At 39.2% G+C, this 70,434-nt stretch overlaps 5 protein-coding genes across 11 annotated transcripts in view; 1 reads left to right on the top strand and 4 right to left on the bottom strand.

Annotated features, from left to right (window-relative positions):
* LOC133793717 (uncharacterized) overlaps positions 1-566 on the top strand; it is a 3,867-nt gene extending 3,301 nt beyond the window's left edge. The window contains exon 1 of the mRNA XM_062231013.1: positions 1-566. This exon is cut by the window's left edge and continues 3,301 nt beyond it. Within this exon, the coding sequence (XP_062086997.1) occupies positions 1-566 (566 nt within the window).
* Positions 567-11,873: 11,307 nt separating this feature from the next.
* On the bottom strand, positions 11,874-18,131 carry LOC133794216 (G-type lectin S-receptor-like serine/threonine-protein kinase RKS1). 3 transcript variants are annotated; one of them, XM_062231433.1, is made up of 9 exons: positions 16,717-18,129; positions 16,499-16,630; positions 15,281-15,480; positions 13,958-14,168; positions 13,585-13,822; positions 13,308-13,464; positions 12,840-13,221; positions 12,501-12,579; positions 11,874-12,364 (listed from the first exon to the last, which is right to left on the bottom strand). In XM_062231433.1, the coding sequence occupies exons 1-7, from the start codon at positions 18,020-18,022 to the stop codon at positions 12,919-12,921; spliced, it is 2,547 nt and encodes an 848-aa protein (XP_062087417.1). In that variant the 5' UTR covers positions 18,023-18,129; the 3' UTR covers positions 11,874-12,364; positions 12,501-12,579; positions 12,840-12,918. The 3 variants fall into 3 exon arrangements, with proteins under 3 accessions (XP_062087417.1, XP_062087416.1, XP_062087418.1); XM_062231432.1 differs by having other exon boundaries at positions 12,501-13,221; XM_062231434.1 differs by lacking the exons at positions 11,874-12,364; positions 12,501-12,579 and having other exon boundaries at positions 13,048-13,225; positions 16,717-18,131.
* An 8,873-nt stretch (positions 18,132-27,004) lies between these two features.
* On the bottom strand, positions 27,005-31,573 carry LOC133794211 (G-type lectin S-receptor-like serine/threonine-protein kinase RKS1). 2 transcript variants are annotated; one of them, XM_062231422.1, is made up of 7 exons: positions 30,034-31,573; positions 29,696-29,821; positions 28,565-28,761; positions 28,265-28,475; positions 27,923-28,160; positions 27,663-27,810; positions 27,005-27,547 (listed from the first exon to the last, which is right to left on the bottom strand). In XM_062231422.1, the coding sequence occupies exons 1-7, from the start codon at positions 31,319-31,321 to the stop codon at positions 27,245-27,247; spliced, it is 2,511 nt and encodes an 836-aa protein (XP_062087406.1). In that variant the 5' UTR covers positions 31,322-31,573; the 3' UTR covers positions 27,005-27,244. The 2 variants fall into 2 exon arrangements, with proteins under 2 accessions (XP_062087406.1, XP_062087407.1); XM_062231423.1 differs by lacking the exons at positions 27,923-28,160; positions 28,265-28,475; positions 28,565-28,761; positions 29,696-29,821; positions 30,034-31,573 and adding an exon at positions 27,869-27,880.
* Positions 31,574-52,645: 21,072 nt separating this feature from the next.
* On the bottom strand, positions 52,646-62,789 carry LOC133794212 (G-type lectin S-receptor-like serine/threonine-protein kinase At1g11410). 3 transcript variants are annotated; one of them, XM_062231425.1, is made up of 8 exons: positions 62,705-62,789; positions 54,729-56,036; positions 54,491-54,628; positions 54,232-54,389; positions 53,840-54,050; positions 53,453-53,690; positions 53,193-53,343; positions 52,646-53,101 (listed from the first exon to the last, which is right to left on the bottom strand). In XM_062231425.1, the coding sequence occupies exons 2-8, from the start codon at positions 56,032-56,034 to the stop codon at positions 52,793-52,795; spliced, it is 2,511 nt and encodes an 836-aa protein (XP_062087409.1). In that variant the 5' UTR covers positions 56,035-56,036; positions 62,705-62,789; the 3' UTR covers positions 52,646-52,792. The 3 variants fall into 3 exon arrangements, with proteins under 3 accessions (XP_062087409.1, XP_062087408.1, XP_062087410.1); XM_062231424.1 differs by lacking the exon at positions 62,705-62,789 and having other exon boundaries at positions 54,729-56,173; XM_062231426.1 differs by lacking the exon at positions 62,705-62,789 and having other exon boundaries at positions 54,232-54,359; positions 54,729-56,172.
* Positions 62,461-64,551, bottom strand: LOC133794215 (G-type lectin S-receptor-like serine/threonine-protein kinase At4g03230). 2 transcript variants are annotated; one of them, XM_062231430.1, is made up of 6 exons: positions 64,441-64,551; positions 64,182-64,339; positions 63,791-64,001; positions 63,404-63,641; positions 63,142-63,292; positions 62,461-63,050 (listed from the first exon to the last, which is right to left on the bottom strand). In XM_062231430.1, the coding sequence occupies exons 2-6, from the start codon at positions 64,290-64,292 to the stop codon at positions 62,742-62,744; spliced, it is 1,020 nt and encodes a 339-aa protein (XP_062087414.1). In that variant the 5' UTR covers positions 64,293-64,339; positions 64,441-64,551; the 3' UTR covers positions 62,461-62,741. The 2 variants fall into 2 exon arrangements, with proteins under 2 accessions (XP_062087414.1, XP_062087415.1); XM_062231431.1 differs by having other exon boundaries at positions 64,182-64,309; positions 64,441-64,518.
* Positions 64,552-70,434: the final 5,883 nt, after the last annotated feature.

Below are 70,434 nucleotides of genomic sequence, written 5' to 3'. Positions count from 1 at the left end.
CACTAGACCAATGGACTAAAGCTCAAGATAGATTTGAAGTGCCAACCGCAGCATTCTTGACTGAAGCAGATGGAGCTGATATTTGGAGAAGGCCAGCTGCAGGTGTTATAAAGATCAATGTTGATGCAGCGCTGTTTTCTGAATCATCAACATATAGCTTTGCATGTGTGGCTCGGAATGATCAGGGTCATACCTTGGAAGCTATAACTTGTTGTCGGAATGGGGTAGTGTCTCCTGAATTAGCAGAAGCAATGGGGATGCGAGAGGCTTTGAGTTGGATCAAGAAGAAATCATGGGATAAGGTGACTATCGAGACTGACTGCCTCACAGTTGTCCAGGCCCTTCGTTGTTCAATTTCTATGGACTCTTATTTTGGGAGTCTAATCACTGAGTGTAAGGGTTTGTGGAGTGATGTTAAGAATATTAAAATTTTATTTGTTAAGCGGTCTGCGAACAATGTTGCTCATGCTCTTGCTAGAGCATCCTGTCATGTTGCTGACTGTACTTTCAGGGGAGGTGATCTCTCTCCTGCTATTCTTGATGTACTTTTGAAGGACAGTTGCTAATAAAATTCCTTCTTTTTTTCAAAAAAAAAATATATAAAAATGCTATATTTTTTTTTATTATAGTTATAATTTCTTTGATTTTGAAGGTAATTTTATTTTTTTTAATTTTTAATTTTTTCCTTCATGTTTTAGTGTTTTTTTTCCTTACTTATTTTTTCTTCCATTTTTTTCCCTTTGTTTTCTATCAATTTTTTCCTTCATCCTTTTTTTTCTTTCAATTTTTCCATTATTTTTCTTCTTTTCATTTTTATTTATTTATCTATACTTTTCTTTTTCAGTTGTATTGTTTTTTTATTCATATTTTTTCAGTTTTCTTTCTTTCTTTCTTTTTTTTTAATTTTATTTTTCATCATTTTTGTATTTATTATTTTCTCCTTCTATTTTTTTTTCTTTTTTCACACATATAAGCTTTTTTTTTTCTACCAATTTTTTCATTCATATTTTTTTCTTTTTATTTTTCCATTATTTTTCTTCTTCTTCTTTTCTTTTTTATTTATTCATCTATTTTTTTCATTAATCATTTCTTTTGTTTTATTTTTTCATTTTTGTACTTATTCTTTTCTCATTCTATTTTTTTTTTCATTTTTTTCACACATATATTTTAACATTACATAATTATTTTACTATTTTTTTTATTTATTATCTTTTATTATTGTAATTTTTTTATAGCTTTTTCCACTATATGTAAAAAAAAATTCAAATGAATTTTTTCAGTATTTTCTTTTTACTGTAACACTTATAGGAATACCAAAATTTAGAAAGAAAGCTAATAAAAATATGAAAACGTGAATGGGTAACTGGTTACCCTCACGTTCTTTGTGTGTATATTTATGAGGGTAAATGGTTACCTTCACGTTCTGGTGAGTGTATATTTATGGTTTCTTTATGGTAATTGGTTACCTATGTTACTAAAATTATAATTACTTCTTCTTCCTTTTTTAACGAAGTGTTCTTCCACTTTTTCCTTCAAATTTGATGTTTATTTTCATATTTAATATGAGTGACTCGTCACCCCTCTTAGGTAACTAATTACCCCTTTATGGCAGAAAGTTACTCATCCCAGGGGAACTGGCTACCCCTCATGGTGGATGTTATTTAACCTAGCTCTAGGATTTTTTTTACATAACTATAAAAAATCAATAAAGTAATTGGTTACCAACCTATGATTTGAAAAAAAAACGTACAATCTAAAAAATTACATGTTTATAATAAATAAAAAATAATTTTAAAAACAATTCATATTACAAAAAAAAAAAATTAGCAAACAACCAAAGAAAAATTTAATATAAAAAAAAACAAATAAGCTAAAAAAATAATAATCAAATTACAAACATACCATTCCAAATTAATAAAATTTGATTAAGAGTAAAACTATGGCATAAACCAACTTTTATACAAAAGTATGAGAAAATAAACCCATAAAAATGAAAATTCTTAAAAAAAAAAGCCATAGATTAAATTTTTTTTTTTTTGAAAAAAAGTCATATTTTTGCACACTCTATTAAAAATCTTATATAAAATGTAATTTCTACTTAAACAAATCAAATTCTTTAAAAAAAAAAAAAAAACTCCTTTACTTTGATAAAGTGAACTAAATTGTAGATGTCAAATAGTATTAATCTTGACTTTTTAGACTTAAAGTTACACTACGACTCTTCCATGTATCTGTATATATATAACAGGTAAATCTATGGTGCATACTTAAAAAGGTATGTACCGGTGTATACCTTTTGTATTTCCCGACTCGTAAACAGTTTTCATAACATATATACACGGTATTGTATTGTGTACAACAGATGGTTCAGTTAAAGCAACGTTTCCACCCATGTCACCCACACATTATATAAAATGTATATGGCTTATTTTATTTACTCCTTTTTTTATTGAAAAGAAATAAAAATAAAAAAGTTATGTGCTAGAATGTGGAATATGAGTTTAGAAGTAGAATGAGCTGCATAGTAAGAAACATGAGGTTCCATCTCAAAACCAATTGGTGATGAGTGAAGTAACCCATGCCCATATGTATTGTTGAATGCACCCACACACTTTTTCTGAGATATTTTCTCTAACATCAGGGTTATAACATTCGCCCTGATGGCGTCTTCTATACCTCGGGCACTCCGGATAACTCCTCCATGGTTCACTGCCGCCCTGACGACCACCCTGACCACCCGACCCCTCCTATCAGGACCAGCAGCGGTTGAAGTGTCAGGGGTCTTTCTCTTAAAATCACTAGGGCCTCCGCCCTTATCTAACCCAAAATAAGGAGGCACCACCCTGCGACCCTCGCGCCTCACTGCGCTCTCCTTCCAAATCTTCTTCTTCGCTTCCTCAGCAGTAAGAGCCTTCTCAACGGCTTGGGCATAAGTTGTTCCTCCAGGTACCGTTGTAATCCTAGCATCCCGGGCTATCATAGCATTAAGCCCCCGAATAAACCTATCTTTCCTGGCTGCATCTGTAGGCACAAGGTCTGGTGCAAACTTCGCGAGTCTGTCAAACTTCAAGGCATATTCTGTAACTGTCATACTGCCTTGAACCAACCCTTCAAACTCATTAACTTTTGTTGCCCTGATGGCAACATTATAGTATTTCTGGCTGAACAAGTCCTTAAATCCTTCCCAACTCAAAGCAGTGACGTCCCTGGTCTGTGATGCCACTTCCCACCAGATGCGGGCATCCTCTCTCAACATATATGTGGCACAGGCCACTCTGTCATGCCCCTCTATCCTCATAAAATCCAGAATAGTAGTAATCATAGTCAGCCATTGCTCGGCCTTCAGTGGATCAGGTCCTCCCTCAAAGATTGGGGGCCGCTGCTTCCTGAACCACTCATATAACAGCTCCCACCTGTTTCCAACCTCTCTTGGCTGTACAACTGGTACCATTGCAGGTGGTACAATAGGGCGGCACTCCCTGATGGAGCCTGCTGTCGCAACAAGCGAATCTGTTCATCTTGACTCTGTAATCGCGCTTGCATATCTGCCATAAGTTGCTGCCAGTTCTCAGGGACTGGCAGAGGAATCTGGCTCTGGTCATCACCCCTAGTCCCAGACCTAGTGCCGGCTAGTCGCGTAGATTTTCTTAGACGCATAGTGTTATCCCCATTTCCTGCGTGGACCCGGTACATTCGTCCAGGCCCACGGTCAAGGGTTGTTCAAAATGTGGGCCTGGCCCAAGGCCTCGTGGTACGGGAATTTCCAAGGGGGCACGGGCCTGGATGCAATTCTGGGCCCACGAGGAAGTCTGGTATGGTCATCCGGGACAGTCATCCGGGAGACGTGCAGGCAGTTCGAATCCCCCACGACATACGCGTCATGGTCCCCGATCCTGGTACGGTCCAGGGCGGTGGTAAATGAAGAGGGACAAAGGTAAACGAACCCGGATCATATTGTCCCCGGTTGGTGGGACTAAGCGTCCGGGACCCTGAAGCCGCCCCACTCCGCGTGGGCGTTGTCCCTACTTTTCACCTGCGGAAAAAGCCACCTCGGGATTGCACGCCGTTGTTTCAGATCTGCGCTGCCAAGTACTCTGATTGGTCTGGTCTCCTGAATCTGCCTCATAACTCGAAGTGTTCAGACCAAAAGCACCGTTTTATCGGGCGAAATATAGCTCTTGGGCCAACTTATTGGGCCTTAACTGGTCTGGAATTCATGTGTGTTTTATCTTTTGTATTGGGCTCCCACTAGGGAGGCCGAGAGTATCCATTTCTCTGATGGTCCCGGGTCATACCCAGCCCAGACCCAGTGTTCCCATAAGCCTATAAATACAGGCTATAGAACACTGAAAAAAGGATCCCTTCTTTAACTAAGATACAGTTACTCTGTCAAAACATAGAGAGAAACTCCATTGTAAAAGGCTTTCCAAGCTCTAATACTACAGACTCGTGGACTAAGGCTCATTAACGCCCCAACCACGTAAAAATCCTGTGTTAATCCTCTACTTCTATTATTATTACCCTTAAAAAATATTTATTCATATAGTTACTGAAAACCTCGGTTAACACCTTAGGTCGCACTCTCGATTTACCCCACTGACTCCAGCCCGCTTAAACCGAGCTCAGTGCATAGTATGCTGTCCTCAGCTACCAGTGGCCGAGCCGCGCCCTGTGCGCTAATGTAAACCTTGGCACTCTTAGGCCGTTTGTTTACTATTTTACATGGTATAATACCATCCCCTATAGAGCATACAGATCAGGGAACCCTTAGTCCCATGATAAATCCACAACCAGGTGCAGTTTTCTTACCTTTAATTTCCAAGTTTACTGATTACAAGTGACGTCTCTCGAGCACGATCCGCTTCCCGAGCCCTAGCTTAATATCTAGACAAAACCAAGATAGGGAATACCATTAATAATCGCGTTAATATTTCCAGATGGAGTTCTAGTCTCCGGGACGTCGAATTCCACCAAACACGGTGGTGGAATTGTAACACCCTAAGTTGCTAATAAGGTTTAGAACCTTGATTAGTGTGCCTAGAGGGAAATAAGTGAATTAACATGTTAATATATGAATTTTAATGAATATGTGATTAGAATGCATGTTTAGGTGTTATAAATATGCATGTGGACCCCGTTTGCATGAAAGGGGTAAATTGGTAATCTTAGCCCGCTGAGGGCATAAACGTGTTAATGGTATTATGTGATTTGTACCACGTGAGTGTGGTGTTATTAATGAGATGCACATGCCGAGACGGTCCTAGAGAGCTAGTTAACTTAAAGTCACAACGAGATTTTATACCTGGCTCGGGAAGAGCCTAGGGGTACTTTGGGAACTTTGTAAGTGGAGTTGTGAATTAGTGGTTAATGGTTATTGGTGATTTGGTAACCTGAGTAACCATTAGTAACTGCTGAGAGTAACAAGTTTGGATGGGAAAATGGTAGAATTGTAATATAGGTGAAAGGACAAAGGTACCCTTGAGGTTTAGTTAGGAAGGAATTCTTATGGAAGGGTAGAGTGGTCATTAAGCAAGGGTTAGATAAGTTCAGCTGAGGGAGAAGGGGTCATTCACGTTCAACATTTAGCCAAATTGAGCCCTTGCTGAAATTGGTTGAGAGCTTAGAGAAGAAGGAGGGAAAACTAAAGGCAATCTCTTGGGATAAAGAAAGGAAGTGAAGCTAAGGGAACTTGGAGGATTACTCAGTGAATTGAGGTAAGGAAATTCTGTGTATATGTTGTAGAGTTTAGCTAAGAATATCATGGAATTGAGGACTGACTTATGTGCTTTGCTTGGTGAATTCTTGGGGTGAAATGAGGTTAGGTTCAGCAGAAGGTTGTGATTTGAGCTTGGAACTTGATTGGGAAGGGCAGCTCAAGTTGAATTCTTGATTGAGGTAAGAGTACTAAACATGTTTGAATTCTCATAACTGTTATGGTTTAAGAGTCTAGAAGTCTGGTTTACACTTCTCTCAAGTTTTGGTTTGAGTGTTTGAAATCTAAAACTCAAGTGTGAATTTTGGGTGTGATTGTGTGTTTGAGCTTGTTGGTGGTGTTTATAGGTTGTTAGATGGTTTGTTTGGTGTTTTGGGTTGATTTTGAGGTTTGGGTATGCGTTGGGGTTGAATTGGGAGTGTTTTGGCTCGGGGAAAACGCAAGGGAAAACCCAGATTTCTGGGTTTGCGAAGGGGCGTCGCGACCCTGTTCTTTGGCGTCGCGGCGCGAGGCTGCTTCGGGCCTGAGGAATGCTCTCTGACTTGCTGGGCGCCGTGGCGCTAGGCTATTTTCAGAACAAGGAATTTTGCAATTTTAGGCTTTTGCTCCGGGGGTTCGGGGGATGTCTCCGATGCATTGTTTTAGGAATTTGGGGATTCCGAGAGTGTGGGATTGGTCTTGGGAAGTGGTTTTGGATTGGTTAGTATTAAAGGATGTTTTCTATGTGTTGTGACTAGGTCTTCGGAGAGGCTCGGGTTAGTGGACCGTGCTCGTGGCTTTGGTGCATCGGAAAGCTCGGGATACAGGTAAGAAAGCTATAGCACCCGTAGAGCAGGGCTGGGGCCCATAGTATTGTTGCAGGGCGCGACCCTAGATTGTATCATTGCTAGAATGTAGCTTTAAATGAATGATTATATATTTTGATTGCTATTTGAGAATGCTAAATGTGGTAATAGCAGAGTGAACGACAAAGGGGCCGGGAACGGTGAAGAGCCGAGAACGGTAGTGGGGCCGGGAATACCACTTAGCACATGGAGTGCTTGTGGTTAGGGTGAGACCCCAATGGATACATGGGATATCCTTACGGTGTAGACCGAGATCCCAGGCTTTGGTAACGCTTCTAGGACGACATGGCCGTATATATGTTTAAATCTTATGGACTGTCTGACTAGATATGAGTTATTTGCTATAGTGATTGCATGATATGCATATGTTATGTGCTGTATGAGTTTTCTTGCTGGGCTTCGGCTCACAGGTGCTCTGTGTTGCAGGTAAGGGCAAAGAGAAAGTCAACCAGCCATGAGTACGGAGAGCGTGGGGGCGGCGCGTACATGTTTGGCCTGCCCGACTGCATTGGTTGGGGATATTTTTGAGAAATGGCTGTATAAACCCTAGTTTTGATGGTTAATTACTTATAAACTTGCTTTGAGTTGTAAATATTCTACAAACCTCGTTTTTGGATCCCGAGTGTTAAACTCTTGTACTTTTGGTGAAATAGAGTAATTTTTAAAGATTACAGCCTTGTCTTTTTGTTTAATCACACTTTTGTCTAAAAACCTCGCTGAGCGAGTTAGTTGCACATTTTAAACTCACTTAGTAATGGCTCTAAGGTAGTAGGGCATTACAAGCTTCGATCCCGAGCACCCTAGGTTAGGTTCCCACGCTTAAAACCTCCAAAAGACCAAAAATACCCTTAAGGGTCGCGGCCCTTGAAACCCATGCCGCGGCCCGCCCCTGAAACAGAGGCTGGGCCTCTCTAAAGACAGACACATGCCGCGACCCTGCCCTGTGGCGCCGCGACGCTTCCCCACTGTAAAGCCTCCTTGGCTCTTCCTCGCTTCGCAGGGCCGTGACACTCAAGAACAGAGCCGCGACCCAGCCCTTCGTGCCCAGAAAATCCACCATTTCTAACATCATAACCTTGCTCAAAATCACCCTAATTCCAAAACCCATTAATCACAAGACTTCTAACATGATTCGAGCAGCAGAATCCAGCAAAACCCTAGCTTTAAAACTCATTAAAATCTCATTTCAATTTTTGAAACTCACATACTCAAGAACACTAAAACCAGTCATGCAAACTTAGAATTTAAACTCTAAATTACGAATTGAAGCTTGCCTTCTTTGATGAACCACTTCCTTAACAATTTATGAGCTAAAACCCAAGCTTTCAAGCCTCAATTCTGCCCTTCAACACCAAAGTTCATAAACAATTAAAAACCCAGCTATAACATAAAATTTTAATCACCATGCTTCAAGCTTATATCTTGCCTTAGTTCTTGACTGAATCCTTAGCTGAACACTGGACTAATCCTTCCAAACTCCAGCCCAATCCACTGAATTCCCAGCTAAAATCCTCAAGTTCTTGTAGTTTTCTTGAGAGAAATAAGAGAAGGAAGAAAGGAGCAAAAAGGGAGCAAAAAGGGTCGGTTTGGGTTTTTGTTCTACTGTTCTCTATTTTACTTAGTCTAACCTTATTTGATTAAGTCAATCCCGATGCTCAGGGTACCGAAAACGTCCATGAGGCAAAATGGTAAATTTCCCTCAATACTCCCGCCTAAGCTTCCTAACCTCAAATATATCTCCAATTATTTATTTTCATAACCCAATAACCCAAATAATCATCTAATACCCGAAATACCCCTTGGCTTGCTCCAAGTCAAGTATTAAGTTCTGTTGTGACTTTCCCGCTAACTAGCTTCCTATGATCGCCTTAAGTCGCATGCTGCATATTTACCCACATAATAATGTGGTTCTCACAAATATAATATGTAATCACATTCACATTCATATCACTATACAAGCATGCTTATCATATAATCACACATTAAATTAATAAATTCACAAATAAACCAATTACGCCCTCTCGACACACTAATCAAGGCCCTTAAGCCATATTAGTGATTTTAGGTCGTTACAGCTAGGGCTGAGCATAAAATCCGAAAAACTGAAAAAACCGTATACACCGACCTTTCGAACACCGAAAAAACCAAAACCGATTAAACCGAACATCGAAAAAACCGCCACTGTTTGGTCTGTTTGAAAATTTTTTCCGGACCGACCGGCGAAACCGAAACTGACTGAACAATATAATATATAATAATATAATATTATATAATTATTAAATAAAAATAAATATGAAATTATGTTATATATATTTATGTTTTAAAAATGCACAAAAATGGATTCCAACAATCCAAAAAATTTAGTTTTTTAACTAAAACTTTCAAAAAAAAAAATTTTAAAATTAAAAAAAAATAAGAAATTCGGTTTGGTCGGTTTAACCGACCAAACCACGGTGCAAAACTGTTGGTTTTTTCTTTTAACTGGTTTGGTCAGTTGGTTTTTGGATTGCACCAATCCGGACCGAAAACTGAATTCTGGATTTTATGTTATGAAAAAACCGCCCAAACCGACCGATGCTCACCCCTAGTTACAGCCATTCACAAGTAAGCAATGCAACCAGGCATATATCATATGTTAAATATCCAAATGTAGGGCATTCGGCATGCTTACTTAACTATCACTAGCATAATTATGATCATGCACATTTACAGAGACTTAAGCTCTGATCAATCTCATATTTGATATTCATGTCATGCCCTAATCACATGTTTCTCATGCATCAGATGCGTCATGTAGTGGGTGCAATTTTCTTACCTCTGGTTTGAGTGAGAAATAACAAATGAACGACCATTGAGAACGATCAATCCTTTGATCCCTTAGCGGCCATCTAGTCATAACCAAATATGGAATCCAATTAATGAAATCAACAATAAAAGGTTCTTGACCTAAACCTCACTCCCGGGACCTCAAATTGTATACAAACGATTAGTAGGTTCGATCTTGACGATTAGTAGGTTCGATCCCGAACCTTAGGAAATGAAACCCTGAGCCAAAAACCCTCAAAAGTGCCCAAAATATGAATCAGGAAAAGCAGGGTAACACTATAGCGCTGCCCCCCTAGCGCCCCAGCGTTATAACCAGAGCTATCTGGCCCTGGACAGTGCTGTAGCGCCCTCCCTTGGGCGCTACAACGCTAGGACCAGGTTGAAACAACCTTGTTCTTCCTCCTTCGAGTTTTCCAATTTCAACCATCAAGAGTTGATCCCAAACCTCATCCAAACTTCCAAATGAACCCAAATATCCACTCTACAAGTCCTAGGCATCATAACCCAATCAACCTTTTCCAAAAACTCCCATCAATTCTCAACTATCCCACTCAAAATCCCAACTGAAAACCAAATGAAAACATAGCAGAAAAGCAGAGTTTCAATGGGTAGAAACTTACCTCAAGCTCAGAATCACACCCTCTTCATCGGTAGACCATAACCCTAGACCATCAAGGTTCAACTCCCTAGCTTGGTTCCTCAAATGGAGCTTCAAAATTCAAAGAGAAAAGAAGAGAAGAAGATGATCGGGAGAGGAAGAAATGATGCTCTGTTTTGCTTAGCTTTCTACAACCTTCTCAATGGTTTATATCTATCCTTAGGTGAAAAAGACTAAAATAGCCCTAGGCTTAAGTAAAACCCTTAACAACCACCAAGGGCAAAATCATATTCCTCTAATCTCGCTAATCATAATTAACGTCCTCCAATTCCCATTATTCCAAATATTCTCAAATACTAATAAATCATATCTCATTACCCTTTAATTCCTGGTAATGTACTAATCATCAAATTACCTCGAGACTCACCCCGAGCTAGGGCTGTGCATAAATTTTTACAACCCGCCCAACCCGAATAATCCGCCTAAACCAACCCGAAAAAACTGCCAAAAAACGCAACCCGAATAAACCGACAAAAATTTAAACCGCCCAATTGTTACATTGGGCGGGTTGAAAGTCATTATCAACCCGCCCAACATAACTCGACTCGCCCAATTAAGAGTTTACTATTTTTAATTCATTTAAATATATTAATATATTATCTACATAATTAAATTTATATATATATTTTTTTAATTGTATTTTGACCTTGGTTTGTAATTGGACTTTAGACTATATTAATTTTTCTTTTTATTTTAAGGATATATGTTTGTTACTTTGTTTAATACTTTTAATGTTGATGTAATTATTAATATATTGTTTAATATATTGCTAATTAATCCAAATAAATATATAAATTAATTAAGTTTTATTTTTTATTTTTTTTACTATAAATTCAAAATATTGTTTTAAGCCTATAAAGATCAATTTCACACTATTAGTACTAGTATTTAAAGGAAAAAAAAAATACAAAAATGTAATCTTAAAAAAAAAATCATTCTCACTTCGGTTTGGGCGGGTTGACCCGACCAACCCGCCCAAACTATTGGACGGGTTAAAATAATTTTGTCTTATTTGGGCAAGTTACGGGTTCACTTTTCTTAACCCGATTATGACATTGGATGGGTAAAAATGCCCTCTAACCCGACCAACCCGCCCAATGATCAACCCTACCCCGAGCCTCAAAATTAACCTCGTTATGACCAAACCGATAACTTGCATTCACATATCGTCTCATGCCAAATGACTCGAACAAATCCACATTATGATGTGGTCTTACTCATAATTCACCAACATTCATGAAAATATACAAATGTGCACTCAACGGGCCAAATTACTGAAATGCCCTTATAATGAAAAATGGACCCATATGCATGCATTTATCTTCATATAATAATACAATTCACATAAACATGCATATAATCATTTAATAACATAATAAATCAATTATGGTCCTCCCGGCCTCCTAATCAAGGTCCTAAACCTTCTAAGAAATTTGGGTCATTACAGGTTCCATCTCAAAACCAATTTGTGATGAGTGGAGTAACTCATGCCCTTATGTATTGTTGAATGTACCCACACACTTTCCATATGTAATATTTTCTCTAACATTATGGTCTGATGTATAGTTTGTAAGAAATTAATATATGTCTGAAAAAAATCAAGAAGACAAATTGCAGTATCTATCAACTGGGCATCAAGTCCTCTCTCTTTCGTTTAGAAACAATATAACATGGCTTCATTTATATATGTTCATTTTTTGTTGATAGAATACATATGTTCTTTGGATCATAGCACAAAGTCTTATTTCTCTCTTGCTTTTCTTTCTATTATGTCTCATCTCTATATGCATATGAATGCTGACTAACTTTTTAGCCAACTGATGCGGAGTCAAAATAATTAATTCGAGAGCTTTCAATTAGACAATAAATCAACAATAAATGAACTAAGAACCTAGTAATGATGAACAATAAATAATAAAGATCACCAGAATTATAGAGCTTCAGCCCCAAGAAATGGTAATAACCTACTTCCTCTTAGATTTGTATTGATCTTATAGGTTTACACAAGATAACCCGTGAATACAAGTAGATTTTTAGGTGTAAAAGACAATACAAAATGGAAAAATCACTGCTAAGTACCAAAGCAGGCTGCTCGGTATGTTTTTGGTGCTGATCAGTAGGCTATCTTCGTGAACCTCCTCCACTTTGGTGGAGTGTTTGTATCTATACTGTCTCTCTCGCCCAAGGGTTGCACTTGAGCATAACTGATGGAGAAATATCCCTACATTCTTGCAAGTGGTTGCTGACCTATTCTTCAGGAGCCTTGACCGAGTTTTTAGGGTGGTTAGGCGCTCTTTGCGGGTGGTTGGGTGATTCCTGTGGCTGTTAACAGTGAGTGTAACTACTTTCAGCTGACAAGTATATATTTTATCATACCGACAAGCATGCATGCTGGTGCATCTGCCAAGCAGTATTAAAAAGACTTCCCCTTAAACCTGGGAAAGGTATAAATACTTACTGTCTGTAAACTGCTTATCCCACCGAGCCGTATACCTTGCAGGTATACACCGACCAACATGTCGGGGGGTCTGCCTAGCCTACTCCACGTGTCCAATTTTGGTGCCACATCAGACATGTCAATTTTTGGGATAACAATGAACAATCTTAATGTTGAGTTGATGATTATGTACTCATATATATATATATATACATGCATTTATTTGGATTGCATATTTTATAAAGTGTAAAATATAATGATAAAATGTAACTAGGATATCGAGTGTGTATTTATATATACTGAAATATATTCAATTATTTTATTAATAGATGAGGCGGTTTTCAAACCAGAACGATTTACCATTTAATGCGGGATAAAACTGCCCCAGAGCTTTGCACCGCAGTGCATTACCCCAATAGGCCAAAAACTAAGTACGCATTCAGCGAGGTTGTATCATGCTGCATGTCACATGATTTACAGAGTTGAATCCTTCACTAGTTAATGGGTCTCCATTTGAAGTGTAACCTCTTTTAAAAACAAATGCAGGCTGTTTTGGGGTAGGCAGACCTGCTTCATTACCCAACATGACAGCAACTTCTAACATGGTGGGTCGATCACAGGCATTGTCTTGCACGCATAACAACCCTATTGTCATGCATCTCAAAGCTTCACCACCAAATAATTCATCCAATGATGAGTCCACTATTTCCAAAGCTCTGCCTTCATTCCACAAATCCCAAACCTAGCTAAAACAAATGTTTAAGGCATTATATATATGTCATGATGGTTTGAACAAGAAAAAAATTAAAGTAATCTAACCAGACTTACTTGTCCAATCAAATTTGATGAGCCTGTTGGATTCACACAGCGATAGCCAATGTTCTTTCTTCTAGTAACAATCTCGAGAATCAAAACCCCAAGGCTATACACATCTGACTTGAATGAAAATCTCCCTTCCATTGCATACTCCGGTGACATATAACCACTGTAGCAACACTTTATTAGCACACGAGTATAGTTGGTTTTTGTGATATTTTATCTTAAAACTAGTGAAGTAAATAAAGGCACAAAATGTCTTGTGGTATTTTAGTTCAGAGATGCTTACTATGTTCCAACCACTCGATTTGTATTTGCTTCAAGCTCATCTCCTTCAAATATTCTAGCCATACCAAAATCTGAAATTTTGGGTTTCAAGTCGGCATCTAGAAGAATATTGCTAGCTTTCAAATCTCTATGAATGATTCTTAATCTTGAATCTTCATGAAGATACAACATCCCTCTAACAATTCCACGAATTATGTCAAAACGTTTACTCCAGTCTAGGATTTTCCTTTTCTCCTCATCTGAGAATAGAGTATGTAGTTTATAAAGTTCATAATTAATAATGTCACTGCATCAAGTCTTATGCTTAATTTCCTTGTAAAATATGTTAATTTGGGTAGACATATAATAAAATGTTCAGAAATATGCGTACATACCAAAAATAAAAAAGTCCAGGCTCTTGTTTGGCAAGTATTCATAGATTAACATCTTTTCTTCTTGTTGATTACAATAACCAAGAACCCTGACAAGATTCCTGTGTTGGAGTTTTGCAATCAACAAAGCTTCATTTTTGAATTCCTCACTTCCTTGGCTCGACTGCCTCGATAGCCTTTTCACTGCTATCTCCGTTCCCTCATAGAAAACACCCTGAATATATCTCACAATCAATGCTTTAGTACTACTCATCACTTTATGCTGCTTGAAAAACTAATGAATTGAAAATAAAGAAAATATTTGGTGCATGCATCGCTACTATAAATATAGATTTTCGCCATATTTTTTTCTCTGCAGGCGATTACACTACGGTTCTCATTGCTCTAGAAAACTATAGTGTATTAAGAAGAAAACTGCAATGAAAGTCCAATTTGATAGTAGTACATGCATTCCATAAATATATAAAATATAATAATTTTAACTTACCTAACATGCATATCTTTCCCCTTAAGTATGATATATGTACATGACATGTCCATATCATGATTGTTAGAATGTGGAAAGTGATGCATGGTAAGAAGTATGAGGTTCCATCTCAAAACCAATTGGTGATGAGTGGAGTAACTCATACTCTTATAAATGGTATGATGATCCCACATACTTTCCATGTGGGATTCTATTCTCTAACATCCCCCCTCAAGATGGTGGCTATTTTTGCTCACCAATCTTGGACGGTTTGATCGCAAGTGGCTCGTTGGCTCTTTTGGCTCTTTTTGGCTCACTATCCCCGAATCACAAAGGGCTCTTTTGGCTCTCTTTTTTGGACCGGTTTTGGATTTGGATCGGACATACTCGTTAGAGTTTTCTTTGACTCTGATACCATGTTAGAATGTGGAAAGTGATGCATGGTAAGAAGTATGAGGTTCCATCTCAAAACCAATTGGTGATGAGTGGAGTAACTCATACTCTTATAAATGGTATGATGATCCCACATACTTTCCATGTGGGATTCTATTCTCTAACAATGATAGGTATGGAATTAGTTTATCAATACATACATATAACCTATCTATATTTATAGAGATATTGGTTGGTTAAACATTTAATTTTCACTAACTTTTTAAATAACTCTTTTGGAAGAAGGTACAAATTACTATTAACTTATCAAGAAATGATTATTTTAGACTGAAAATCTACAGTGCCTAGAAATTCCAACTAACTACAAAATAGACTTAGATAGATATTGAAAGCTCCAAAAAAAAAAAAAACTTTTATAAATGTGATGCTATTTGAGAAAATTAAAATAAAGAGCATTATGTCATTACCTTATAAACGGAGCCAAAACCGCCTTCTCCTAATTTGTCATGAATTGAGAAATTATCTGTGGCTGCAGCTATGGTTTTTAGATCAAAGACTGGCAACTCTGAGCCACTTTCGTCTAAATCTCTTTGAACGGAAAAGTCGTCAAAATAAGTACTTAAGCTTTTGGAAATATTGTGACCATATTTTATTTGTCGTTCTTTCGCTGTTATTAACATCAACACATTATATATATAAGTCACACTTGAATATTTAATTTTACATTTATTTGGTACCGCGAAATGAAAAGTACGTACCAAGATAGAAAGGAAAAGTATATATTTGTTCAGTTTTAATGTTTTAGAATTACATATTATTTATCCCATATAGAAAAGGATAAATATGTTATACTATCACATATTTATCTATTTTGTTTAATTCAACTTATAATGTTTCACTTTTTAATTACACCCAATCACAATAAAAAAAATATTTAGGAAGAATTTAGATATATCGAAGAAAATGATGAAGAGCATGCCTGTTTATGCTTAGCAATCACATACTGTAATGTATAATTAATATAAGTTTGGGAATTCTGACGTTCACCCAAAAAGAGGCACACTGGTGCACCACTGATGTTTTAGGTTCGGAAAGTATTTTCAGCGAATTTTTTTTTATGACCATGTACATTGTAGTTATTTAGAACATTTTGTAAAATTTTAGAAAATTTTGAATAATTTACAGTGTCGAAAAACTAGGTTCAAAACAGATTATTGTACGTGTGACTAAATTTTTTATGCGCGTGGAATGTAATATATGTTTGAACCTTATTTTCAGTACGGTAAATTATTCAGAATTTTCTGAAAATTTGCAGAATACTCTAAATAACTACAATATACATACTTATAAAAAGAAATTTGCCGAAAATACTTCCTGAACCAAAAACACCAAAGGTGCACAGATATGCCTCTTTTAAGGAGATGTACTTGAGAATTTGCCTATAAGTTTAATTATAATTTTTTGGCTTAATTATAGAATATTAATAAAAAGAATAGGACATATAAATATGAATAATGATTTCATAATTTTAAATATACATAAAATATTATGCAAATTGACGTAACAAATATGTCTAAATTTTAATAAATATGATTTAACAAACTAAATTACACATACATATTTTAGGTAATATTTAAAAACATAGATGCATATATCATTGTTACTCTACAAGTATATACACGTACCTTTCCTTTTAGTCCTTGCCCACCAATACATGAAAAGAAACAAGATGATTAATAGTACTGCAAAAGAACCCAGCGCAATTGCCACCTTCCCAGTCTTGCTTATAGAACCATTAGACTCCTTTTTATATTTGGCTGTATATACACATACATGATCAAATATAATTATATATTTGATGCAAACATTATTAATAAGATCGACAAAAACCGAAGAATAATACCTAATGTTATTGAATCAACTCGCACGTAAAAATCTTGCCCCGACGTTGGATATGTCCTTGAGTCCACCAGATCACCGTGCCATGTCAAGCACCCAACCCCACCACCACTCACTCGCGCACTCGCGTAGGCCGTACACGAGCAATTGCCTAGGCACTCTTTCTCACACGCTTCCAAACTCAACCTCATATTCACACGTGCCTTTGAAGTGTCCGGTATCTTCACACGTGCCAACTTCACGAACCCTTCTCCCTTCCCACACGTGGGAGCTAGCCCTTGCTTCCTCACGCACCCACCCGATCCGTCTCTCAAGAACCAATCTCCGGGCGACTTGGGTTCGAGCCCGGGTAAGCACTTGCACTCGAACCTATCCACATTCGACCGGTCACAGATTCCGTTCGACCCACAATGCCTGTAATTATCGCACAACTCCCTCGGCGCGGACCAAAACTCTTGCCATTTCTCCGTCTGATCGTGCCACGTGGATCGACGAACCATTCCCGATTCATTGACCACCGATCTCGTGAAAATTGAGTCGTTGAGAAGACCGTACATCGTCGAGATTTCATCTTGATTGTCCACGTAACTTCCATTGAAGATGAAAAATGGCGTCATTTCGGGTACACCGGAGAACTCGTGGCCCGTCCAAGATCCGGTTCGCCAAAATGGAGCCCGACCCTTGTATAAGAACAGTTGAGGATACCCATTCGGGTCAAACCGGTATGTGCAGCTCCCGGTTCCCGGGTCTTCGGGCGACTTCCAAGAAGTGATGAACCGATCTAACCCGGTGACCCTGTTCAACCCGAGTTTCATGTAAGGGAGCATGGTATCTGTTGGGTAATCAAAGCTCTGCCATAAAGGGGTCTGAGTCTGGTCAGTGACAGTGTTATTTGGAAGTAGAACGAGATTTCCCACATCTAAAAGCTTAGCCATGGAGCTATTTGCGTCGTGGACCGAAGCATTGGCTGACCAAAAAACAGAGCTTCTGCTATTATTACTCCCATAGATAACAAGGTCTCCACGACCGTCGATGGACAAAACGCCCGAGGTATCATTGAGAGGAGTGTCCCTGTTAGCGACCCAAACGACGGTTTGTTGAGGGATTTTGTAGTACCATATTCCGACGTAGCGGTTGCGGGTATTTCCCGCCGGGCTGAAAAACCCGAGAGCAAAAGTCTTTCCGGCTGAAATCAAAATGTCGCCGTCTTTGAGGGGTTGTTTTGGGGTAATGACAGTGAGAGAAATGCAAGAAGAAGAGGGCTGCAGAGCTAGTAATATGATTAGCCATAACGGTTTGGAAAAAACCATGGTGCTTGAAAATTGTGTAGGCTAAGGAAATCGACGAGTTCATGTTAATATTAACGGAATAAGATGTTGAGAGTTGAGTAGTCTGGAGATCGACCTAGCAGGTAGTTGATGTTTTAATTGCTTTGTGGTCCAGTTATTATAAAGTAGCAAAGAAGTAACTATATATAGTGCAAACTTAATTTTCATATCTGATATAATTCAACTGCAACTATCTTCAATGGATTATCTCATTGCCAAAAATAAAAAGTCAGTTAGTTAAAAGAGCTACAAAGATCACAAAGAACGAACTTAGACCACCAAAATTTTCGAAATGGGGACATGACATGTTCCATGTGATTGATGGCAAAATCACTAGAGTCATTGTAGAATCAGAAAACTGCTTTGTTTGTTTTGTCTTCAATTATGATTGCATTGTTTTTTTATGTAGGTCACAATAATGTTATGCTTGTTGGTTTGTCTTTTGTTGTTGATAAGTGTCTCTATCATAAATATATATGTACATTTTAATTTCGAGGGTAGTGATTGAAATCACAAAAAATGTTTTATGTAAAAACATATTTTAAATTTTAAAAATATAATAGTATAGTATTTATTATAATAAATTTATTTAAATGAATATTTATTCATATGTACGTTTTAAAAAAAATATGAGAATAAGAATTTAATAAAATATTTTTTCTCTACATTTTTTTTTGTCGAAAACTTACAAGGTGATTTTTTTTTTTAATTTTGAATTTTTGAAAATTAAAATGTTTGGAAATAAAATTTGTATTTTTAAGAAATATAAATAAATGAATCATTAACAATTTGAAATTAATTATTATAATAATTTTTTTGAAACTTAACTTAATATGCTCTAAGCAAAAATAAAATTATTAGATTATGATCTAATGGTTAGAAATATTGTCCCTAGGTATGGTGATTTTTTTATTCAATCATGGATCCTTTATTTCCTAACAAATGTCTTTTTTTCCTCGCACTATCATGAGGATCAGAAACTAGAGTGAAAGGGAGTGAACTCTTGCTAATCTGCAAAATGATACTAATTTAGACAAAAGTCAACGCCAATTTGGGAACATTGTCCCTTTTTTTTAGTGAACATATTAGAGGTTTTAACAAGATGAACATTTGACCCGAAAAACCCGCAAACTCGACCGACCAACTCAAATGTTTGCAAAACTCGTCAAATTCGGGTGAAATCTGATCCGAACTCGACATGATTCGAGTCAGGTTCTGATTTTGAAATTAAGGGTACACGGGTTCGGGTGGCCCGAACGCGAACATAATTAAAAAAATTTTACCAAGACCCAATTTGTAAAAGATCAACATTACCAAACTAACAACAAAGTTAAAAAAAACATGTGAAAAGTAAAAAAAATTCAAAAAGTGTCAATAAATAGTACTTTTGATTTTTTTTTTTTACCAAGGCCTATTTTCGGCCCAAAGCCCATTTTTGGACCAATCCCACTTGAAATCCAACCAAACCCGAAATCACCCCAAAACTCAAAATATCGGACCGAATTTGGTACCACTTTTCTCTACCCGAAACCAGCAAAACCTGAACCCGATGCACCAGAAAACCCGACAAGTGTGCACCCCTAGTTTTTAAGGTGTCTTTCTTGGTCTTGTGAGCTACAACATCTGTAAATTTTCACAGTATCAAGGGACTGTTTCCAATATTTTGGGAGAAATAATAGGAACCTAAGCTTTTTAAGAACATTATAATTGATGGATTAGTTCTCATTAAAATAGATTATCTCACGTGACAAGCTTAGAGGTTGAGATCAAAGGAAGCTTCATCAACTAAAATTAGTTAATTGTTCTCTGTTATTAGTCAAGTGGGTCTTTATATAGTTTTATTCTTTTTTTCTTTATACACGGTTGTAGTTTCAGTGAGAGTTTAAGAAAGAGAGTTATTTTGTTTTCAATACTTTTTTATACAAATTCTTGTAATAGAAAGAGAGAGAGCTGAGAGAGAAAGAACAAAGTGGTCAAAAAGGGTTAAGGGAATTGCCAAAGAGACTGCCTAGGTGTTCTCCATTGCAGCTCAAGGTTTCTATACAAGGGTGAGGATTGAAGCTGTTGTTCTTGCTTTTATCATAGTAAAGAGACTGAATTCCTTAAGTGGAGTTCAAACAGGATTAGCCTTAGTTTGGGATTTCCATCTAAGTGTGAACTTCTATAAAATTGTGTGTTGTTCTTGCTTTATTTCTTATATTGTTATTTTTTCTAGTTTTCTTATGGGTTTTGCAGATATAGTTGTGTTGTTGAATTCTCAACAAATGGTATCCAGAGCTAGGCTGTGAACTAGGATTCAACTCGGTGCAAAATTCAAAATCAGAACTGTTTACCGAGTTTTTTGGCAACTATAATTATGAAAGATAAGAGAGCTTAAAAAGAAAGGATTTCGAAAATGCAAACTGGATTTTTACGTGGTTGGGGCGTTAATGAGCCTTAGTCCACGAGTCAGTTGTATTAGAGCTTAGAGAGCTTTTTTACAATGGAGTTTTCTGCAAGTTTGAGCAGAGTAATCGCTTACAAGTGTGTGTCCATGCCTTACCTCAATTGTGTGTCCGGGACTGAACTGAGCGCCATCATGCATGAAGTGCACGAAGGTTTTTGCGGAGATCACACTGTTGGGCCCAACCTATATAAGAAGATCTTGCGCCAAGGATACTTTTAGCCAACCATGAAGAAAGACTGTATTGACTACGTCCGCAAGTGCGAACAGTGCCAGAGGTACGCGAAGGTCCCGCGGGCCTGTTGGGTTTTATGCCCTTATAAAACCATGTCGGACATGTAGCACGATTTCATATTATCAATAAAAGTAGTAGAAATCATTTAGTTTGACAACTGTGTTGCTTGCTTGCTTTATTACATGATTATTGAAATAATACAAACATTTATAAAATCCTAAACATATGGATAGTTACAATTATAGTGACTAGGTCACAGTGGATTATAGTTGTAATTATATGTTCAAAAGAACGAGTCCTAAGATTAGATCAGTGCATTGGATTTTCACTGATTAGGCAATCTATGATATGATCTACTTACACATTCAGGGTGTGATGTCTTGTCCAAGGCATCGACCAAGTAGATAAGATCGGATGTATTTAGTTACATCGGACTAGGACCGATATTGATTATTGATTGATAAATAAGTATCGTTGTTATCAAATCTAATCAATGTCACAACGTTGACCATATATTAAGTCGATCTTAATTCTGAGTGATAATATTCTACTAATTATATTATTTAAATCTTTTGACTTGTTCGTTACCAGCTTACCCTACGGTCTAGCCCATACTTACATCTTGGAGATTTATTAGTGTAATTGAGTGGGAGTATTATTCATAGATACGAAATCTATAACTTCTGTATGAGAAGTGAAAAGATGATTTCCTTAATTGCTTTGTTCAAAATGTTAAATGATTGAGATCTCATTTCTGTGATTAAGTTCACGGAAATATCATTTATAAGGAACTTAGTGGGAGTTAAGGATAAAATACTGATGAGGGGTAAAACGGTAATTTGCACCCAGCTCGTTAGTAAGTCATCGATAGAGGATTGACTGATTGTAATGGTTATAACAATGGATAACGTATTTATGGTTTTGAAAATACGTTCTATGAATTCAAGAGTTCAATTCCGAGTCTATAGTGGAGTCACGAGGAATTAATAAGGTAGTGAAATTATTCGTAAATAAATTCACGGTAACTTTTTGGAGCTTGATTTCATGGATCCATGGTCCCCGCATCACCTTTGAGTAAATCATCTAGAATGTCTCAATTAATTGATTTAATTATCAATTATGATTTTTAAAAGTTGACTAGGTCAATTTTGAAAAATTTACAGAGATATGAGATTTAGAGAATAAAAGAGAATCTTTGGGTAAATTTATTAATATTGATAAATTGGTATCAATATAAATAAATAATATTAAATCAAGTTTCAAATTATAATTAGTTAATTTGAATAAGGATTTAATTAATTAATTAAAATAAATAAATAAATAAAAGGTTTTGAATTTAGGCCCAGTTGGGATTTAAATTCAAAACAAAAAGATTGGACCCAAGTTCATTTATGGCAGCCCAAGGCTTTAAGTTTTGTTTATTATTTTTAATTAATTTAAATTTAAATAAATCCCATTAAGTTGCCTATATAAGGAATATGATATCTAGGGTTTTTAGTAGCAAGTCAGTCTCAGTTGATTTGGGTAAGTGAAAACCTAGACACTCTAATCCTTTCTTAGCCACAATCTCTTCTTCTTTTCTAGATCTCTATCTCATGTGTTGAGAGCCAGCCCACACTAGTTCTAGGTTGATCAAAGGCTTGGTGAGGAAGACTGTGTTGCTGATCTTGTTCAATCTCTTGATAATACTCTGCTACAGAATGGAATCAAGGGTTAGAGAGATTGAAGGATGGAGTTGTTCCAGTTCCGCTGCGTAATGTAAGTTTTTACTTTACTTTGTATTTGTATCAATTTCATAGGAGCATGTTCTAGGAATTTGCATGTTTGTGTTGATAATATGTAAATTGCATGAAAATAAATAAAGATTCTGCAATTAGTTTTTCTTACAGGGCCCCCCCGATAGAAATAACCTTGATGACTAGCCCCTGGCCCTTCGCAGTCTGGGGGATTGATCTCGTCGGATCCCTCCTGACCGGGAAGGGAGAGGTAAAGTATGCCATCGTGGCTGTGGACTATTACACGAAGTGGGTTGAGGCGGAGCCCATGAACACAATCACTTCCAAAAAGGCCTTAGATTTCTTCATCAATAACATAGTGTGTCGGTACGGCCTCCCCTACAAAATCGTGTCCGACAACGGGAAGCAGTTCGACAGCACCCACTTCACGGATTTTTGCGAAAGGCACAGTATCGTCAAGAGCTTCTCCGCGGTCGCCAGGCCCCAGGCAAATGGGCAGGCAGAAGCCGTGAACAATATCCTAAAGAGGACGCTGAAGAAAAAACTCCAGGCCTGCAAGAGCAAATGGCCCGAGGAACTGCCCCGCGTACTATGGGCTTACCGGACGACCGAGAGAACATTAACCGGCCACACCCCCTACTCCATGGTCTATGGATGCGAAGCCGTCATCCCGATCGAAACGACCATCCCGTCCCACCGACGAGACACGTATGACCCCGCCCAGAACCACGCCTTACTCTAAGAATCACTAGATCTCTTCGAAGAAATCCGGGAGGAATCGCAAGTGCAGCTAAAGATGTACCAAGGCAAGATCGCACGACACTTCAACTCCAAAGTCAAAAGCCGAAAGTTTGGAACTGGCAACTTGGTCTTGCGAAGAGTCTTCAATGCTACTCAAGATCCGGGAGTGGGGGTTCTGGGCCCAAATTGAGAGGGGCCGTACGAGGTCAAGAACGAGGTGTGCCCCGGGACATACCGCTTAAAGTGGCTCGATGGCTCGGAAGTCCCGCGATCCTAGAATATGGAGCATCTCCGTAAATACTATCAGTAGTCAGGAGACCGCGTTCCAATTTAGTATTTTCATTGTAAACCGTGTATGCCTTACGGCGACCCCCTTTGAATAATAAAAATGGCGTGTACAAAACATCATAAAGAAATGTTGTAAAACAATGATAATCTTTCTCAAGTGACCCCAGACCCGTCTCCGCTCACTTGCGGGGGGTATCCTGGGTATAAGCAAATACCTGGCGGGGCGCAAGCTCGGGCTAGTCCCGGCTCAGACCAACGAGGTCCGGGTGACGCAAACCCCACGGTCCCACCCCGGACGAACGAGTCGGGGGGTATAACTAAAGAGGACCGAACCCAGGGCCGGTTCCACCCCGGACGAACGACGTCCGGGGGTACAAAGTTAAGAGGACCGAGCCCAAGGCCGGTCCCACCCCGGACGAACGAGTCCGGGGGTATAAATAAAGAGGACCGAGCCCAAGGCCGGTCCCACCCCGGACGAATGACGTCCGGGGGTATAACTAAAGAGGACCGAGCCCAAGGTCGGTCCCACCCCGGACAAACGAGTCCGGGAGTACAAAGTTAAGAGGACCAAGCCCACCCCGGACGAACAAGTCCGGGGGTATAACTAAAGAGGACCGAGCCCAGGGTTGGTTCCACCCCGGACGAACGACGTCCGGGGGTATAACTAAAGAGGACTAAGCCCAAGGCCGGTCCCACCCCGGACGAACGACGTCCGGGGGTACAAAGTTAAGAGGACTGAGCCCAAGGCCGGTCCTACCCGGCCGAATGACGTCCGGGGGTATAACCAAAGAGGACCGAGCCCAAGGCCGGTCCCACCCCAGACGAACGAGTCCGGGGGTACAAAGTTAAAAGGACTGAGCCCAAGGCCGGTCCCACCCCAGACGAACGAGTCCGGGGGTATAACTAAAGAGGGTCGAGCCCAAGGCCGGTCCCACCCCGGACGAGCGAGTCTGGGGGTACAAAGTTAAGAGGACCGATCCCAAGGCCGGTCCCACCCCGGATGAACGAGTCCGGGGGTATAACTAAAGAGGACCGAGCCCAAGGCCGGTCCCACCCTGGACGAGCGAGTCCGGGGGTATAAAATTAAGAGGACCGGGCCTAAGGCCGGTCCACCCCGGACGACCAGTGTCCGGTGATATATAATTATAAAGGGCCGAGCCCAAGGCTCACGCCGCTCCGGATAAGTGGTTTCCGGGAAAAAGGAGCATCCGGCATGCCCCAGGGCAAAGCCATTGCGTATAACTGGTAAAGGGAGAACAAGGTTCCGGGTTAAACTAAGCCCCGGTGGCCCTGGCCTTGGAGCCAGGATTAAAAACTCGGCGAGTTAAGTCGTTCGGTCTAGTCCAAGCCGTTGGAACCGGGACCAAACCCTCACAATCAATTAGTCGCGGCGACAAAATGAAATTTCTACTCGAGAAAACGAAAAGAAGCCTATATAAAAACTGGAGAAAATAGCAGTGTTTTGAACTTAGTTACAAGTCAAAAGTACAAAGAAAATATAAAAAAAAAGGGGGACAAGGCCGGGATTCGGGTCTAGACTTCATCCGTCCGGAGCTCTGCGTCCTCTTTCTCCTTGGCCTCGAACTCGGCCCGCTTTGACTCCGGATCAGGGAAGACAAGGAGGTTCATACTCTTGTTCTTACACCAGGCCATGTAAATGGCCTCATCGAAGGTGACCTCCAGCAAGCCCTCGGCTTCCTCCTTTTTGCGGCGGGATATTTCGTGCGCCGCCTTCTCCTCAATGAGAGAGTCGCTCAGTTCGCAGACCCAAACCTTCAAGGTCTGGATCTCCTCCTTATCCAGGACGGACTGAGCCGCGGCTGCCTCCAGAAGTGTTGCCCGCTCCTCGGCCTCCTTTGATTTTCGGGACAACACCTCTTCCAATCCGGCCTTGGCGCGGTCGAACTCCTCGCGCTCCGTCTGGGCACGGGCCATCTCCCGGCCAAGGGCCTCCTTGGCGGCCTCCCTCTGATTCACGGCCGCCTCTAGCTCCAACTTGGCCGTCTCCATCTTCATGGCTAGCTCGGCCACCAGATCGGCACTCCGATGGGACAACAGATCAACTAATTGACAAATTTTCAATGAGAGGAGCTAAACTAGCTTCTCTACCTTTGTCAAGTCAGCTTTTAGTCAACCTAAAGCAAGAAGCAAAGACAAAGATAGAAATAAAAGAAATGGAGGGAAAACCATATGCAAATGCCATTGGATCAGTTATGTATTCTATGGTATGTACAAGGCCAGACTTAGCATACTCTACCAGTGTACTTAGTAGATTTATGGGAGATCCATGAAAGCACCATTGGACAACTATGAAGTGGATTCTCAGATTGTAGCAATGACAACTGAATATAGTTTAAAATTCAAGAAAAATTCAGACACAATTCAAGTGGAAGGGTTTGTGGATGCTGATTTTGCTGGTGACAGAGTTGAGAGGAAATCGACCACTTCATTTATGTTCCTTGTTTCAGGAAATTGCATCAGTTGGAAGTCTTAGTTGCAACCAATAGTAGCTTTATCCTCAACAAAATCTGAGTATATTGCTGCCACTGAAGCAATTAAAGAAGGTTTATGGATACAAGGGTTGCTAAGAGAATTAAAGGTTTATCAAGAAAAGGCAACAGTGTACACTCACAGTCAAAGTGCACTGTACTTATGTAAGAATCCCATGTTCCATGATTGGACAAAACATATTGAAGTTAGATATCACTTCATCAAAGAAAAGGTGACACAAGACTTGATAAACATAGAGAAGGTTCCTAGTGCAGAGAATCCAGCTAACATGGGAACAAAAGTGGTAACTCTCAGTAAATTCCAACACTGTTTGGAATTACTGGGAATTGGAAATGGATAGCCATATTCATTTAGAGAAAATACTTAAGGATAAAGAGAAAATACTTAAGGATAAGTCTCTTTCAATATTGTTGTAATGAGTACTAAGGTGGAATTTGATGGATTAGTTCTCATTAAAACAGATTATCTCACGTGGCAAGCTTAGAGGTTGAGATCAAAGGAAGCTTCATCAACTAAAATTAGTTAATTGTTCTCTGTTATTAGTCAAGTGGGTCTATATATAGTTTTATTCTTTTTTTCTTTATACACGGTTGTAGTTTCAGTGAGAGTTTAAGAAAGAGAGTTATTTTGTTTTCAATACTTTTTTTACAAATTCTTGTAATAGAAAGAGAGAGCTGAGAGAGAAAAAACAGAGTGATCAAAAGGGGTTAAGGGAATTGCCAAAGGGACTGCCTAGGTGTTCTCCATTGCAGCTCAAGGTTTCTATACAAGGGAGAGGATTGAAGCTGTTGTTCTTGCTGTAATTCTTGCTTTTATCATAGTGAAGAGACTGAATTCCTTAAGTGGAGTTCAAAGAGGATTAGCCTGAGTTTGGGATTTCCATCTAAGTGTGAACCTCTATAAAATTTTGTGTTGTTCTTGCTTTATTTCTTCTATTGTTATTTTTTCTGGTTTTGTTATGAGTTTTGCAGATGTAGTGTTGTTGAATTCTCAACAATAATCAAGAAGACTTCAATAACTATATCATGTATTTACAAATCTAGTACAAACTTTTTATTAGACAATTGGGTATTGATTTGAACTCTTCTGGCAAATTCAACTAGTAACTCTTAAAAAAAAACTCTTCTGCTACACATTTCTTCAGAGAAAGCAGCACAAGACCAAAAAAAATTCATTGCTGCATGCTAGCTAGAATGAAGATACTGAGTGTGATTAGATCAAGTCAAAACTTTTCAAGAAAGCTTGAAACTTTAGCGAGCTTCCATCACTGTAACAGTTATGTCATTTACAGAAACTCCTTTCGATGTTGAGGTATCGCTACCAGTGTTTTTGAAAATAAATGCTGGTCTTTTAGGAGATTGAAGAGGGGTCTCATGTCCCAGCATGAACACAACCTCTAACATGGTTGGTCTATCTACAGCGAGCTCCTGAACACATAACAGCCCGATTTGGATGTATCTCAAGACTTGATCACTTGGATATGGCTCAGCCAAATCCAATATTGATTCGTCAACAATCTCCAAAGCTTTTCCTTCTTTCCACAAGTCCCAGACCTGTAAGAAAGGTACAGTTTTGCAGCATAGTTTTGAGAATTTCCAGTGTTTATGACATATGCATTCTGAAAAGATTCATTTATAGTTATAGAGGTGTATCTAGATATGTACTTACTTGGCCAACCAAATTAAGTGAGGAAACTTCATTGAAATGGCTGTTCTTCTTCCCAGTAATGATCTCTAATGTAAGAACCCCAAAACTGAAGACATCAGACTTTATTGAATACAGGCCTTCCATTGCATACTCTGGTGACATGTAACCACTGCCATGACAGAATGAGAAACAGTTCAGAATTAACTGCAGTAGTCATATGTTTCTACTATGTTCCAACCACTTTATTTGTATGGAATATGAAAGGGAACAACAGAACTTACTATGTTCCAACCACTTTAGTTGTATTTGCTTCTATTTGGTCATCTCCAAACATCCTAGCCATACCGAAATCTGAAATTTTCGGATTCATTGTAGCATCAAGTAGAACATTGCTTGCTTTCAGGTCTCTATGGATGATTTTGAGTCTTGAATCGTGATGTAGATATAAGAGGCCTCGAGCAATTCCTATGATAACTTGTGACCGCTTTCTCCAATCCAACAGTGATTTTCTGTTTTCATCTGTTGATCAATTTATGAATGTTATTTCTGGAAAGAAACAAGTTCACAACTGCTGATGTCTATAGATATAGGATTCTTTAATATAGACGAAAGAGAAGGCGTACCAAACAATACCAAGTCCAAACTTTTGTTCGACAAGTATTCATACATCAACATCTTCTCTTCTTTGTGAATGCAGCAACCAAGAAGTCTTACAAGATTCCTGTGCTGAAGTTTTGCTATCAGTAAAACTTCATTCTTAAACTCTTCCACTCCTTGCCCTGAAAATTGTGATAATCTTTTTACAGCTAGTTCTTGCCCATCAGGTAGAACCCCCTGGGAAAAAAAAGAGAGGAGATAGAGAACTTGTTATAACAGATTACCAATTTCTGCAATTCATTTTAACAACTTTGAAGAAAATGTACCTTGTAAACAGAGCCAAATCCCCCATATCCAAGCATGTTGACAGAAGAAAAATTATCTGTTGCAGCAGCCACTGAACCAAAGTCGAAGAAAAGTACATCTGTTTTTTCTCTACTACTTTTCCTTGGAGAATTTTCAAATCTCATTAAGCTCCCTGAAACATCATTGAGAAATGTCGCGGGCTGTCCAAGAACCACATCTGCTGGCCCCAACAACAAAAGTAGCACAAGTTTGTTGTTAATTTCTAATATAATTATGTATTCTACTTCGGCAACTTTTCAAGTAAAGATCAGATGAATCAACTGTCACACAAAGAAGCGGCTACAATGCATCCACCTTTTTAACAATAACAGTACTTTTTTTTTTCTATTTTTGGCACCTAAACATATATAATCTCAAAAATATTTATATGAAAGTGTACATTATAGTTATTTAGAACATCTCACAAATTTCTAACAATTTCTGAATAATTTAGGAAGACGAAAACAAGATTTAAACTTTCAAATTTTATACGCATACACAAAAAAAATAAAAATAGGCATGCATTGAATCCTATTTTCGGTACCATAATTTATTTGGATTTTTTTTTTTAAATTGTAAGATATTCTAGATGGCTACAATGAACATTGTTGAATAAAAAATGTTGTGATTATATTTATCTAGTATCGAAAATAAAAAAATAATGCATCGATGTTGTAAAAAAAATGAATGGATTGTAGTCCTTCCCTATATATATCCCTATATATACATATAAACATATATATTTGATTCTATTCGGGTACATGTACAAATAATTGAATGGTTCCATACTGTGGAGAAGGCCAACACACATTGGCCCCCCTAATGTACTTATTCATTAACTGCTGCCTATTATAGCAGTTCTGGTAGTACTTAACTAGTATAACTAATGCTCTGTACGTACATAATATCTACAAGTATATAGCATTACTAGCAAATTTCTAGAACTGTATTCCGATAGTCATAACTAGCATTTGGACATATTCACCCGGAAAATAAAAACTTCTAGAAACATTTTCTGCCAGTCGTAAACCCTAACTATATCCACACACCAAAGCATCAGTTAACTAAAAAAAGTTAAGAAGTCTAGTCCAAAAAAAAAGTAAAACACATACCTTTTCTCTTCATTTTCTTTAAACAGTACAAAACAGAGGCAATGAGTAGTACAGCAGCAGTGACTGAGATTCCCACGATAGACAATATCCATTTTAAAGAAAGCCCATCTGACTTGGCATATTTAGCTGAAAAAAAAGGTAATCCCAGTGATTTCATGACTCTCATCACCAAAATCTTTGATAAAAGTCGGGTGAAAAGAGTGGTAGGATGAGAAAGAAAACAAAGACAAAATTCGCACTCAAGTGGTAACATAACAAACCAGACTATAATCATATGAATTCATCAAAGAGATTTTCATCTTAATAAAAATTTATATACACAAAATTTTGAGAGGTACCTAATTCAATCGCATCGACACGAACGTACAAATCTTGACCCCCTTCCAAGAACTGTTTCATATCCATTAAAGGCCCATTCCATGTCATGCACCCACTGCCCCCATTCCTCACGTCCGCAGTCCCGTAAGCCATGCAAGAGCAATTCCTGAGACACTTCTCTCGACACTCGTTCAAAGTCAGGCTTCGGTCAACAACCGCAGTGGCCGTGTCCGGAACTTTAACACTAGGCAATTTCACGAACCCTTCACCGTTTTCGCACATGGACAAAGCCCCTTGTTTCTTGCCGCAGCCGCCGGAGTTGTCCCTCAATGCCCAGTCCTGCAGCGACACGGGATCGTACCCTGGTAGACACCCGCAGTCGAACCCGTTACTGTTGTACATGTCGCACTTGCCGTACCGACCGCACTTCGCGTAGTAGTCGCAGGTGTCGACGGGCGCGGTGTAGATTTGGACCCATTTGTGCTGCTTAGCTTGCCAAGCGTATTGAAGAAGGGATCCTGAGCCATCGACGATGATGTAGGTGAAGATTGAAGGGTCCAGGACGCTCCACACCACTGTGATCTCGTCCTGATCGTTGGTGAAAGTGATGTTGAAGAAGTTACTCCGAGGGAGAGAGCTCAAAGCCGGTATGCCACCCCATTGGAGGCCGTTCCAGTGCCCTGATCGCCACCATTTGGACCGGTCTTTGTACAGAATCAGTTGAGGCGAGCCATTTGGAACCATTTTCAATGAACAGTTTCCGGTTCCCGGGTCGTCTTTGGATTTCCATGACGTGATGTACCGGTTCAGACCCGTTTTCAAATCTAGGCCTAGTTTCAAACCCGAAAGCAGAGCATGAGTTGGGTGATCGAAGCTTTGCCAAATGACCCTCTTATTATCTTCTTGAAGCAAAATAAAGTTACCCGAGTCCAGGATTTGAGCTGAAATCTTGTTAGTGGACGAGCTGGAAAGATTTGTCGACCAGTGAAGAAGATTTTGACCATCGTTTAAAACAAGATTTCCTTGAGCTGCATCAATGGAAAGAACTCCTGACGAGTCGTTTATTGGGCTATCCCTGTTCGCTACCCAAACAACGGTTTCGTTTGAGAAGTTAAACCAAATTCCAAGGTATCGAGGACTAGATTTTCCAGGACTAAAGAACCCCACAACGAATGTACCTCCATTGGAGACTAAAACTGTGCCGTCGTCTTTGATGGGCTGGTTAACGGTTATGAAATCTGAGGCAGAGCAGTAATGGAGGAGAAGGACCGTGAACAGTGATTTCAGGAAAATTTTGGCATATTTCATATTGCAGAGTAGAGTTTTCTTGGGTTTGCGGAAATCTAAGCTTGAAGTCAGTCAGTCTTTCCCTTTAAGTTTGTGAAATAGGCGCTTTGAAACGTTGATGAACCCTGGGAGAAGAAAACTTGTACAAAAGCAAAGATTTAATCTTTAAAATTTTCAAATCAAAAGGTTCAGAAAAAACTGCTTGATTGCAGCTAGTGGGGTTAGTTTTGTTGCGTGAGAGAAAATGGAAAGACTCGGAGAATCCATTAATAAGATTCTCCCTTTAATTAAAGACCTGGCTTTAATTAAAAAAATCAAATATAGAAACTTCAAGCATTATCACTAACAGTAATTTATTTTAGAGACAATATTTTTGCTACTTAGAATAGTACTATCTTTTTTTGGGTTCGAATAATATTCTTCTTTAGAAGATTTTGAAACCGGTCTTTTGTCCACATGCGATTGTTCATTTTGTGTCACTGGTCATGAGTGTACAAGTTTCTCATCTAACTTACCCTTTGTTTGTTCTAGATGAAATGTTGGAAGGAAAGAAAAGTTTGAAAGGAAAATTGGAAAGAAGACAGAAAGATGGATGGTTTGGTAGAAGAGAAAATAAGGAAAGAAAGAAAATTGAAGGGAAGAAAAAGGTAGGACCCACACTAAATTTCCACTCCAAAATGGGAAAAAAAACCAAAAGGAAAAGATTTGGGCATTTTTATGACAAAAATAACATTGACAAAATAGTAAAAAAAAATTATAATTGTAGCTTTTTTAAAATATATTATTATTAAAATAAATTTTTTTAAATTATATTTTTGACCTTAAATATCAAATATCTCAACATATAAGTCTCACTTTAATTTATTTAATTAAAATTTTCCCTTTGATCATTCATTTATAAAATTCTTATCATTTTAGCTCAAAAAAATATTTTATTAAATTACACATTATTAACCATCATGGATAATAAAACACATACGTATTATTCTTTTCAATAGTATATTTACTATTATATATATTTCCAACTATTTCTCTTATCTTCTTAATAAGTTTGAAAAAAAATTATGCTATAATTATGATAAAATTATATTTTTTTAAAAGATAAATATAAAAATAAACATATAATACTAATATTAGGGTATAAATGTTTAAAAATATTTACTCCCTCTCAATTTTAACTCAAATTTCAAATAAAGAAAATACATTTTTTTTCTTTCCTCTTTCCTTCCTACCGAACATAGTGTTAACGTAAATACCGAGCCTGTTAGCAGTCTCATTTGATCCGAAAGTGACCCAAAAAGGAGAAAGTCAACACTCTGCTAAGTGCCTATTTAGCCCTTCATCTTGCGAGCCCCTCATGGGACCCACTGTGACATTGAGCTAAGTTAAGAGATTATATCAAACCTTAAGTACATCCCATTGGGCGGCCAAAGATTTGATTTTTCTTTAAGTTTTCCATTTAGATTTTTCCACTTTTAATGAAGATGAATATTAATGGAGCAGAAAGATGTTGTGTTTGAACAAAGGCAGTTCCTATGATAAAGTAGCAGATGCATTTTTGGGTCAAAAAAACAAGGCATCAAGTGGCAAATGTCGATTGATTTAGTGTATATTAGAGAGAAAATTAAAAAATAAATGGAAATAAAGCAACTTTTTTTTATTATCATTATTGAATGGGTGGACTGGAATGGAGGTTTAGTGTGACAAATGTGAACAGAAAGAGATGAAGGTTACATGAAATTTCTCTATTAAGCAATGTCGTCAACAACTCGTGTATCCACTAACATTTAAGACTAAGAAGTCACCACCTAATCCTTTGAATAATATTAAGCCACCAAGCGCGGTGGGGTTTTCATTATTTAATTTTTTTAAATTATCTAACATCAAACTCGAGCTATGCTGGATTTCAACTTGCACGAAAGCTGGTAGTGGTAGCTGAGTTACTATTACAATTGCTAATACAGTAATTTATTATTTAGTTTATATATACATTAGATAACTTATTACTCCTAAAAGTCACTGTATTTGTGGCATAATTATTTAATATTTTCTCTTTGTTATAGTTAAATATTTTATTTTTTATTTTTAAAAGCAAATGTCCAAAGTTAAATATATGCTAAAGATAAATACCTAATTTTTTTTTTGGCAGCAAAAATACTCAAAGTTGCTAAAACATTACTTTTGTCAGTACCTCATTTGTTGGAACTATTAGGTGTTATCCTAGATATGTACCATTCCGTAAAATGGGTATTTTTATCCTCAAAATATATGTTTTTCAAATTTGAATTGCTTTAAAATGTCTTTTTAATTCATTTTTTTAATTTAAAATATTATGAAATTGATCGATTGCAGAGTAACAAATGTCTGCTTAGTCAACATGTTTAACAGCTCCAACATAGGAAGTACTTACAAAAACAATATTTTAGCAACTTTAGGTATCATTGAACATTGAATACTTTTGTTATAAAAATAAAAAATTAAATATTTAGTTATAAAATATTGGGTATTTATACCATAAATACTCCTAAAATTTATTTTAATTGTGGATTTTAGGCTTGTAGCATTTGACTGAAAATTACTTACATGGAAAGAGACGGCAAACATGATGTAATTGTAACGCATTATCATCCACATAAAACAATGATAAGTAAGTTGTCACCAAGTGAAAGCTATTTTGGATTTTTTTAAGCAATGCATTCTCCTTGTTTATATCTATGAAATTATAATTAAATAGAGCATCAAGTGTGCGTCTCATTAGCTAACCAAATCAGTAATATATATATATCCAAATTGAATAATCTTATCGATATGATTAATTGAAACCTTGTTGACCTTTATGAATGGTCGTTGATCATGCTAGAACATCTTCTTTGGGCTCATAAATGAGGTTTTATTAACATTTGAATAATCAAATTGTTGAGTTTTATACATTTTAAGTCCTAATAATACATTCCTTTCACTAATTTATGTTTTTCTTTTGTTAAGGATTATTGGTGTCTAGCACTACTATTAAGTGGTATATTGTTATTCCTGCAAATTGGATCTTACTTATTTAAATTTAATAAGTATTATATATTATCGCTAATTAATTATAAAGTATCACCGTCATGTAGTGTTGGATACTTTAAAGTGCGAAGTAGTTATTCAAAAGTTAACTAAGTAAAACTTTACTTTCAACTAATTAAGTTTCATAGAGGAGCGGAACTTTCTTTTTAAAGCCCCAGAAGTTGTCATGCATAAACTTAGCAGTTTCAAATCACATCTAATTTTCTTAATTGTACTAAATTTCAGGAGATTATTTTGAATATATTTTTTAACATAAGAAAATGTACATTAACTTCTAGAACATTTGATGACTTCATTATGTTCAGCATATGATATCATACTTGAGTAATACATTATCCAAGAGTTTGTTTGTCTTTCAACATTCTACAAGAGTCAAGTTTAGGAGGCAAAATGCTTTTATTTTACTTTATTTTTTATATATGAAAAAGTTATTGACTTAAGCCTACTTTGGGGAAAATCATTATTTATTTTAAATTTTCATACAAAAGAGTTGCAAGCACTTTGATTTTATATTTGATAGAATATTTAAAAGCAATTACAGTGATCGGGATTCGGGAATATATAATAATAGAAATTAATTCTACATTATATAAAAGAAATATTTAATCCGAAATAAAAAAATAATTGTATATATAAACAAAATAAAAAATAAGGAAAATTACAGACTACAGAGTAGTGTCCTTTACTGAGGGTCTTTGCCTTTGAATCATGGTATAGATGAAGAAAATGCTTCGTGTTCTTTTATGCATATTGTGTTATATTATTTTATAATATAATATTTTAGATTAAATAAATATGAATCTCACATGTTATAACATATAAAATAAAGTTATAATATTTAGATACATGTGAATATCTAAATATGTAACATATTTAATGTTACAAATTCAGTTACAAATTTGTAACTTCCAAATAATGTCCATTATTGTATAGATTTGTTGTTACACAATTTTGAGTTGAATTTCTTAGAGTCATATGTGAAATGACTGTTAGAGTTATGATTTTATCTCCAATAATATATTTTGGGAGTTACAAAATCAATTAAGAATGATTTGGAACCATTTGGAAAAATAACACAATTTTGTGTGGTGAAATTGGGCAGTGGCCACGGCCAAGAGCACTGGTGGCTGCGGGCTGGGGGACAGAGAGCCACGACTGCGACCAGCAATGCCCGTGGCCATGACCACAGTGTCTGTTTGACCAAATTTAAGTTTTTTCAACATTTTTGAATGACTCAAAAAATACAAATAACTCTCAAATCTCATTTTTAATTACACAAACATCCAATTAATCATTAGTAACAGTCATGGGTTGGTAGAATTTGAAATTCAAAGGTGTCTCTAAACACTATAAAAAGGAGACTATTGCTCACTTGTAAGATACAATTTTTTCTATCCATAAGAGCACTTGTCTAGAAAACACCTAGAGGCTTGATAATTCCAGAAAGTTATTTCCAAAATAGAGAGAAATCCCTTAGTGCTTGAGTTAGGGGGAAATAAGCTTTTGGTGAAAGGTTTCAAATATTGTTCAAGTTGGTGATCCCCTACACTCTTCACTTTGGTTGTGTGAGTGAGAGTTCTTTGTTTATTGTTATTGTTCTTTCCTTCTATATTTGTATAGTTTGTTTAGAGTGTAATTTTCTATTCTCTTCTTCTTCTTCTTATTCTATTTGTATTTTCCAGTCATAGAGTTGTATCATTATTTAATCAATCTTGTTTATTTGTATATTTTTCTTAGAGTTGTAAGGTCTTTTTACTATTTCCATTGAGGCAATACATATTTTCCTAACATTTAAAAGCTTACCCCTTTGTTTGTTTCAATGGAAGGTGAGACTATCAAGATCATGAATCAAGACCTAGTGAGGTTGGATAGGTTTTGTACACCCCAATTTGCTAATAAGGTTTAGGACCTTGATTAGCGTGCCTGGAGGGCAATAAATGAGTTAACGTGTTAATATATGAATTTAAATGAATATGTGATTAGAATGCATGTTTAGGTGGTATAAATGTGCATGTGGGCCCTGTTTGCATGATAGGGGTAAATTGGTAATTTTAGCCCGTTGAGGGCATAAATGTGATAATTATAGTATGTGATTTGTACCACTTGGATGTGGTGATATTAATGTGATGCACGTGCCGAGACGGTCCTAGAGAGCTAGTGAACTCAAAAGTCACAACGAGATTTTATACCCGGCTCGGGAGGAGCCTAGGGGTATTTTGGGGATTTTGTAAATTTAGTTCTTGTGAGTTAATGGTAACTTGTGTAACCGTTAGTAACTGCTAAGAGTAACAAATTCAGATGGAGAAATGGTAGAATTGTAATGTAAGTGAAAGGACAAGAGTGCCCTTGAGGTTTGGTTAGGAAGGGATTTTAGTGGAGGGATAAGATGGTCTTTTGGCAGAGGTTTAGATAGCTTTGGCTGAGGGAAATGGATATACACGATACTTTATGCTAAGTATGACTGAAATCAAGTTTGGAGGGCTAGAGAGATTAAGAAGGGAAAGGAAAAACTAAGAACCTAGAAGGCAAGTGGAAGAGGAAGTGAGCTAAGTTCTTTGAGGCTAGTGAAGAGCTTAAGGGTGTGGAATCAAACTTAGGTCAAGGATTACTCAGAGGTAAGAATTTATTCCCTGCTTTGTTAAGTTTTGAACTTGATTTTGGAAGGAATTGAAAGATAGCCATGGCTTGTTTTGCATGAGAATTCAGCTGGTTTATCAAGAGGAATTCGGTTTAAAGCTGGGATTGGAGGGAGCTCAAGTTGAATTTTTGATTGAGGTAAGAGTATTAAACATGTTTGAAATCTCATAACTGTTATGGTTTAAGAATCTAGAGGTCTGGTTTGCACTTCTCTCAAGTTTTGGTTTAAGTGTTTTGTTATCCAAAAAATTGGCATTGATGATGTGGCAAGTGATCCCTGGACACGTGGCCGACACCTAGAAGAGCTCTGCTAGTGTATCGACCAGAAGACGTATTAGAAGCAGTAAGCTGCCCAGTCTGACCTGCGACCAGTCTGGTCGATGGTTCCGCATACAATGTAATATTACTGTAAAGATCTTTGTAAATCCCGAATTTAACTCACACAATCTCCTGAGTATCCGATTATTTAGGAGAGAATATCGTCAACTAAATCATGTAATCCCCCTTGAGCCTATAAATAGAAAAGGATAGCTCAAGGGAGGGGACTTTTTTGGCTTTCGCATTACTTGATACTAGTGTAATTTTATCTGAAAACATCGTACTGTTCTTCAGAGGTTGGTGAAACTCATTGAACCCTTGTTCTTTGATCACTCCTTTGATTCACACATCAATAACAATCTAAGTGGACGTAGGTCATTACCAGATCCTGGGGCCGAACCACTATAAAACATCGTGTTCTTATTGCTTTTTGTCATTCGATTCTTTTCAACACATTCATTCATATCAAGCATATTCTGACTCTGTGTCAGTTGACCAAAATCTGGGTCAACATGTTTGAAATCTGAAACTTAAGTATGAATCTTGGGAGTGGTTGTGTAATTGAGCTAGATTATGATGTTTATAGGTTGTTGAATGGTCTATTTGGGGTTTTGAGTTGGTTTTGGGGCTTAGGTATGAGTTTGGGATGATTTGGAGTGGTTTTGGCTCGGGGAAATGTAGGGGAAAAACCCAGATTTCTGGGTTCGCGAAGGAGCGTCGCGGCCCTATTCTTGGGCGCCGTGGCGCGAGGCTGATTTTGGGCAGGGGAAGCTCTCTGACTTGCTGGGCGCCGCGGCCCTCTAGGGCAGCGCCGCGACGCTAGGCCATTTTCAGAACATGAGATTTTGTAATTTTGAGCTTTTGCTCCAGGGGTTCGGGGGATGTCTTTGGCGTATTGTTTTAGGGATTTGGGGGTTCCGAGAGTGTGGGATTGGCCCCGAAAAGTGGTTTTGGATTGGTTAGCATTAAAGGGTGTTTTATATGTGTTGTGACTAGGTTTTCAGAGAGGCTCGGGATAGAGGACCGTGCTTGTGATCTTGGTGCATCGGAAGGCTCGGGGTACAGGTAAGAAAACTTTAGCACTCGTAGAGCAGGGCTTGGGCCCATAGAATTGTTGCAGGGCGTGGCCCTAAATTGTATCATTGCTAGGATATAGCTTAATATGAATGATTGTATATTTAATTGTTATTTGAGAATGCTAAATATGGTAAAAGCAGAATGAACGACGAAGGGTCAGGCACGGCGAAGGGCCGAGAACAGCGAAGGTCGGGAACGACAGTGGGGCCAGGAACGGCAGTGGGGCCGGGAATACCACTTAGCACATGGAGTGATCGTGGCTAGGGTGAGACCCCAATGGATACATGGGATATCCTTACGGTGTAGACTGAGATCCCAGGCTTTGGTAACGCTTCTGGGACGACATGGCTGTGTATGTGTTAGATTATATGGACTGTCTGACTAGATTTGGGATATCTACTGTAATGACTGTATATTATGCATATGTTATGTACTGTTTGAGTTTTCTTACTGGGCTTTGGCTCACAGGTGTTCTGTGTTGCAGGTAAGGGCAAAGAGAAAGTCAACCAACCATGAGTACGGAGAGCGTGGGGGCGGCGCGTACATGTTCGGCCTGCTCGATTGCTTTGGTTAGGGATATTTTTGAGGAATGGCTGTAAAAACCCTAGTTTTGATGGTTAATTACTTATAAACTTGTTTTGAGTTGTAAATATTTTATAAACTGAATTATGGGATCCCGAATGTTAAACTCTTGAACTTTTAATGAAATAGAGTACTTTTTAAAGATTACAGCCTAGACTATCACTTAACCACACTTTTGTTTTAAAAACCTCGTTTAGCGAGTTGATTGCACATTTTAACCTCACTTGGTAACGGCTCTAAGGTAGTAGGGCGTTACAGGTTTGATGGATCCAATTTCACTAGAAGGCAAGACAAGGTAAGATTTCTCTTAACCACTCTCAAGATTGCCTACATCCTAGAGTCCACCCTTGAACCTTTCCCAACGCCATCCGACAAGGACACACCCGAGGTGGTGGAGAAAAGAAGGAAGAGGGAGGAGGACAATCTCCTTTGTAGAGGTCATATCCTCAACGCTCTTTCCGATAGGCTCTATGACCTCTAGACCGAGACCAAGTTGGCAAAGGAGATATGGGATGCACTTGAGACAAAATTCAAGGCAGAAGAGGAAGGTACCAAAAAGTTTTTGATTTCTCAATATATAGATTTCAAGTTTTTTGGTGATAAACATTGTTGACGCGGTTCTTCGCCAACAGGTAATTAAGAGAAGAAGAGGAAGGGATTAATGCTGAAAGTAGAACCGTCACAGATATGAAATCTTAGAGAATGAACTATGTGACCCAAGACACGTTTTTTAAGTGGTTCAAAGGGTAAAATCCTTCTACTCCACTAGTCAATATTATTGATGTATTCTGGGTATTTGGTTTACAAAGTATATGGCTCTTCAGAGACTATTTTTTCCAACCCCTATCAACTCCCAGGGTCCCCATATTTATAGGAGAAGGCACCTGGAAGTTGGTAGGGAGGTCATCACGTGACCTTCCCATTGGTCATATCAACTCTGTAACATTTATGATTAATTCCTAAACCTGACACATAAGTGTGGTCTAATCAGTATGTAAGGAGATAATGGGCCGCATGGCCCAACCCAGCCGTGGGTGTCTGAATGCGCACGTTCCTGATGCGTGCCCGGAAAGTCAGGGAGATATCGGACACGTGATGTCAGATATAGGCACGTTTATCTTGCGTGTGTTGACTTCACAAAGGGTCAGGAATCCACGAGCATCAACTCGCACATCGAGCTGCTTCACTGACCCAACCTTCGGCCTGAAGGACTCCTTCCCCTAGTCTTAGGCAGCACTGGCGAGTTCTTGAGGATACCTCGAGCTAAATGAGCCACGACCTGGAAAACAAAATCTCTGACCTGGGGAAGTTCTCGGACTAACCTTGATTAGTCCGAGGCTCGACCTTCTAATCAGCCCGTGGGAAAACCAGGGCGTACAAACATATTCTTCCTCAAATACATGAATTGCAAATAATTGTTAACTAGTTGAAAGTTTTGAAGATTGAGTTTCTCGAGGCCTTTCGAGTTGGTGCTATAGTGGCAAAATTACCACCAACTTGGAGGAGCTATAGAAAAAGAATCCTTCATAAAAATGAGGATTATTCTTTGGAGGAAATCCAAAAGCATATTCGAATCGAGGAGGAATCGATATGTAGAGATAAACTTGTGGAGGGGTTTAGTGGAGAGACTTCCAAAGCAAATGCGGTGTCACAACCAAAACATCCAAAAACCAAAGGGAAAGGCAAGAAGGGTAATGAGACAACCTTGGGTCCAAGAACCAACCCAAACAAGTTTAAGGGCAAGAAATGTCATTGCTTTGTGTGTGGGAAAAATGGTCACTATGCTAGAAAGTGTAGGCATAGAAAATACCAACAAGGACCTAAGGTAAATGCAACTCAATAGGAGAATGTAGTTGCTACCCTTAGTGAGGTGAGTGCGGTCCAAGGCAAGGTGAAGGGGTGGTGGTATGATACATGTGCCACCGTCCATGTCACCTATGACAAATCATTGTTCAAGACCTTTGAAGAGTCAAAAGGTAACCATGAGATTCAAATGGGCAATGAGGGCAAATCCAAGGTACTTGGCAAATGTACCATTGAAGTATTTTTCACCTCCGGCAAGAAAGTAACATTAGTGAATGTGCTTTATGTTCCCGAAATGAGTAGAAACTTGGTAAGTGGTGATTTGCTTGGCAAACCCGGCATTAAAGCCGTTTTTGAGTTCGGTAAACTTATTCTTACCAAATCCAATGTATTATTTGGGAAATGGGTAATCTTGTGAGGGGATGATTAAGTTGTGCACCAATAATGTAATTTTTAATGTTATCAATAAAAATGATAATTACATCTATATAGTTGAGTATGATTCTTTATTTTTATGGCATCTTAGACTATCTCACATAGGTTTTTCAACCATGAAAAGAGTAGTAAAATGTGGTATGATTGCATGGAATATTAAAAACTATGGTAAATGTAAAACACGTGTTAAGGCAAAAATGATTAAGAAATCATTTCCTAGTGTAGAAAGATCATCTAATTTACTAGATTTAATCCATAGTGACTTTGTGAATTAAATGGTGTTTTAACTAGAGGTGGTAAAAGTTATTTTCTTACTTTTATAGATGATTTTTGTAGATATACCTATGTGTTTCTTTTAAAGCATAAAAATGAAACTTTTGATGCTTTTAAAATATATAAATTAGAAGTTGAAAATCAACTCAATAAAAAGATTAAGGTGCTAAGAAGTGATAGAGGAGGAGAGCACTTCTCTAATGAATTCAATATATTTTGTGAATAAAATTGCAACGCCCCAACTCCTGGGACCGTTACGGTGTGCCTTGTAAATAGTGCTAATCTCGCTAATCGAGTCATTTGGCCAAAATCGTGATCTAAGTATGATTAGCGGTTTAGGGATTAAACATTTTGGTTAAGATATAACGTTTCACTAGAACGTTTAACATATACATTGGGATCCCGAAAATACAATTCAGAGTTTATTACAGAAAATATTTACAACAGGCCGTTCTAAGCGGCAAAACAGGGTTCAACCCTAGTTCCACTTTAAACCTCGACCGTGGCGGTCGAGCAGCCGCATATGTACACGTCATCACCTAAGCTATCCAACTCAAGGGTGGTCCAGCTTCCTCTTGCCTTTACCTGCACCACATAGCACCCGTGAGCCGAAGCCCAGCAAGAAAACATAACACTTTTCATAAACATTACCAAATGATTATCATTATAACCACACTGAATATAAAGCTTTCAAACCAATGGGTGCACATCACATGATTCTAGCGGGAGAGTGGCTGTTACATAAGCCACTAGCCTCCAAGCTCTCTTTTCTAGCGGGAGAGTGGCTGCTAGGTAAGCCACTAGCCTCCAAGCTCTGCTTTCTAGCAAGAGAGTGGCTGATAGGTAAGCCACTAGCCTTCAAGCTCTGTTTTCTAGCAAGAGAGTGGCTGATAGGTAAGCCACTAGCCTTCAAGCTCTGTTTATTCATCGACCCTCAGGGTCGGTCAGGCATTAATGCTCCTTGAGTCATTCAATGCTAGTAATCGATTAGATCTAATCTCTGTTGGCTTGCGTGATTCACGCTAAGGCCGTTCTGACAAGTAAGTCAGCGCTTCCTGACCTGTGTCCAGTAACACTGCCGAGCCTGACAAATAAGTCACAGCCTCACAGCTGATACTAACACTTTTGTCGATTCTGTATTCAGTCCATACACAAGTAAGCAATGCTATCAATATGTATCATATGCCAGTTATCCAAGAATAGGGCATTCAGCATGCTTACTAAACAGTTTCTAGCACAGTCATGATCATGCACAAACTCAGAGACTCAAGCTCTGACCAATCTCATATTCATCGTTCATAGCATGCCCTATCACATGTTTCTCGTGCATTACATGCATCACACTTAATTATCCAGCATGCCTCAACAGCAGACATATGCAAAAGGGCAAGGTTTGCCAAGCATTCATTATGCTAACAATGTTTACATTTAAACATCCAACATGCATCATTCATAGCCATGCATGTCATACTCAATAGCCAATCAACATGCATCATTATAGCCATGCATGTCATGCTCAATAGCCAATCAACATGCATCATAATAGCCATGCATGTCATGCTCAATAATCAATCAACATGCATCCATAATAGCCATGCATGTCACATATACACAGGGTGCAGTTTTCTTACCTCAGATTCGAGCTAGTACCAATATAAGAACGATCCTTGAGAACGATCAACCTTTAAGTCCTTAGCGGTCACCTAATCATAACCATATATGGAACACCATTAATAACATGATAATCAAAGGTTCCACACCAATATCTAGCCCCCAAGAGATCAATCCAAACTAATCCAAGTAGTAGGGACACTCCCGAGGCCCATAGCTAAGTTCCCGGGGTCAAAACGAGCAAACGGGGCGAAAACAGGGCAAGGGCTGCGGCCCTAGCACCTTGGGCCGCGGCCCCCAGGGTTCTCTGAGGCAAGGTCCGCGGCGCCCTCCATCAAGTGCCGCGGCGCACAAGAACAGGGCCGCGGCCCCCAACCCTGGGCCATTCCCAAACGTGTTTCAAGCACTCCAAATCCTCCAAAAACATACCCAAACATTCCCCAATCATCAAATCAAAGTTCCTAAACTTCCCAATACTCCAAAACCCTCAAAACCCAAGGTTCAAACCAACCAAAAACTCAACGATTCACAAAGTCCAATTCTAAGCTTTAAAACTTTAAAAACTTAAAACTTCAAACTTAGATTACCTTCGATTGGGTTGTTTCTCGTCAAATCCTTCGGTTAAGAAGCTTTTAATCTTTCCTAGGATCGCTATGCCTCGACCCTCGCTTGATTCCGACTCCTAGAACTCAAGATTTCCTCAAAAAGGCCCAAACGGTAAAACGGACTGTTTTGAGAGAGAATGAGAAGTTTCTAACGTACGTTCTTATCTGTCAAGCTACTTCAAGCTTAAGTAACCTTAAATAAAACCTAGTGCTCGGGGTCTCGAAAACACCCCCGGGGACACTATAGTCGAAACTTCCAGAATTTCACCCTGATCTCAAATATTCCCAATCTATCACCAAATAAACATTTCTATTACCCCAAAATTGACCCCGTTATGGTAAAACCGCTAACTCACAATCTTTGATCGTCTCATGCCGAATAGCTCGAATATATCTCCATAATAATAGATTCTCACTCACAGATTACAATATGCACCCAATAGGCCAAATTACCAAAATGCCCTTATCATTTTAAATACTCCCATACGCATGCATTTATCATCATATAATAATATAATTCACATTAACATGCATATATTCATTTTATAACATATTAAATCAATTATGGCCCTCCCGGCCTCCTAATCAAGGTCCTATACCTTATTAGGAAATTTGGGGCATTACAAAAATAGTATAATTCATGAGTGCACCGCACCTTATACACCACAAAACAATGGTGTTGCCGAAAGGAAAAATAAGACTTATCTAAAGATGATAAATTCTATGTTGGTATTTTATAAGTCGAACTTCAACTTATGGGTTGAAGCGTTGTTGTAATGAATCAAATTTCCTAATAAGGCTTAGGGCCTTGATTTGGAGGCCGGGATGACCATAATTGATTTATTATGCAATTAAATAATTATATGAATGTTTAGGTGTAATAAATATGCTTCATTATTATTTGTTTATGCTAGGGTTACTCAGCACGAGATGATCATAGGAGGTAAGCTAGTGGGAAAGTCACAACGAGATTTATACTTGACTCGGAGTGAGTCAAGGGGTATTTAGCACATTATCAGGATATTGGGTAATGGGAATAAATATTTGATGATAAATTGGGAGTTAGTAAGATCATGGAGAAATTATGAGAGTTTTGACTATTTTACCCCAGGGCATTTTCGGGACCCCGAGCATTAGGATTTGCTTGAGATTACTTAAGCTTGAAGTAACCTATTAGAATTATAAAAGAACATTCAGAACGTTCTCTCTTCCTCCCATTCCCTTTTCGACACTCGATCACATTTTCAAAGGAAGCTTGAGTTTTAGGACTCGGATTCAAGCGAGGATCGAGGCATAGCGATTTTAGGGAAGATTAGAAGCTTATTAGCCGGAGGATTTAGCGAGAAACGACATAATCAGAGGTAATCCAAGTTTTAAGTTCTTAATTTTTAAAGCTTTTAAGCTTTGATTGGATTTTATGTTTTGATGAATTGAAGCTTGGGTTTTATTGGTTATGGGAGATTAGGATGTTTGGGAACTTTAATTTTGAGATTTGGATAGGTTGGGGTCGGATTTGGAGCTTTGAAGCTCGAAGAACACGAAGTTAGAACCCAGAAATCTGGTTTGGGTGTTGCAGCGCTAGGTTGGTAGTGCTAGGTGCTTTGTTTTGGGGGTTTTGATTCTACCTGTAACGCTGTAGCTCCCAAAGGTAGCGCTGTAGCACTACATAGTCTTCAGAATTGGGTTTTTTGGTACTTTTTGGGATTTTGACTCGAGGGCTCGGGGGATGATTTCACCACCCTGTTTGGTGGGATTAGAGGTCCCGAGATTTGGGTTTTGAAACTTGAACTCATTGAAACATCGTTTATGGTTGTGACTAGGTTATCGCTAGGGGCTTGGAATCAGAATCATGCTTGTGGCTCGTTTATTGGTAACCCGTGCTTGGACCAAAGGTAAGAAAACTACACCCAGTATGTGATGCATAAGATACATGTGATTAGGGCACGGCATGAATATTGAATATGAGATTGATCAAAGCTTGAGTCTTTGTAAATGTGCATGATCATAATTATACTAGTGATTGTTAAGTGAGCATGCTGAATGCCCTACATTTGGATATTTGACATATGATATATGTCTGGTTGCATTGCTTACTTGTGTATGGCACTGACCCATGAGTCAGAAATCGACACTAGTCGTATGGTATTGGCTTAAGAGTCAAGAACGACATTGATGTGTTCAACACAAGCCGAAATGATTAGATCTAATCAACATAAGCATTGAATGAATCATCATGAGCATTAATGCTTGACCGACTTCAAGTTTGATGAAAACTAAAAGTACTTGTCTAGTCTAAAAGCTAGTTACTTAGAGCCAGGGCCAAAAACGCTCAGGTGACTGCAACGTCACATGGATATGGGTGCTGAGCCCAAGTTCGTGATTCACTCATTAGTCACTTATCTGATTAGGGTGCAGAGCCCAAAGTGTGACTCTTTATTCACATATCTGATTAGGGTGCGGAACCCAAAATATGACTCACTCATCTGATTAGGGCTACAAGCCCCAACATGATTACCAGAATCTCAAAGTGTTAATCACTCATCTGATTAGGGCTACAAGCCGCGGTATGATTATGTAACGCCCTGGATAGCCAAGACCATTACACTGTGTGTTTATAAAGTGCCAGACTTGCTAATCAAGTCATTTAATTAAAATCGTGTTATTGAAACTATAAAGGAACTAGGGTTAAAAATGTTTTGGTCTCAAAAGACACATTTTCATTAAGAAGCATCATCTGTATACACGGGATCCCAAAAATATTAAGTTTAAAGACTGTTTACAAAAGACACAAGGTTTATATACAATATCAAGCCATATTAAGGCAAAACAGACAGTTAGGCAATCCCTGTCCTGACCCACTCCTCGACCATGGCGATCGAACAGCTGGTTATGTACATTCAACCCCGCTGCTCTCCACCTCAGGATTGGTCCAACTTGCCCTTGCCTTTACCTGCACCACGTAGCACCCGTGAGCCAAGGCCTGCAAGAAAACACAACAACAGAGCATAAGCAATCAACAGAAAAATCAACATCCCATACTGCATCACATAATCTCAGCCATATAATCATTCAGTATACATTTCAACTCATATCATACATCACTGCACAAATGATAACTAGGGCTAGCACTCTCAGGCTACTCCCTCCGTTATCCCACTGACTCCGGCCCGCTTAAACCGAGCTCAGTGAATATTAAGCTGTCCTCGGCTACCAGTGGCCAAGCCGCGCCCTGTGCGCAAATATAATGTACGGCACTCTTAGGCCGCTTTCACATGTCCCATGGCGTAATACCATCATTGACATGATACAAGTATCGGGAGCACTTGGTCCCATCACAAACATATAACCGGGTGCAGTTTTCTTACCTTTCAATTCACTAGCTTTGATCCCTCGACTCCTTGAGCACGATCCCCCTCGAGCCCTAGCGCTCACTGTTGTGTAAAATCGATACGCAAGTGCACGTAATCGTAACAAGTAATAATGAGTAAGTAAGATCGTTCCCACGAGGACAGTATACTAAGTACCAAAACTTAGTTCCTATTTCTATTTGGCTTACAATAAATAAGTCTCAAGAATTAACTAAAATTGTAAAACAAAATTCTAAAATTAACTTCAATAACTGAAAATAAATAACGTTAAGAAAATTCAATGGATTAAAAACTCGGGAAATTAATTTCATCAACCATCCTCTTTAATTCTCCTTAACACAAATCTTACTATTCAATTTCTCTCTTGTGATAGCAGGTCAACAATAAGAACTTATATTCGTACTAGGATGTATAAGTCTCAATCTTATGCAAATTTTCTACATCTCTGTGATAAATAAACATAAGATAGGCATTAAGATTAACAACCCTAAAACTACACAGACCACACAGGTACTCTCGTCCTAATATGAAATCTATGTTTATTCAATTACAGCATAGTCAATTCTCACTTCTCAGATTTCGAATCAAAATCATATATTTCATGTTAATGGTGATCAATCATTCACAAGCATTAGGTTCCAATTGAATAAATCACAAGATAAAATTGAAATCATAAAACTTGCATTAATTTAAAATAAAGGTTCAAGAGAATCCATTAACACCCTAGAATAATAGTTTAGTTCATGATCAAATCCATAATAACCATAGAAGAAATAAAAGGCATCCAAAATACAGAAATTCAAAGTAGAAAAGAAGAAAACTGTGATGAATTCTTCGATTCCGCTTGCAATCCTCTCCAATGTGCCTTTTGCCGTCTCCTAGGTTAATCTCCATTTGAAAAACGTCATTAAGAAAGCTTTTATAATCCCTAATTAATTATGTGCGAAAGGACAAAATTGCCCTTGAAAAATGCCCTAACTTCGGGTTCCGTACGGACTGGCGTCGCAGCTCCATTTGATAGAGCCGCAGCTCTAGTGCATTTCGCGACCCGGATTTCCTCTCTGACTTCATGTAGCGCCGCAGCTCTAATTCAGATTTTAATAAAGCCTCAGCTCTATCTGATAGAGCTGTAGCTCTAATGCTGACAAATTTGTTTTTCCTTCTCTGTAACTCATAGGGCCACGGCTCTACACCATAGAGCTGCAGCTCTAATTCCATTTTTTCGCCAAATCTTCAATTTGACCCCCGGTTTCACCTAGCTTCCATTCCTTAGCTCGTTTAACACCGTTTCTTCAAGAATTAAGCGCTTTTCCTCCAATTTCAAACTATTTCATTCATAACCACACTTAATCCTGAAAACACAATAAACACCGGCATAATATCGCACAAAACCAAATAAAAGATTAAAATTGCCTCTTAAAACACGCCATAAAAACATACCAAAACTAGTCCTAACAAATTCCCCCAAACTTATCCTTTACTCGCCCTCGAGTAAAGAACACAACTAAGACTCTATAAACCTAAACAAACCAAATTGACAACCATTAAAATAGCCTCAAAAATCATGAATACCATATGCATATAATTCTAAAGAAAAGTAACATGCCACTTCAAAAATTAATCCAGAATTTCAATCAAAATACTTCACCAATTCACTGTAATTCATCAATACTCATGCTCATTCACCCATAACTAATAAATGTAAAGAATTGAACCAATCTATGCAAGCCAAATTCTCACCATCAATCCACTCAACATGATTAATCCATATGCTTGCTATACTTACTATTCTCCACTAATGTAAGCAAATACACACTTAAAAATCAATAGGACTTTACAAAGCTTGTAATAGATGGCTTAGGTAAAGGTGAATGAGAAGGCATTTTAGGCTCAAGTATACCATAAGCATTCAAACCAAGCAACCTATCCCTTTAACTCAACTTCACATCCCATTGTTGCTCTTTTTTTTTTCTTTTTTTTCAAGATTGAGAAGAGTTGACTATTTATTCATCACACTTTTTTTTTTCTTTCAAACTACATTCCCCCAAACTTAGATTTTTCAGTAGATAACTTAAGGAATGTAGTTTATTCTGAATATGTAGTTTCTTTTCTTCTTTTGTTTCTTTCTTCTTCAATCTTTTTTTTTTAATTGCACTGAGTAACCACATATTTCTACATATGTCCCTTAAACATTCACTCCCCCTTCCAATCAAAAGATATGTTTTATGCTCATGGTATAGGACAAAGGGACAAAGGGTTTTGCGTTAGGGCAACCTCACTTGTTGAGAAAGTATTGAATAAATTTAACCATCTCAAGGTTAAAGATGACAATACTCCATTCGATCATAGTGTAAAACTAGAGAAGAATGAAGGAAGAGTGGTGGCTCAATTGGAGTACGCTAGTGCTATAGGGAGTCTAATGTACGCTGCCCAGTGTACTAGACCTGATATAACATTTGCAGTAAGTAAACTTAGTAGGTTTACAAGTAATCCAAGTGTGGGTCAATGGAAGGATATTGGGAGAGTCCTAGGTTATCTCAAGAAAATTAAAGGACTAAGCCTTCACTACTCCAAATTTCCTTCAATCTTAGAAGGATATGCAGATGCAAGCTTGATATCCAATCTTGGGGACATCTTGTCCACAACTGGTTGGGTATTTACAAATAACTCTCAAATCTCATTTTTAATTCCATAAACATCCAATTAATCATTGGTAACAACCATGAGAGTTGCTGGAATTTGAAATTCAAATGGTGTCTCTAAACTCTATGAATAGGAGCCTATTGCTCACTTGTAAGACATTTTTTTTTTCTATCAATTAGAGAACTTGGCTAAAAAACACCTAGAGGCTTGATTATTCCATAAAACTATTTTCAAAACAGAGAGAAATCCCTTAGTGCTTGAGTTAGGGGGAAATAAGCTTTTGGACAAATGTTTCAAATCTTGTTCAAGTTGGTGATCCCCAACACTCTTCACTTTGATTCTATGAGTGAGAGTTCTTTGTTTATTGTTATTGTTCTTTCCTTTTATTCTATTGTTTTTCATCTTCCTATTCTTCTTCTATATTTACTTGTATTTCTTGTTTAGAGTTGTAATCATTTCATTTCTTTTGTTACAAACACTATTTCTTTATTTGTATCTTTAGTTGTAATTTTTTATTCTCTTCTTCTACTTTTTTCTTATTCTTTTTGTATTTTTCAATCATAAAGTTGTAACATTATTTAATCAATCTTGTTTATTTGTATATTTTGCTTAGAGTTGTAAGGTCTTTTTACTATTTCCATCGAGGCAATACATATTTTCGTAACATATAGAGTTAGATCCATGGAGAAGGTTGGAAGCATATTTATCCTAATGCTAAAGAGATATATCATCTGCCATTAAAGGAGAATGTAAAGATATAAGAGAGAATGAGAAAGAATGGTACGCTAGTACAATATGGACACACTTCCTACCTAATTATATTTAATTCTCAAGGAAGAAAGCAAATGATCAGCGAGCTATGACACTTGTAATTGTCACTTGATTTGTAGAATATGGTCCTTGATTTTCAAATTCTGAACCAGTGATATCTTTGCTACTATATTCCCTCAGCACATATGCAGGCTGTTTAGGAGAAGGCAAAGCTATTTCACTGCTCAACATGAGAACCACCACTGACATCATCGGTCGATCGTTTATGTTTTCTTGCACACAAAGAAGCATTTCCAATATCTGTGAGAGATCCCTTAGTGCTTGAGTTAGGGGGAAATAAGCTTTTGGACAAAGGTTTCAAACCTTGTTCAAGTTGGTGATCCCCAACACTCTTCACTTTGGTTGTGTGAGTGAGAGTTCTTAGTTCATTGTTCTTATTCTTGTTCTTTTATTCTATTGCTTTTCATTTCTACTATTATTCTATATTTACTCTTTTATATGTATCTTTTGTTTTAGAGTTGTAATCTCATCTATATATTTCATTCTACTACTTCTAGTTTACTTGTATCTTTTTGTCTTAGAGTTGTATCTTCTATTTCTATCATCTTCTACCTCTTTCTCTATATTTACATGTAATTTTTGTCATAGAGTTGTAACACTTTTTAATCAATAATATTTATTTGTAATATTTAGTTTAGAGTTGTAATTATCTTACCTATTTCCATTGAAGCAAATACATATTTTCCTAACAAAATGTGTAAGTGTTATCACCGATTTGTTAACATAAAAAGATGGTTCAATGCCTAGTGCAACCAATTTTTCAACAAATTTTGTGATAATTACACTATAGTAAAGTTCAAGTTTAAAAACATTTTATTTTATGCACCAATGCAATAACTTCTATAAGAGAGAGTTATTATTTAATTAAGTGGGGGATATGTTATATTTTAAAATATAATGTTGATTGATTAAATAAGTGTTACAATAGATAACTATTTAATCTAGTGCGGGAATGTTATATTATTTTATAATATAATGTTTTAGATTAAATAAATACAACAAAGAGTGTCACATATTGTAACATATAAAAGAGACTTACAATATTTAGATATATGTGAATATCCAAATATGTAACATATTTAGTGTTACAAATTCAGTTACAAATTTGCAACTTCCAAATATTGCCTATTATTGTGTAGATTTGTTGTTACACAATTTTGAGTTGAATTTCTTAAAGTCATGTGAAATAGCAGTTAGAGATATGATTTTAACCACAATAATATGTTTTGGGGGGTTACAAAATCAATTGAGAATGATTTGGAACCGTTTGGAAAAATAGAACAAATTTTGTGTGCTGAAATTGGGCAGTGGTGGATAGAGAGCCACGACCGCAGCCAACAATGCCCGTGGCCGCGACCACTGTGTCTGACTGACCAAATTTCAGTTTTTTCCAACCTTTTTGAATAACTCCAAAAACACAAATAACTCCCAAATCTTATTTTTAATTCCATAAACATCCAATTAATCATTGGTAACAATCATGAAGGTTACTGGAATTTAAAATTCACAGGGTATCTCTAAACTCTATGTATAGGAGCCTATTGCTCACTTGTAAGACACAATTTTTTCTATCCACTTGGCTAAAAAACACCTAGAGGCTTGATAATTCCATAAAGTTATTTCCAAAACAGAGAGAAATCCCTTAGTGCTTGAGTTGGGGGAAATAAGCTTTTGGACAAAGGTTTCAAACATTGTTCTAGTTGGTGATCCCCAACACTCTTCACTTTGATTCTGTGAGTGAGAGTTCTTTATTTATTGTTATTGCTCTTTCCTTTTATTATATTGTTTTTCATCTTCTTATTCTTTTTCTATATTTACTTGTATTTCTTGTTTAAAGTTGTAATCCTTTCATTTCCTTTGTTACAAACACTATTTCTTTATTTATATCTTTTGTTTAGAGTTGTAATTTTCTGTTCTCTTCTTCTATTCCTTATTCTATTTGTATTTTTCAGTCATAGAGTTGTAATATTATTTAATAAATCTTGTTTATTTGTATATTTTGCTTAGAGTTGTAAGGTCTTTTTACTATTTCCATCGACGCAATACATATTTTCGTAACATATAGAGTTAGATCCATGGAGAAGGTTGGAAGCATATTTATCCTAATGCTAAAGATATAAATCATCTGCCATTAAAGGAGAGTGTAAAGATATAACAGAGAATGAGAAAGAATGGTACGCTAGTACAATATGGACACACTTCCTACCTAATTATATTTAATTCTCAAGGAAGAAAGCAAATGGTCAGCGAGCTATGACACTTGTAATTGTCACTTGATTTGTAGAATATGGTCCTTGATTTTCAAATTCTGAACCAGTGATATCTTTGCTACTATATTCCCTCAGCACATATGCAGGCTGTTTAGGAGAAGGCAAAGCTATTTCACTGCTCAACATGAGAACCACTACTGACATCATCGGTCGATCGTTTATGTTTTCTTGCACACAAAGAAGCCCCACTTGAATGCATCTCAAAACTTCTTCACAATCGTAAGATTCCAGCAATGAATCTACAATCTCTAACCCTCTTTCTTCTTTCCACAGTTCCCAAACCTGTGTTTGTTAAGATCATGCATGCAGAGTCAGAATATAAGAACTAAACTTAAACAGCTCAATCTTAGAGGAATTGATATAATTTACTTACACGCCCTATTAAGTTGATTGAAGTGTCCCCCTCACAACAATATTGGTTCTTCATACCACTTACGGTCTCCAACAATAGCACCCCAAAGCTAAAAACGTCGGACTTTGTAGAGAATTTTCCGAACATTGCATATTCTGGCGACATGTAACCGCTGCATTAAAACAAACACATAACATTAATCAAGTTATGGTCAAGATGGAAAATCTTAATTAGTATTTGACCTTTTGATCATTGAGCTTAAATGTAGATAGTTATCTTACTATGTTCCAACAATCCTCCTTGTTTTATCTTGAATTTGTTCCCCATTCATTGTTCTAGCCATGCCAAAATCTGAAATTTTTGGGTTCATGTCGTCATCTAGTAGAACATTACTAGCTTTCAAATCTCTATGAATGATTCTCAATCTTGAATCTTGATGAAGATATAGTACTCCACGAGCAACCCCAATTATAATATTAAAGCGCGTTCTCCAATCCAGGCACGCTCTTCTCCTTGGGTCTACATGAAGAATTTCATTTAGCTTTCCCATAAATCAGTATCGAGAAACTTAGCTTGGAATAGTTCAGATTATAATTTTGTTTCCAACATGGTGAGCTAAGAATGTACATATAAAAGAATAATCATTGTTTGGAAATTGGAAGACATACCAAATATAAAGGAATCCAAGCTTTTGTTAGGCAAGTACTCATAAATTAAAATCTTTTCTTCACCCTCAATGCAACATCCCAAGAGTTTCACAAGATTCCTATGTTGAAGTTTTGCAATCAACATGATTTCATTTCTCAGTTCTTCCAACCCCTGACCCGAACTCTTGGACAATCTTTTTACTGCCACTTCTTGTCCATTAGAAAGTTTGCCCTGAAAACATGACCCAGTATTAAAAATAACCTGATCATGATCAATATATATTATATTCTTTTTGGGAGAGTGGTGATCAAACTAGAATTACTGTCCTAGTTTACTAGAAACCAACCATAAAAACCAAGAGATGAATAATGTAGTTACATAATTCTTGGTCCATCTAATTGAATGGGACTACCTTATGAACAGGGCCAAAACCACCATGTCCTAGTTTGTTAGCCTGAGAGAAATTGTCCGTGGCAGCTAGTATGGTGCTAAGAGGAAAGAACGGCAAATCAGGGTCTCCCATGTTTTTTGCATCTTCATCTACCAACACAGAGTGTTTTGGCAATCTTGCTAAAATCAGCTACCGCTATAAATGTTAGTTATACCATTGAATAAAAATTATGAACAATCACTTGGTAATATGTGGGAAGATGAGTAAGTCTCTCCCTTACATTTAGTCTTCTGTTTTTTCTTTAGCCACCAATAACTAAAAGCAAGGCTGAGTATCAGAGTGACCGCAAACGATGATATCAGAACAGCCCATACTACTCTTTTTCTAAAAAAACCTTTCCCTTTACTGGTTTTCTCCACTGCATGATCAAAAAACAAGAACAAGTATGGTATAGCATTTCTGGTGATCTTTGTAGGACAAATCAGAAAGGAAAAAACAGAGAAGAAAATACCCTTTACCTGAATTAATTGAATCGACACGAATATGTAAATCTTGACCTGAATCGGTAAACTCCACAATATCTAACAATTCTCCATACCAAGTGAAGCAACCTGTCTTCTCTCCATTATTGTTTTCTATGCTTGTAAAAGCTGTGCATGAACAATTCCTCAAGCATAATTCTTCACACATTCTGCTACTACTCACGCTCGTTTCCCACCGCAAAGCTGCTTTTGACGTATCAGGAGGCTTAACACGCGCCACCGTTGCAAACCCTTCTCCGTTTTTGCATGACATTGATGATTGCCCCAGCTTTCTCACGCAACCATCCGATGCATTTCTTCCATTCCAATCAGTCGGAGACTTGGGTTCGTATCCCGGCAAGCACTCGCATTCGAATCGATTAGTATTGTCCGGGCTGCATTTGCTGTTCGCGCCACACTCTCCATACCCATCGCACCGGTACTTAGGTGATGCCCAAATCTCTTTCCATCCACCATATTCTTGATTCCATTTCAAGAGTTGGAGAAAACCCGTTTCATTCACCACAGTTCTTATTATTGCGGACGGTTCCGACGGAAAGAATGTGTAATATATTTCGTCTCCATTGTCCACATAACTGTACGTGTTATCGGATACTTTTAATGTGGAGAGTTCAGTCTTCCATGGCCATGGATTACTTCGCCAAAATTTAGTCGAATTCTTGAACAGAAAGAATTCAGGTGAGCCGGTAAGGTCTATTTTGTATGAGTAGTCACCAGTTCCCGGATCATCTTGAGACTTCCAAGATGTTAAGAACCATTTCAACCCCGTTTTCCGATTTAGCCCGAGTTTCAAACCTGGAAGTAATGTGTCTGTGGGATAGTCAAAGCTTTGCCATAAAGGAGTTTCGTTGTCGTTTTCTTGGACTACAACCAAGTTTCCATTGTCCAGAAGCCGAACTGAAATATTGCGAGAAGCTTGGACAGAAGCAAATTTGGAAGACCATATGGGGGTGTCACTGTTATTGTGACTATAGAGAACGAGTTTTCGATCTGTGTTGATTGTGAGAACGCCTGAGGTGTCGTTTATTGGATTATCTCTGTTTGCAACCCAGACGACTGTCTTTCCGGGTATATTAGAGTACCAGATTCCCAGATACCAATTGGTTGAGTTTCCTGGGTTGAAGAAGCCAAGCTCAAACTTATTTTGTCTAGAGAATAAAGAGTCACCGACCTTGATAGGTAAGCCTGGTGTTAATATGGTGTACCTTGATGTGCAAAAGCACAATGGAAGTTGGATGAGAAGAAGCAAAGTAAAATACATCAACATTTTCTGGGTTCTCATTTCTGCAAAATTGTAATGATCAAACAGTCATCGTCCATTTGGGTGGGCTAAGAAAACATTTTCATGGTTGACAATTTTAAATTTCAGCATCAATAATGGAATTTGGACTTGACGGAACTAGTGATTTTTTAATATTTGACTTTTTTTATTAAATAAATCGTGAGTGTTGAAGATAAATGATACACGTTTATTTCCATTGTATTATATAGTCAAGAGTCAATATTGTTGTAATATATATAGCAGTAAGTGCAACTTCAATAATAGCACTACTTTCAAAGAATATCAAATATGAAAAAATAATAGTTTTTTGTTTAAAAAATTAGGAGGCAATGTTGCTTGGGCGAGATTGTACGATACCATGTCTTTCACAAAAATCCGTGAAATGGATGTTGTCGAATTGCTTTCCGTTGTCGGACACAATCTTTTAGGGGAGTCCGTACCGGCATACGATGTTGTTGATGACGAAATCCAAGGCCTTCTTCAAGGTGATTGTATTCATGGGCTCCGCTTCAACCCACTTGGTATAGTAGTCGACGACCACGATGGCATACGTCACCGCTCCCTTCCCAGTTGGGAGCGATCCTACTAGGTCGATCCCCCATATCGCGAAAGGCTAGGGACTCGTCATCAAGGTTACTTCTGTTGGAGGGCTCGCGGGATCTTCGCGTACCTTTGGCACTGCTTGCATTTGCGGAGGTAATCGACATAGTCTTTCTCCATGGTTGGCCAGAAATATCCTTGGCGCAGGATCTTTTTGGACAAACTGAGTCCGGCTGTGTGATCTCCGCAGAAGCCTTCGTGCACTTCATGCATGATTGCGCTCAGTTCGGTCTCGGATACGCATCTTAGGTATGGCATGGATTACCCTCTGCGGTTGAGCTTTCCGTCCATCATGACGTATCTGTGGACTTGGTACTGAAGCTTCCTGGCTGCGGCCCTGTTTGCTGGCAACTCCCCAGTTGTCAAGTAGTGGACAATGGGTCCCATCCAGGACGCGGAGTGGTCGATGGCGTTGATCGCGGAGGGTCGAATGCTAGGGATGGGGAGATGATTGATCGGGACCAGCCCAGACAGCTCCGCCTCTGCATCGGTGGCCAATTTTGCCAACGTGTCTGCGAACACATTTTGCTCCCTGGGGATCTGGCGGATGGAGTGCCTCTTGAACGTTTGCAGCATTTCTCTCGTCTGAGTCACATAAGCAGCCATCTTCCCCCATTTGGTTTGGTATTCTCTCGAGACTTGTCTGACAACCAGCTGAGAATCGCAATAGATCTCTAGGTTCGCGACCCCGACTTCCCGAGCCTGACGAAATCCGGCCAGCATGGCCTCGTGCTCAGCCTTGTTGTTCGACGCCTTGAAATGGAAACACAAGGCATTTTGTAACTGGTGCCCTTGCAGCGACACTAGGATGATTCCGGCCCCTGCTCCATTTTCATTCGAGGCTCCGTCCACGACCACTTTCCATACGGGCACCGCGGGGTCTGCGGGATCGTCCCCTTTTTGGGATTCAGCTTCATCTCGTACCTTCGAATGACTACAAAAGCCTTGGCCAAGTCGCCATAATGTTAGCTAGAGGCTTTGGATTTGAAAAGCATGTCATCAATATAGACCTCCATGTTCCGCCCTAGCTGGGCCTGAAACATTCTATTGACTAGCCTCTGATAGGTGGCTCCGGCGTTTTTGAGCCCAAAAGGCATGGCGATGTAGCAGTATACCCCTTTGTCGGTCTGGAAACTGGTATGCTCCTGGTCTGCTACATGCATAGAGATCTGATTGTAGCCTGAGTAGGCATCCATGAAACTCAAGATCTCGTACTCGGACGTTGCATCCACCATCTGATCGATCCGAGGAAGCGGGAAGCAATCTTTGGGGCAAGCCTTGTTGAGATCCGTGAAATCGATGCATGTCCTCCAGGTCCTGTTCAGTTTTGGTACCAGAACCGGGTTGGCCAGCCATACGGGATATACAGCTTCACGGATGAAGTTGATCGAAGATAGCTTTTCAACTTCTAGCTTAAGGGCCTTTGCCCTTTCCGTTCCCAGGGGCCTTCGTTTTTGCTGGACCGGGGTCGCATCTCTGTCGATGGTCAAGGCATGGCAGATGATGTTGCGGTCGATCCCCGTCATATCCGAATGAGACCAGGCTAGGACGTCCTGGTTCTCCTTTACCTAGGCGATGATTGCGGCCCGGACCTCTGCTGTCAGATTCTTTTCGACTTGGATCACCCTGGTCGAGCGGTGTCACTAATGCATACCTCTTCAATCTCGTTCATGGGTTCCAGTACGCGATCTTCTTCTATCCGCAGGTCCAGCTCGTCCTCCTCCCGAACAATCCTTCCAGCTGGAGGAGACGGAACCTGGCCGAAGGCTCCCTCGTGGGGTTCTTCTCGGACCATGTAGATAGGCCGGGCGGACACGTGGTAGCATTTTTTAGCGCTCTTCTGATCTCCCCGGACTATTCCTGCTCCTCTATTATTGCAAGGGAACATCATGCATAGATGACGGATGTAGGTGATAGCCCCGAACTTGACCAATGCGGGCCGACCGGAAATGATATTATAAACAGTGGGACAGTCCACTACTACGAACGTACAGAACTTGAACGAGCATAGCATCTCGTTCCCCAAAGTTACGGGCAACTGGATTTTTCCCATAGGGAGTATTGCGTCCCTGTTAAAGCTGTAGATCGGGGTTGGGCATGAGGCCAGATCTGTTTCGGTTAAGCCAATCGCGACGAAGGCGGGTTTGAATAGAATGTTGACGGAGCTTCTGTCATCCACCAGCACCCGGGACACCAATTTATTGGTGATCTGGGCATCTATGACTAGAGGGTCATGGTGCGGGAAATGGACGTTACGGGCATCGTCTTCCATGAAGGTGATAGGGAGGTTCATCAGCTTCGAGCGCTGAGCCGAGGCTTGGACCAAAGCGCATACCTCTTGATCGTGGTCAAGCTCGCTAAGGTAGCGTTTTTTATCGTTCCGGGACGACCCTCCTAGATGAGGCCCGCTTGAGATGGTGGCCACATGGCCATCTACTCGGGGGGACGCGGTCCCGGACGGATAGGGCATTCCAGGCCCAGGTGGTTGCACAGTGGGGACCCCCTGAGAGGCCTGCGCTGCCAGACCCTTTGCGTACCCTCCCTGAGGCGGATACGCTCCAGGTGCACCCAGGGCCGTGGACTGTCCGGGGATTGTTGACAGGCCCAGAACTCCCACGGGCATCCTGATCCACTGGTGGAGATACCCTAACTTGATCAAATTTTCGATCTCATCCTTAAGCTGTCGGCATTCTTTGGTCGTGTGGCCTACCTCCTTATGGTAGGCGCACTGCTTGCTAGTATCTCTCGGATTCCTTCCTCCTATGAACATGGGGGTCAGCTTCCGGTAATGAACTGCTCTCTCCATGGCCAGGAAGATGTTCTCCCTGACGTTTACTAGGTTGGTGTATTCTGTGTATTGGGGATCGTAGCCCCTCTTGCCCTTCTTAGCCGGCTCGGACCAGTTTTGGCCCTTGCTGGATCTTTTCCCCCGGGAGGGGTTCACACTCGCTTCAGTTCCTCCTGCCTGGGACGACTGGGCTCCAATAGGGACAGAGTTGTACCCGATCGGTGCAACTCCGTATCTGGAAAAAGGGGTGGCCTGGGCCGGGGCGTAACCCGAAGAGGCAAGGCCATACACTGTGGGTGTGGCGAAGGCCATCACAGGCACAGCTGCCGATCCTGGTGCAAGCGGGGGAGTGACGTATTGCTGTGCCGGAAACTGCACCCCGTACCCCATAAATGCTTGGGCATTGGGCTAAGGTGCCGGCTGCCATCCGAATGCCTGGATCTGGGCCTCTTCCGAGTTAATAAATCCTTGGGCCCTCCTTATGAACTCCACTAGGGTAGCTGCCTTGCTACGCTGCATATCGTCCCAGAGGGGGGATCCGGCCCGGACTGCAGCACCACCAGGCGCTGCCCATCGTCCACCTTGGTCTTTGAGGCCTCTTCGGTGAAACGCAGGATGTAGGCTCTTAATGTCTTAGTGGGAAGCTGTTTAATATTGGCGAGGGCACTGATTTGCTGTCCATCCTCATAGCGGCCACAAATTGTTTGTGAAACGCCGACTGTAGACCTGACTAGGATTGGATGAATCCTGGCTTGAGTCTCTTCCACCATTCTTCTGCAGGCCCGCCTAGAGTGATTGAAAAATAGAGGCACTTGCCGTCGTCGCTGACATGGGCCACAGTCATTAATCAGTTATACCGGGACAGATGATCCCGGGGGTCGGTGTTCCTAGTGTAGGCGGTTAGACTCGGCATCTTGAACCCCTTGGGGAGCACAGCACCCAGAATGTGCCTCGCACAGGGCTCCTTATCCTCTTCGGCGGAATCGGTGCCCGCTCCTTCCTGTTTTCGGACCAGGCGGTCCGTGACTTTTTTCAAGGCGGCCAACTGCTCCGTGAGTTGCCTGGCCACACCATATTCTAAGGGAACCCTCTCGTTCCTCCTATCGTTGAGGTCATTTCTAAGGTCGCCATCTCAGGGGCGGATCTTTTCCTTGCGGCCCCGCTTCTTTTGAGCATTCAGCCCGTCGCGCAGGTCTACTTGGGACGTATCGTCCCCAGAGCTGAGGGCGTGATGCTCGTCGTTATGTGGGGCACTCCTGGCGGCTTTTGTTCACTGAAGCGCTGGGATGTAAAGACCGTTCCCGTCCGGCCTGCCCTGGGGAATACCAGGGCCTGGTACCCTGTGGCCGCGTCCCTTGCGGATTGGTCGGGTGGCCCTGTCCTGGAACGGGGCACACCTTCTCTTTCTGAGGGAGCGGCCGGGGACGGGTCTCGGCTTTCTGGACGGGAGGGTTTTTCCTCTTCTCTCGGTCCGGGTTTCTCAGGCCTTGCTCGGGAGCTTGTCCCTGAGGAGGGATCGGGCTCGCGTCCTCAGGGGCGCCATTTCTGGCCTGCAAAGCTCGCGGTTGCGTTCTCGGAGGCAGGACAACTGGGGGATTAGCCTCCGAACCCTAGTTGGCTATGAGAGCTTGTAAGGCTTGGAGGGACTCTTGCTTCCGCCGAGTAGCCTCCTTCTGCTCAGAAATCCTGGCTTCTTGGTCCAGAATTTGCCGCCTCAATTTCGTCACCTCCGGATCCTCCTGGTTGGGGTCCACTCCTTCTGGGATCTCGGGATCCTCAGGCTCTAGGTCGTGGTATTCCCCCTCATTTCCCTCTTCCTCATAGTAGTCCTCCTTGTAATCCGCTCAACCTTCATAGTTCTGCGACTCGTCGGGCTGGGACATCTGATGGGGAGCGTCCTCAGATGGACTTTGAGGAAGAGGCTGGTTGGGCAGTGGCTCTCCATTTCCTAGTTCTTGGTTAGTAGGGTCGAAAGTGGTGTCTCTTGTGTTCACCATTGTTGCAGATGTTCGAGATCAACTCTAGCTTTCTCAGGCTCTCAATGAAAGCACCAAAATGTTTACCGAGTTTTTCGAAAACCTTAATAATAGAAGATTAGAGAGCTTAGAAGAACGGATTAATGGAATAAAGACAAGGTTTTTTACGTGGTTGGGGCGTTAATGATCCTTAGTCCACGAGATAATTGTATTAGAGCTTAGAGAATCTATAACAATGGATTTTTCTACAAGTTTCAGCAGAGTAACTGTTACCAGCCAGAGGTCCCCCTTGCCCAATGCCCCACTACCTGTATTTATAGGTTTACGGGTGCACTGGACTTGGGCCGGGCAGACCCGGGCCCAATAAGGGTATAAGTACTGCTGAATTCTCTAATGGAAGCCAAATACAAAGGATTAAAACATAGAAAATACACTAATCTGAGCCCACTGGGCCAGCCCAAACCACATCTGTCACCAGACAAGTTGGGGCTTTGGTCTGGGCATCTCGGGTTACGAGGCAGATTCAGGGGACAAGATCGGTCAGAGTAGTGGCGGTGCAGGTCTGAACCAACGGCGTACAATCCCACGGTAGCCTTTTCAGAGGAAGTCAGGGTCACGGACGCTTTACCTTGCCAACCTCGGACAACCGACCCAGGTTCGTTTACTCACGTCCCCCTCCGTTCGTCAAGGTCCCGTACCGTTTACCAAGGGCCAGGATTATTTACTAGGAGCCCAGACCGTTTACTAGGTGCTCGGACAATTCTACCAGGATCCTGGACCGTTTACCAGGCTCTGGGATCATCCACTGCGATCCCGACTGTCATTACCGGAAGCCACGCTCATACCGTCTCCCGTATGACCGTCCCGGACGACACTCCCCGGATGCCCTTTGGGCCTCATCTAGACTTGGGTTGCCAACGTCTATTTTACTCTTTGCCAAACGGGCCCAGTCTGGGCCCAAACTCATTCGGGCGGCCCGCGGGCGGAAGCGTGGACCCGGGCGCCCGGAAGGAAACAGGGATAACATATTTTATTTGTATTTTTCAGTCATAGAGTTGTAACATTGTTTAATCAATCTTGTTTATTTGTATATTTTGTTTAGAGTTGTAAGGTGTTTTTACTATTTCCATTGAGGCAATACATATTTTCCTAACATAACATATAGAGTTAGATCCATGGAGAAGCTTGGAAGCATATTTATCCTAATGCTAAAGAGATATATCATCTGCCATTAAAGGAGAGTGTAAAGATATAACAGAGAATGAGAAAGAATGGTACGTTAGTACAATATGGACACACTTCCTACCTAATTATATTTAATTCTCAAGGAAGAAAGCAAATGGTCAGCGAGCTATGACAGTTGTAATTGTCACTTGATTTGTAGAATATGGTCCTTGATTTTCAAATTCTGAACCAGTGATATCTTTGCTACTATATTCCCTCAGCACATATGCAGGCTGTTTAGGAGAAGGCAAAGCTATTTCACTGCTCAACATGAGAACCACTACTGACATCATCGGTCGATCGTTTATGTTTACTTGCACACAAAGAAGCCCCACTTGAATGCATCTCAAAACTTCTTCACAATCGTAAGATTCCAGCAATGAATCTACAATCTCTAACCCTCTTTCTTCTTTCCACAGTTCCCAAACCTGTGTTTGTTAAGATCATGCATGCAGAGTCAGAATATAAGAACTAAACTTAAACAGCTCAATCTTAGAGGATTTGATATAATTTACTTACACGCCCTATTAAGTTGATTGAAGTGTCCCCCTCACAGCAATATTGGTTCTTCATACCACTTACGGTCTCCAACAATAGCACCCCAAAGCTAAAAACGTCGGACTTTGTAGAGAATTTTCCGAACATTGCATATTCTGGCGACATGTAACCACTGCATTAAAACAAACACATAATATTAATTAAGTTATGGTCAAGATGGAAAATCTTATTTAGTATTTGTCCTATTGATCATTGAGAGCTTAAATGTAGTTAGTTATCTTACTATGTTCCAACAATCCTCCTTGTTTTATCTTGAATCTGTTCCCCATTCAATGTTCTAGCCATGCCAAAATCTGAAATTTTTGGGTTCATGTCGTCATCTAGTAGAACATTACTAGCTTTCAAATCTCTATGAATGATTCTCAATCTTGAATCTTGATGAAGATATAGTACTCCACGAGCAACCCCAATTATAATATTAAAGCGTGTTCTCCAATCCAGGCACGCTCTTCTCTTTGGGTCTACATGAAGAATTTCATTTAGCTTTCCCATAAATCAGTATCGAGAAACTTAGCTCGGAATAGTTCAGATTATAATTTTGTTTCCAACATGGTGAGCTAAGAATGTACATATAAAAGAATAATCATTGTTTGGAAATTGGAAGACATACCAAATATAAAGGAATCCAAGCTTTTGTTAGGCAAGTACTCATAAATTAAAATCTTTTCTTCACCCTCAATGCAACATCCCAAGAGTTTCACAAGATTCCTATGTTGAAGTTTTGCAATCAACATGATTTCATTTCTCAGTTCTTCCAACCCCTGACCCGAACTCTTGGACAATCTTTTTACTGCCACTTCTTGTCCATTAGAAAGTTGGCCCTGAAAACATGACCCAGTATTAAAAATAACCCGATCATGATCAATATATATTATATTCTTTTGGGAGAGTGGTGATCAAACTAGAATTACTGTCCTAGTTTACTAGAAACCAACCATAAAAACCAAGAGATGAATAATGTAGTTTCATAATTCTTGGTCCATCTAATTGAATGGGACTACCTTATGAACAGGGCCAAAACCACCATGTCCTAGTTTGTTAACCTGAGAGAAATTGTCTGTGGCAGCTAGTATGGTGCTAAGAGGAAAGAACGGCAAATCAGGGTCTCCCATGTTTTTTGCATCTTCATCTGCCAACACAGAGTGTTTTAGCAATCTTGCTAAAATCAGCTACCGCTATAAATGTTAGTTATACCATTGAATAAAAGTTATGAACAATCACTTGGTAATATGTGGGAAGATGAGTAAGTCTCTCCCTTACATTTAGTCTTCTGTTTTTTCTTTAGCCACCAATAAATAAAAGCAAGGCTGAGTATCAGAGTGACCGCAAACGATGATGTCAGAACTGCCCATGCTACTCTTTTTCTAAAAAAACTTTCCCTTTACTGGTATTCTCTACTGCATGATCAAAAAACAAGAACAAGTATGGTATAGCATTTCTGGTGATCTTTGGAGAGCAAATCAGAAAGGAAAAAACAGAGAAGAAAATACCCTTTACCTGAATAAATTGAATCTACACGAATATGTAGATCTTGACCTGAATCGGTATACTCCACAATATCTAACAATTCTCCATACCAAGTGAAGCAACCTGTCTTCTCTCCAATATTGTTTTCTATGCTTGTAAAAGCTGTGCATGAACAATTCCTTAAGCACAATTCTTCACACATTCTGCTACTACTCACGCTCGTTTCCCACCGCAAAGCTGTTTTTGACGTATCAGGAGGCTTAACACGCGCCACCGTTGAAAACCCTTCTCCGTTTTTGCACGACATTGATGATTGCCCCAGCTTTCTCACGCAACCATCCAATGCATTTCTTCCATTCCAATCAGTCGGAGACTTGGGTTCGTATCCCAGCAAGCACTCGCATTCGAATCGATTAGTATTGTCCGGAATGCATTTTCTGTTTGTGCCACACTCTCCATACCCATCGCACCGGTACTTCGGAGTTGAGATTGATGAAATGAGCTGTGTTTAATTCACATTATCTTTGTGATATTTATAGATAAGCAAAACATTACATCAATCATAAGAGAATTCTGTTACAGCAAAAAGAGAACTGTGAAAGAGTAACAACTCTTCCTAACCGCACAGCTCTATAACTAAATAACTAACTGAAAAATGACAGCCTGTACTAACTAACAACCTTCACTAATACCCCCCCTCAAGCTATACTTGGAATGTTCCAAGTAAAGCTTGTTACAAAGAAATTGAAATCGAGGAGAAGACAAAGGCTTAGTATACAAGTTTGCTGTTTGATCCGCTGTAGGTATATAACAAACTTCAAGTTTGTTATGAGCAACTTGATCCCTAATGTAGTGAACATCAAGTTCAATGTGCTTAGTTCTTGTATGGAAAACAGGATTCAAGGCAAGAGCTTGAGCACTCTGATTATCACACCATAAGACAGGAGGTGTTTTGTGAAGAGTAATGCCCAGTTTAGTCAAGAGAGAACTAATCCATACAAGCTCAGTAGCTGCAAAAGCAAGAGCTCTATACTCAGATTCTGTTGATGATCGAGCTACTGCTCTTTGCTTTCTAGAGCTCCAATTTACCAAATTTCCACCAAGAAAGATACAGAAACTACTTGTGGATTTCCTATCATCGATACTAGATGCCCAATCTGCATCAGAATATCCCTCAAGATTGAGCAAAGTAGATGGTTTAAAATGCAGACCAAGATGGGGAGTCCCTTTAATGTACCTCAGAACCCTTTTACATGAATTCCAATGATTTACTGTAGGTGACTTTAGATATTGACTTAATTTGTTGACTAAATAAGCAATATCAGGCTTTGTCAATGTGAGATATTGTAGAGCTCCTATGGTGCTCCTATACATCTCTGGTTTGTCAAGAATAGGACTATCATCCTGAGATAACTTGTTGGCCAATATCATTGGAGTATTGCATTCTTTAGCATCTTCAAATTTGGTTCTGTTCAAAAGATCTGTAGCATATTTGGACTGTGTCAAATAGATCCCTGATTTATTTCTGTAAGCTTCAAATCCCAGGAAGTAACTAACAGAACCAAGAGATTTGAGAGCAAACTTTGTATGTAGGTCTGTAATCAACTTTGTTATTGCATTCGAATCAGCACCTGTTATCAAGAGATCATCCACATAGACAAGGACAAGCAACAGTGAACCCTGCTGATTTTTGTAGAACAAAGAAGTATCAGAAACTGAAACTGTAAATCCCCAAGTGATTAATGTGCTTTTTAAGGTGTCAAACTAAGCCCTTGGTGCTTGTTTTAGACCATAAAGAGATTTATTTAACTGACACACATAGTCTGGTTTGGAGGGATCTTCATGTCTCTGTGGCTGCTGCATATACACCTTCTCTTTTAATTGACCATTCAAAAATGCATTATTTACATCTATTTGTTGAATGTCCCAATCATAGGTTACAGCTAAGGAGAAAACTATCCTTATAGTAGAAGCTTTTATGACTGGATTAAAAGTATTTTGAAAATCCAAACCTGGAGCCTGTTGAAAACCTCTTACCACCAGCCTAGCTTTGAATTTATCAAGGGATCCATCTTTGTTGTATTTGGTTCTGAAGATCCATTTATTTGTCAGGATGTTCATATCAGGAGTACGGGGAACCAGGACATATGTTTTCTTCCTTATTAGCGCCATATTCTCATGATCCATGGCCTTTTTCCACTGAGGCAAACTAAGAGCCTGTTTGACAGTTCGAGGTTCCTCATACATCTGTTGTTGAGATGCTGTAACAAGGAAAACTTTGGGTTTGTAAATACCAGATTTTGATCTGGTTTGCATTGGATGACCCTGAGGTAAAGGTGGACGAGAAGGAGAGATATGTGGAGTAGGAATGACTACTTCTTCTGTAGTTAAAGAAGCAGCATTTGGAACAGGTGGCTCAGAAGCAATGCTTGCTGTGGAAGATGACTCATTTGATTGTTCAACAGTATGATGAGAAGAAGATGAGACAGATGGAGTAGTGTGTTGAGCATCTGAAGTGAGACTTATGGAACCAAACTGAATTGGAGGAAAATTATCAGATGTAGACATAGTAGGAATAACAAATGTTGGTGCAAGCAAATTATTTAGTGGAGTAGAAAATAGAGTAGAATAGGGAAACTCTTTTTCATTAAAATTGACACTTCTTGCAATGTAGATTCGACCTGAGGAGTGTAAACATCTATAGCCTTTATGGAAAGGACTATAGCCAAGGAAGACACATTTTGATGTCTTGAATTGAAACTTATGTTGATTGTAAGGTCTGAGGAATGGAAAACAGGCACATCCAAAAGTTTTCGTAAAATTATAGTCTGGTATGGTACCATAGAGACACTGGAAAGGAGATTTTTAGTCATTTACAACTGTTGGTAACCTGTTTATGAGATAGACAGCAGACACACATGCATCCCACTAGAAACTTAATGGCATTTTGGCTTGTGCTAACACTGTTAAACCCATTTCAGTAACATGCCTATGTTTTCTCTCTACTCTACCTTGTTGTTGGTGAGTACGAGGACAAGGATGCCTAAACAAGATGCCTAATTTTTGTAAAAGTAGTTGTAACTTTCTGTACTCCCCACCCCAATCAGTTTGTAGGCCCTTTATAGTGGTATCAAACTGTTTTTCTACAAAGGTTCTGAAGGTTAAAAAAATGGGAAAGGCATCAGTTTTGTTCTTCATTGGATAAATCCAGCTATATTTGGTAAAATCATCTACAAACAGTATATAAAACTTGTATCCTTTAGCAGTGACATTTGGGGAAGGACCCCAAACATCTGAATGAATAAGTTGTAATGGCTGAGTAGTTTTTAGAGAAGAACTACTGAAATGCATTAAATGATTTTTCCCAAATTGACAGGCATCACAGAATGTTAAATCAGATTTAGAAAACTTTTTATTTATTGATTTGAGAACCTTTGTAAGGATTACAGAGGAAGGATGGCCAAGCCTATTGTGCCAAAGTGTAGCAATACAGTTTGAATTGTTACATGAAATAGAAGATGAATGAGAAGAATTACAATCTGTTTTATTTGAGGCATTGGAAGTACTTAAATGCACAGTAGGTGGATGCAGTGAGGAAATGACTCGAGAAGAGGCAATGGATGAATGACTGGATGATGGAAAAGATAGCTTGTATAGACCTTGATTAAGAGTGCCTTGCAGAAGGACCTGTCTCGTGATCTTATCAATGACAAAACAGAGATTAGTATCAAATTCAATGAAAACATTGTTGTCTGCACAGAATTGAGAAATGCTAATAAGGATTTTATGAATAGCAGGGACATGTAAGACAATTTTTAGAACCAAGATTTTAGAACAAGGAAGAAAGCTATTTCCAATGGCAGAGATGAAAAGTGAAGCACCATTACCTACAGTCAATTTTCCTTTCCCTTTGTAGTCGATTTTATCAGTGAGCACAGCAGCATTAGCAGTGACATGGTGTGAGGCACCACTGTCCAGGTACCATTGTGGATCGTTCACTGTTGAAGCAGTAGCCAACATAGCCTGTGGTTCCTCAGGAGGTGACTCAGGTGGATTCGAACTACCTTCTCCTTGGTAGCTTAGATCAAATCGATGATAACATTTTAAAGCTGAGTGTCCAGCTTGACCACAGACTTGGCAAACAGGACGATTTCCTCCACGATTGTTGGAGTGTCGACCTCCACGTCCTCTAGCAGAGCCACGACCACGACTGTTATAGCTGGAATTGTATGGTGGTGGAGGTCCTTTTTTGTTTGCTACAGCATAGTTTGCAGTTGGATTTTGCAGATCCAAAGCAGCAATGGATGACATTTGTTCGATCCTTAGTTCTTGAGTTTGGAGCAAGAACTGAACATCTTGTAATGTGATTGTTTCTTTGTAGGTTAGAGTGACAATGGCTGAATCATACTCGCTGCCTAGTCCTCCAAGAATGTACAAGATCAGCTCATCATCTGTGATTGGATGGCCAGCAGCCATCAAAGCATCATCGAGACACCTCATTTTGAGGATGTATTCATCAATAGGTGTAGATCCTTTCTTTGTTGATTGAAGCAAGCCTCGAAGCTCCATAATTCGTGCTCTAGAAGTGTTTGAGAAAAGTTGTAGAAGAACGTGCCAGAGTTCTGCAGAAGACTCACACCGTGCAACATGGCCAAGCATGCCTTCAGAGATCGAATTGAACAGCCAACTCAACAGAAACTGATCTAGACGCAACCAATCAGCTAATTCTGGATTTGGAAGGAATCTTGATTCATCAGATGGATCGATTATGGTGGCAGGAGTTCATGGACGAGTGCTAGTAAGAAATCCTTCTAGCTGATGTGCACGGACAGTAGACAGTTGCTGTGATCGCCAGTAGAAGAAATTGTTTCGATCTAGACGGAGATTGAGAGGAACGATGTGATTTGGAATCACTTGCACAGCAGGAACATGAAGAGCATTGGTGGTAGCGGAAGAGGAGGAGCCCTCAGGCCTAAGACCAGCAGCAGAGGAAGACGCCATGAGAGACTGCTTCAAGAACTCGATGCAAGCAAAGAAAGGAAAAAAAATGAACCAGAAAGCACTGATACCAAGTTGAGATTGATGAAATGAGCTGTGTTTAATTCACAAGCTCTCTGTGATATTTATAGATAAGCAAAACAATACATCAATCATAACATAATTCTGTTACAGCAAAAAGAGAACTATGAAAGAGTAACAACTCTTCCAAACCGCACAACTCTATAACTAAATAACTAACTGAAAAAAGACAGCCTGTAGTAACTAACAACCTTCACTAATATTAGGTGATGCCCAAATCATTTTCCATCCACCATATTCTTGATTCCATTTCAAGAGTTGGAGAAAACCCGTTTCATTCACCACAGTTCTTATTATTGCGGACGATTCTGACGGAAAGAATGTGTAATATATTTCATCTCCATTGTCCACATAACTGTATGTGTTTTCAGATACTTTTATTGTGGAGAGTTCAGTCTTCCATGGCCATGGACTACTTCGCCAAAATTTAGTCGAATTCTTGAACAGAAAGAATTCAGGTGAGCCGGTAAGTTCTATTTTGTATGAGTAGTCACCAGTTCCCGGATCATCTTGAGACTTCCAAGATGTTAAGAACCATTTCAACCTAGATTTCCGATTTAGCCCGAGTTTCAAGCCTGGAAGTAATGTGTCTGTGAGATAGTCAAAGCTTTGCCATAGAGGAGTTTCGTTGTCGTTTTCTTGGACTACAACCAAGTTTCCATTGTCTAGAAGCCGAACTGAAATATTGCGAGTAGCTTGGACAGAAGC

Source organism: Humulus lupulus, chromosome 8 (genome assembly GCF_963169125.1).
Source record: "Humulus lupulus chromosome 8, drHumLupu1.1, whole genome shotgun sequence".
In the NCBI taxonomy this organism is placed as follows: Eukaryota; Viridiplantae; Streptophyta; class Magnoliopsida; order Rosales; family Cannabaceae; genus Humulus; species Humulus lupulus.
Note: the sequence above shows the minus strand (reverse complement) of the source record. Positions and strands in the feature narration are given on the sequence as shown.

What these genes read in the sequence shown, in the direction of transcription:
- LOC133794215 (XM_062231430.1), bottom strand. Translation starts at nt 64,292, where the DNA reads ATGGGAGACCCTGATTTGCCGTTCTTTCCTCTTAGCACCATACTAGCT. An exon ending in CTTGGATTCCTTTATATTTG is followed by an intron (nt 63,642 to 63,790) that starts GTATGTCTTCCA and finishes TTCTTCATGTAG; the next exon opens with ACCCAAAGAGAAGAGCGTGC. An exon ending in CAATCAACTTAATAGGGCGT is followed by an intron (nt 63,051 to 63,141) that starts GTAAGTAAATTA and finishes TAACAAACACAG; the next exon opens with GTTTGGGAACTGTGGAAAGA.
- LOC133794211 (XM_062231422.1), bottom strand. Translation starts at nt 31,321, where the DNA reads ATGAAATATGCCAAAATTTTCCTGAAATCACTGTTCACGGTCCTTCTC. An exon ending in AAAGAAAATGAAGAGAAAAG is followed by an intron (nt 28,762 to 29,695) that starts GTATGTGTTTTA and finishes TGGGGCCAGCAG; the next exon opens with ATGTGGTTCTTGGACAGCCC. An exon ending in TTTGGACTTGGTATTGTTTG is followed by an intron (nt 28,161 to 28,264) that starts GTACGCCTTCTC and finishes ATTGATCAACAG; the next exon opens with ATGAAAACAGAAAATCACTG.
- LOC133794212 (XM_062231425.1), bottom strand. Translation starts at nt 56,034, where the DNA reads ATGAGAACCCAGAAAATGTTGATGTATTTTACTTTGCTTCTTCTCATC. An exon ending in GAAAAAACAGAAGACTAAAT is followed by an intron (nt 54,390 to 54,490) that starts GTAAGGGAGAGA and finishes AGCTGATTTTAG; the next exon opens with CAAGATTGCCAAAACACTCT. An exon ending in GTTTTGGCCCTGTTCATAAG is followed by an intron (nt 54,051 to 54,231) that starts GTAGTCCCATTC and finishes TCATGTTTTCAG; the next exon opens with GGCAAACTTTCTAATGGACA.
- LOC133794216 (XM_062231432.1), bottom strand. Translation starts at nt 18,022, where the DNA reads ATGGTTTTTTCCAAACCGTTATGGCTAATCATATTACTAGCTCTGCAG. An exon ending in GGCAAGGACTAAAAGGAAAG is followed by an intron (nt 15,481 to 16,498) that starts GTACGTGTATAT and finishes TGTTAATAACAG; the next exon opens with CGAAAGAACGACAAATAAAA. An exon ending in CCTGGACTTTTTTATTTTTG is followed by an intron (nt 13,823 to 13,957) that starts GTATGTACGCAT and finishes CTCTATTCTCAG; the next exon opens with ATGAGGAGAAAAGGAAAATC.